The sequence below is a fragment of the Xiphias gladius genome, chromosome 6, assembly GCF_016859285.1.
Source record: "Xiphias gladius isolate SHS-SW01 ecotype Sanya breed wild chromosome 6, ASM1685928v1, whole genome shotgun sequence".
NCBI classification, from domain to species: domain Eukaryota; kingdom Metazoa; phylum Chordata; class Actinopteri; order Istiophoriformes; family Xiphiidae; genus Xiphias; species Xiphias gladius.
This window is the reverse complement of record NC_053405.1, coordinates 9,000,281-9,061,228: the sequence shown is the minus strand read 5'-3', so window position 1 is coordinate 9,061,228 and position 60,948 is coordinate 9,000,281. Positions and strand designations below refer to the sequence as shown.

Here is a 60,948-nt window from a genome sequence, read left to right as displayed (position 1 = left end):
GGAGGACGATGATGATGACGAGGCTGAAGGCGTTGATGGTAAATTACAATGCCAGTGACGCTGATTGCAGAGATGAAGATAATGATGGTCAACGTGGTGCTGGAGGTGAGGATGATGATGAAAAAAAGAGGATAAAGATGACAAACATGATGATGATGATGATGAATAATTGCATGCAACAGCGAAGCAAGAAAAAAAAAAGGAGATGATGATTATAGTACAGTGGTGATAATTATGCTGGCATGCGGGATTATGATGATGATAATGATGATTGTGATGATGACGATAGAGTTGCAATTGACAGTAATGATGATGACATTGAAAAGGATCACGGAGATGAAGATGATGATCATCATCGTGTTGGAGGTGGGGATATGATAAAAACGGGGTAGATAAAGACGATAATGGTTTTAAGGAAGGTGAGGGATGAATAATTGCATGAGCAGAATGAACGCGGTAATGACGATGATGGTGCCGGAGGTGAGTTTGTCTGTGAGAAGAACAATGATAAAGATTATAATGATGGAGATGGAAAGGAGGATTGTCACCATATTGGAGGTGAGGATGATGAAAAGACGATGATAAAGATTGTGAAGGTGATTACGTTGATAGAGTTGAAAAACGGACCCTTCCCACTACAGAAGTGTTGACTGGCCATAGTAGGAAAAGCACAGGTGTCACTAATAACATTAACAGTGGCTCTGTTCTATCCAAGTGTCCCAGTAAGTCGTGGCAGGGTGACAGTGAGCCAGCATGCACCACGCCAGGACCCTGGAACTGAAGCAGCTCAATTAAATTCAGTTGGCATTAACTTTATTATTTATCCCTTTGCGTTTCCTGCTATGATATGATAACAAAAAAAAACAACAAAAAAACAAGGCCCATGTCTCCTAGCTCCAGGGCGCTAAGCTGTAGCTGACCAGTGAATATGGACCAAATCAAACAGCTATCACAACATTTTTGACTAAATAACACGATCTCAGTAATGTGATAATATTTTTTAGAAATAATCAGAATCGCAACATAAACGTTCACGTTGAAAAATGGACTATTAAATAAGCACCTGATGACGAGGGTGATAGTGGCATGAAGTATAATTATGAGGATGATGTTGTATTACTTGTGCACCTGTACTAATGGTTTGAGTGATGATGATGACCATGATGAAGATGCTGATGGGGGCCAATAGCATGCAGGGGTGTAGTAGTGCGGGGAATAGTGTAACAGAGTAACCAGGGCACTAACAAGGGGAGGGCCTTTGAAAGCCTGGAATTTAAAGGCTGTCTTTATACGCAGTTTTTGACGTTTTACTTTATTGATATTATAAGTAAATTATTACCGTTGGCTGAATACACAGTTTGACTCTTAGATGCTGGCCTATCTGAAACAGCAGTTTCTCAGGGGCCCCTCCCCCTGGCTGAGAGGTGCAGATGCTTCATTCCGCTGCTGGAGTAGGGTGGACAAGAATTGGTCTCCAGGCGGCTATTGGGCCGATGATGATGATGATTTCAGATGAACTCTGATGCAATCCTGTCATTAAAAAAGACAAAAAAACAAAAAAACCCCCAAAAAGTGGCGTAAAACGAAGCCATGTCAGACAAGTCAAGATGTGGCCACTAGTTTTTTGACTCACTTTGAGTTAAAAAATGACTTTCATTGGGGAAAGGAGAATAGATTTGCAACACTACCAGCAAGTTTAGTGTGTACCTGTTGATTCACTTATGGTGTGACAGTGGATGTACCTGCATTTGTAAAGGGACCTCCTGCATCGCATGAGTACAAACGGGGCTAGAGAAAATAAACATGAAAATGATGATGATGATGAAGGTCAAGGGCGTATTGCTGATTTATGATGAAGACCACGATCGTGTTATGAAATACAGCAAAAATAATGATGATGATGATGATGCCGGTTGGCAGGATGATGGTGAGAGTTGCACGTGCACAGGTATTGGGAGCGGCGCGGGCGATAACACGGGTGATAATGGGAAGAGTGATCGGTGGAAAGCGCGATGCAATTTGCAGGGGTCACGAGGATGAGGATTAGGACGATAAGGATGAAGAACACTATAACTCCGCGTGGCCGCACTTGCACCGGTGGTGGGAGTGTCCGCGAGGAGGGTAGAGCTGCTCCACTCCCCTCTCGCGCTCGGGCAGAAGTGGAGACTTTCATTCTAAACTTACAGGGTCGCGAGAGCGCGACGTCGACGAGCCGCACACGAGGAAGACGGGTCTGCCGTTTCATTCCGCGTCCGTTTTCGTTTCGCGTCGGTGCCCCGCCATGTCAGTCCGTCGCGCCGGTTGGGTGCTACTGTGCGCGGCGTTGGCGTTGACTCGCGCCCGCAGGAGTTCGCCGGAGCACGAGGATGTCCAGGAGAGAATCAGCAGCGCCAGATGCAAGTCCAGGTGCCTCACTCTGCACATGACTCAGCTAACCGCCGCCTTCAGACACCTCCAGGTACCTTCAGCCACTATTTAGGAGCGCTCACCGACCCTGGGGTCAAATGTGGCCCCCCAGTCAGCGGTCAACATGGCCACCAGTGTAAACAAAATAAATTAGTCCTAGAGTCATAAAAGGTCATGAACTAGAAAGACAGGCAGCAGAGAGCGAGGACTTCGATGCTATTTGCGCATTAGTGTGGTACTTGATATGACGTGTATTTAAACATTTATGTGGCCCTCCAAGGTGAGTAATCTTCAATCCTCAAATAAAGTTAGGCTGTGCACAATTTTAGACGCTTTTACCTTGAAATCCCTCTCTTAAAGGTGCATCCGCTTTACTTTGCAGGGCAGTTGCGGTGACTGCCTTTGTCGTTGACATCTACACATCCATACAGTTCAGTGGGATCGATAGAGATTTTGTTTGTGGTTCCTAATAATACGTAATAAAAGGCTATCTCATTATTCTAATTAATGTATTTGCTTTTACATTCATAGCAGCCCACCCCCCCATACACACACACACACACACACACACACACCCTGGGAAAGGGAGCATCTTGAATCAATCTTGATGCAGTCAAGAGTCATATAGGTAAATAAAACAGAAACGCTACCGCTAAAATGACTTTCTCACAATACACTGACACGATGATCTCACATCTGTGTTTGTAGATTTAGCAGTAAGCGCAAATGCCGGAATCTGCACTCAATTATGCATGTAAACACAGGAATTATCACCAACATTAAAGTTAAATGGCATCATTAAACTTTATTAAAACATTAAAAAAAAAATAGTTATTGTGCTTTATTTTGATTGGCTAAAAAGCCACGCCAGATGCACTCGCACTTCCTCCCTTCCACCCTCCCCACCATAGTATGTAGTCATGATAAATGTATTTTCTTCCAAAACACTTAATAAACCTTGCCATGCTTCCCTTTTTTCATGCAAAAGGTGGCTTTACATAAACAATTCCTCAAACAATGGCCACTCAATGTCACGTTTAGCGGTGATTTTTAGATCAGCACGATCAGCTAAGAGATGTTGTCATGCCTGGTGGGAAAGCACAGTTGAGCACTTACTGCCTATAATATTAATCAGAAGAAACTTTGTGATCTAGACATAAACAGTGTGTGTTGTTGTTTCCAACGTAGTTTTTCGCGAGGAAGTTCTGAACAACTGTTTTGATGTTGCCCAGATTGAAGTCGCCCTGGGTCAGTACTCAGAGGGGCAAAGGTAGGCTGAAAAATTTTAGGTTGCTGGTTTTCTAATAGTTGACAAAATTGCTCATCATCGCTGAAATCGCTGGCCCACGTACTGTGGCCTTTGTAGTGAGGAATGTGAGATTAACGGGGACGTTAGGACGTTACCAAGTTCGAAAAGCCACTTACTCTAACGGCTTCAACATGTGCATTCTGTGTAGTGGGTGGGAAAGTCATTAACCACAGAGTTCAGCCCCAATGGCTCTGAGGTGTGTAGAAGAAAGCGTGTGTATGTATGTATGTGTGTGTGTGTGTGTGTGTGTGTGTGTGTGTGTGTGTGTGTGTGTGTGTGTGTGTGTGTGTTTGTGTGTGTGTGTGTGTGTTTGTGTGGTTTTGCATATGTTCATGTATAAAACAAAGATTTGGTCTGGTCTTCGTCCATCCAGAATAGACTCCCATCACCTGCGCATTGGGTAATGAGGGTGGCCCCTGGATGACTCTCTAGAAGTAAGATTGTGTGTGTGTGTGCGTGTGTGTGTGTGTGTGTGTGTGTGTGTGTGCGTGTGTGTGTGCGCTGGGGTTTCTGGAATGGAGGTGTGAGAAAGGGAACATTTGGTTTAAACTTTACGAAGTGGAGGGCAGTAGTCAGATGTTGAGAATCAAACAGCAGCAATGGAAATTAAACCAACTGACTGGGAGGTAGCAAACGGACCAGACATTAATGTTCTGCTTGGGTTACATTTTGGGAAGTTAAAATGTTTCGTTCCATTCTGATATTGCTCTTTAATTTCTTGTGTGAGTTTTCTGTCATATTATTGGCATTAATTGACATCCATGGTATGTTTACACTTCCCCTCTATACACTGATATCCTCAAACAGATAAACTTACTGTACCTTATGAGAAAATATCTCAGAATCCAGAAAGGGAAAAAGTTCATCCCACTGTGGTCTAATTATGCAACTAATGATCCATCTCATGTTTATTGTTATATTGTCTTCTGAGACCAAATATTCAATTACTCTTTCCTTTTTGTTTCGATAATTCCACTTACTCTCCAACATATAAATCTGACTTGTTTCCGAAGGTTTTCGGGACTGTCCACATTTTGAAACAAAGCACAATAAAACAGATTTTCAGCAGTCAGGACAGAGCGGTTGACTGGTGGAACGTTTTGAAAAAAAGTAGTTTTATATATGAATATTTTGCGGTTTTCAAACTATTGGTTGCACAAAACAAGATATTTCAACATGTCATGTTGGGCTCTGGAAAACTGCAATGGCCATTTTGAATGATAATTTATAGGCAAAACAACTAATCAGTCAGGAATAAAACCAGCAGAATGATCAATAATTAAAATAATTGTGAGTTGCAAACATTTGCTAGTTCTAGCTTCTCAAATGTGAGAATGTTCTTGGTAAAATGTCATTGGGTTTTATGATAAGTGGTTGGATAACACCAACAATTTTAATTTTGATGGACATTTTGTACTATTTTGTGATATTTCATTGAGTGAATTATTAATATTTGACCAAAAAATTATTGAGCAATGAATCAATAATGAAAATAATAATTAGACACACACCTAGCTGTAACTCATATGAGAAAAAGAAGTCAACACTGACTTCAATACTGATTAGCAGGACAGTGACAAACGGAAAAAGATGGTGTGGATGTGCCACTCAGACACTCATTTTAGGATATAAAATAGGTACTGAAAACTTTGTGTGTTGTACCAAAGTAAAAAAAAAAATGCCTCTAAACTTTGCGCAAGCAAGGAAACATGTTTCCTCTCAGCCACATCCTGGGGAACAGCATCGCTCCCTGAACCTATTATAGGACAGTGTAGAGAGCACACAGGGTGATTGATGGGTGGGAGAGACTGTGTGTTAGAGCATTCATTCATTTAAAGAACATAACATTTAAAAGAAAAAAGAAAAAACCTTCTGATAACAACTCCAGAAACTATAACATCAGCAAGGACAAGAAGATTTTTACTCATCTTGCTCTGTCACCACACTCAGACACAAACACACACATTACTTCCTCTGGCTTCTTGTGGGTGAACCCTGTGTTTTTGGCTCTTTCTCTCTCCGTTTGTGTGTGTGGCTAGTATGCAGCCACTAGAATGTGAGTCACCAGTTTTCTATTTACACCTCTCTTTCTGCAACGTCTCTGGGTTTTCCACTACTTTCCCTTGTATGGTGTAATAGTGTAATTATAGCTCTTTGTGTGTGCATGCACACGAGCATATATATGTTGGTATGTTGTCATATTCCCAAATTCCTCGTTGATGTAAACTCCTAAAAATAAGGAAAAAAGTCCAGCCTTGCCTGCGGAGCTGGATCTTTTCGCACATACATAGTGGATCAGATTGGCCCGCGTGTCTTTAACACTCACAGGTCTGTGGTGCCGATGAGCGGAGGGTTAGCGGTTCGAGCCAGGGCCGAGGGGGCCAGTGCGAGGCTGAATGAGCTGCCTGTGCATTTACGCGTGTGTTCATGCATATGTGTCCCAGCTGCTCTGCGGTAGGTGACTCTAATCAGCCCAGAGGTCGGTCAGCCAACTAGTCACGCTCTGAAAAAGACCGGAGACAATGGTCAGGTCAGGTTGCGCAGAGACTGACGGGGAGATAAAGGCAGGTAGCCAGACGTGGTCAGGCACAAAGACTGGCAAAGAGATGGAAAGAGGGGTCGGCAGGCAGGTAGACGCACAGACAGGCGTGACAGACAAACATGAAGACAGACAACCTGACAAGCTTATACACTGGCTAAAAAGTGGACTGATATGCGTGGCAGGCAGGTAAGCAGAGAGACAGGCAGAGGGGTGGGTGACAGCAGGAGACAAAGGCTTTTTTGATTCGCTTGAGAGATAAAGCCTCTGATAAAGCACCTGTTTCTTTGTGACTGCCCTGTTATTTGATCGGTAGAACCCGAGATAGATGGCGATACAGTTGTGGCGGCGTAGGAGGTGATTCTCACCTGAAACCGGGGCAAGAAATTCCAAGTTAGTAAATCACAGCTGGAATGGCAAAAGCACTGAGCGGCATGTCTTTATTCTTTCAGCAACAGAGAGAGAGATAGACAGAGAGACTGTTGCCACATCAAAACCGTGACGGCATATCACATCTGATACTTCAGCAATTAAATCCATTCTTCTTCTCACTGCTGACAGCCTTCCTCAGATCAATCTTAAATGAATTTAAAGGAAAAGACATTTTGGGAAACATGCTTGCAGCGTTTGCTTTCTTGCCGAGAGTTAGTTGAGAAGATTGATCCCACTATCCTGTCTGTACCTACGTATGAAGATACAACCGGGGGCCCGTTACTTTAGCTTGGCATAACGACTGGACACGGGGGGGAAACCGTTGACCTGCCTCCGTCCACAGGTCACAAAATCTGCCTGCCAGCAGTGAATTGTTGTTTTTACACTTTTTTTTTTTTTTTGTATGAGATAAATAAGATACAATATTTTGATTAGTGAACTTTAGAGGTGTTGGTAGGCGGACGATTTTTTTCGATGGACTTTGAGCCATGCTAGCTGTTTGTCCCTGTTTCCAGTCTTTGTGCTGGGCTAAGTTAGCTTGCAGCTAGCAGTAGCTTCATATTTGGTATAGAGAACCTAGGGTGGTATCAGTCCCCTCATCTACCTTGGCAAAGAGGGAAAGGGAATTACCAAAATGCTGAATATTTCCTTTAATTTGTTGATCATTTAGAGTCTTCTCTTTACTGGTGGAGTTTCATCATCATTGCTGTTGGAAGTAAACTGAAACAGAAAGACAGATGCCGACATAATCGTCGGATGAGGGAAAGTTCAGGGCCATGTAACAAGCAGTTTGTTGTGACGCTTGTTGTTTACAGGATGTGGAGCGCCACAAACACTAACGTTGACACACGCGCACGGAAACACACGCACGCACACACACACACACACACACACACACACACACACACACACACACGCGTAGACCAATTAGGGGCTTCTGTCGGGAAGGTTCTGACCTCAACATGGGCTTTTTGGGAAGAACTTTTTACTCTGTCGAGAGGAGGTGAGTCATGATACAGTCACCACGCACGCTCACACAAACGACATAAACACACAACGTACTCACCGTGGCTGTGTTTGCTTCTGGTCATCTGGGTGTGATTAGCAGAGTTAATGCGTCGTGTTAAATAGACTTTCTACTGCACCTCACCGCAAACACTGACCACAACACACACACACATTACATGTATACACACTCTCTCCTCCTCTTTCTCTCTCACACGCATTCACTTTTTATCGCTGCATCTGGCAGAAGTGTGATTTATATCTCTCTCTCTTTCAAACACTTAAGGGTGTGTGCAGCTGTGCGCGTGTGTGCTGACCGTGCGCGTGTTTCTGGGTGCGTACATGTGCGCGTAAAATGTGTGCGCGTTTTTGCGCCACTGTCTTTTTCCTGCTGCTGCTTCCACCGGTATCAGAATGTTATTCTTTGACAGGGACCACCTTGACTCAGCAGCCGTCGGAGCCATGGGGAAGTCCTTTGGTGCAAGTGTTTCGTACTCCGCGGGTCAGTTCTATTTCTGACGGGCCTCTGGTGTCTCAGGCTCCGACAAATTTCTGTCTTGGATCCCAGGATAGAAAAAAGTTTAAACCCCTGTGTTTTGAGTGTTGGTAGGAAATCCATCCATGCGGAAATCCATCGTTAAAGATGAAAGTCTTACATCATGAGATGAGTTTGAAGTGAAATTCTCTCGATATTTTTCATGCACGGTATCTTCTGAGCATTACTTTGAGGATTTTTTTTTTTTGCCCATAAAATACGCAAAAGCCTTTGGACGCAAAACTTTTGTATGTCTGTACGTGGATTTTAGATAGAGTTTAGTAAATAAATGCCTCACATACAACTTTCTCCACAGTCGGGTGTAAAGCCACAATAAATGCATTAGTGAATTTTAAAATGAAAATACAGTTTAAAGTTCCCATTAATAAAATAACCCTGAAGACTGAACTCCAGCCAGACGACAGACAGCACTCAGCAGAATTTATTTCATCCTGTTTCACGTCTAGTATCCACCGCTCCTTGCCAGACTTCTCCCTGCTCGCATTAAACAATATTTATTTCCATCTTTCACCTTCCTTCGTCCGTCTCCCTCTGCTCCTTTCAACTTCCTCTCTCCCTCCCACTTTCTTCTCAGTCTCCCACATCCAACTTCTTTTCTCCTTCTCCAGTCACTTTCTTCCAACCCTCTCTTTCTTTCTCTGACTTTTCTCAACATGTGCAGCTGTTTTGCCGTAGACAGACTCACACACATAATCTGAGACCCTACGAAACCCCACTTTGACCACCGTTTAATGGCCATACGGTACACAGACCCCTCTAAACTGCCTTGATTGGCTCTGACAGCAAATATGTCCCATGAAATTGCCTTGGGGTGAGTGTGTGTAAGTGTACATCCATGTAAAGTGTGTGTTGCTGAAGAGGAGTGACAGAAAGCGGGGGATGTTTTGGTGAGGACAACAGAAAAAGAAAGAGAGCGTGAAAAAGATTAAGCGAGAGGATGAAGATGTGAGGCCAGCAGGGGGGAAAGAAGCTTTATATCTCCTCTGTGAAAATCTGGAGATGTTTAACTGGGCTCCACACTCTTCTCGGTTCTTTGACTGGAGCATCTACAGTTTGTCATCATCATCATCGTTTTCAAGTCTTGTCCTGTCATTATTACGGGAGCCGGGAGCAATGCGGAGAGGCGAGAGCTAGAGTTGGAGTGTGCAAATGATAGACAGAGAGAGCGACAGAGTGACCAAAGGACGCTAATCTGGATGAGCGGAGGCAGCAGGAGGAGGAGGAAAGAATGTAAAATGTGTGTGTATTCAGATCCTCTTCCTGCTTGTCATCTTTTTTTTTTTTTTTTTTTTCTACTCCAGAAGAGAGGCAGGGGGTGGTTGGCTGAATAAACCATCCTTCTGCTGGAGGAAAAACATGTAACCCAGCCCGATCCAGCATCCAGGAGCAGGACAGAGTGGAGCGATGCTGGCAGTGTAGTCGAAAATCAGATCATTTTTGACTGGATGCCTCGGCTACATTACACATTACTTACTGGATACAATTAGGGCTGCGGTTTACATCTGATTATGATCAATGTGGATATGATTAAGAACCAGAGTAATTTTGGTGTCATATCACTCATAGACCAAATTACAATGCATCTGTAAGACTCTCACCCATACGCTTGTCATTATTAGCTACTCTTACAGAATTTCTTACAGAAGCCAAAGTATTTTAAGCAATAAATTAAAAAACCCAGTAACAAAACAACTTCAGGAATTCAATGAACATCACACACAGATGCTGAAATGGTATCAGAGGGTGGAATTTGCGTCACTGTGTCGTAGCGCATAGTGACGCAAATTCAGCAGCGCTGACGCAAATGAAAGTTTTTTGACAACAAGCAGCGCTATGTGGCAATGTTTTTATGAGTGGGTCCCTATTCTGTTCGTCTTGTGCGCACGCACGCTCCTGACGATGGTGTCCCATTATTGCAGTGAATGTCAGGTGGCGGTTCTACGGCAAGAAAAGTAGCCTGTTGTGCCAGCAAAGTCGTTGAAGAAGAAGACTGCTAACACGTAAACATGGACATAAACAATACAGGTTTCAAAATGTTTAAAAACGAAAACAAAGATTTTTCAAACGCTTTATTAGGAAGGAAATACATTCAATATGTATGTCAGACCTTAACGATACACAGTGCTTTTAGGTGAGAAAAACTGAATGTAAACAGAAACGTAAGCCTTATTTTCTTTTTAAACCTGATTTTTGTCCCGGACACGTGGCCATTTTCAGCACGACCAGGTCGCAAGAAATGCAAGTTTCATGCTTTGGAGAACCTGCAAAAACTTGCCAATGGAAGGGAGAGAGTGTCTGCTGCTCAGCTATATTCAGCGGCTTAAAAAAGTTTTAATGTTTGAGAGAGAGTTAAGAACCTCCTCCATTTGTGTGCCTACTGTAAGACCTGTATCCATGGCAAATGGGTTATGTATGATACAATCAGTAGCACCTGGGTGGCGTCAGTTTTGTCTAGTCAGAAAGTGCCTTTTAGAGACAGGAGGGAAGAGAGAAAAGGTGAGCAGAGGAGGAAGGTGTTTCTGTTTCTCTGCTTCTCCTCGCATCTATTCCTCTTTTCATCCATCCTTCCCCACAGACTTGTTGCTAATCTATTCATCAGGGGTTTAACCATTACTTTAATCCTTTAAACGCTGCTTTCTTCCTCCTCTCTCCCTCATCTTTCTTTACAGGAGGCTGGTTTAGCTGTCGCCTCAGCATTATCCTTTTTAACAACTAGCACAGATTACTGTTAAGCCAAGGGTGTCCACCCCATCGATACTCATTTAGTCTTAAAGGGATACTCACATGGGCCAGAAGTACCCTTTTATTTCTCCCAAGATTACGTCCAACAATCATTTCAATGGCCACTCTGGGCAAATTTTTGTCGTGGCCTTTGTTCGGAACTTGATCCCGAGTCTGGTTGCACTCCTTCTGTTGCATCTCTTAAAACTAACCACTTATTTGTTGCTGCCAACAGCTGGACAACCAAAGCAATAGTAAGTAGCTGTAGCAGTGGACAAGGACAGGGGTGAGAGCACGAGAGGGAATGAGGCAAACAAGATTTGTGGGGAACTTGGAGCGCCAACCGTTTTCACACATACTATATGTGTGGCCAGTCTCTGCAGAAAGCAGGCGCGACTGATGGTTTCTTGGTTTTGGAAATTTACAAAAAGGACGGAGAGGCAGCCCTACCCGTCCGACAGTCAGAATGGAGCTTTTCACTTTACTGTCTGACCAGCACTTATTTAAAAGTATGTCATGGCTTTGACTTCTCCCCCTCACTTTTTCAACTTCAGTAAAAAAAACACGGCTGTGTGACAGTAAATGCTCAACTTGAAGTCATCATCCTACAGCAAAGTAAAATTCAGCTGAAGGTATTTCACCAAAAAAAAAATTCCATTTGCATTTTGAATGTTACGACTTAAAGAGTGAATTCAGCGTCTTCTATACCGTGAAAGCCCTTAACCCCTAATCTCTAACCTTTAACCACTGCACTGCAGCAACTCTAACCCCTTAACCTCCTTCATACCATAAGCACAAAGGCTACTTAAAAGAGGAGAAGCCCTGAAAAGTGTGTGTGTCTGTGGAAAGAGATGAGGCTAAATACAGCTCACTCTGGAGAGGCTTTAGGAGTCGTTAAGAGGGCTTAGCCCACACACACACACACACACACACACACGCACTCAAGACTCATATACTCCCTTAAGGGCACACACACACACACACACACACGACAACAGACAGATACACAAATGAACACCCACCAGAATTCTAATAGTTGTTTTGATGTTGGATGATGGGATCACGAAATGTGCTGATGATAACAAAGCATTTCAGAGGGAAAAGCAGCTCTGTTGCCACGCTACCAGTGCAAGTTTAAAGTACTCGCACAGTGTTCGGCTTGCATTTTAAACCAATGAAATGAGTCAAAAACTGTAGAACTTCCTTTTTGCCTGTAGTAAGTAGCTATAGTACAAGTGTGAGAGTCAGAGAGAGAGTGACAGAATAAAAACTCAATGGGTGTCTCAAAGGTAGGGACTCAAAAGGGGGGCTGCGGGGTGATGCCGGTGAAATGTCGTAAACAGGTTGCCACATTGGGAAACCAGCAGCTTTACACAGATGATGGATGTCATCCTGATTTGTGTTTTGTTAAATAAATCCATCATCAACTGGAAAAAAAAAGTCAAAAGTTTAAAAAAACAAAAAACATTACCTACCTTACCTTGCCTGATGTGATTTTTTTTTTTTTTTTTTTTTTTTTACCATTTTAACAAATTGATTCATTAAAAAAAAAAAAAAGCAAGAAATGTGATCTCAATACAGAGGTTGTCAGTTATCTTGGCCAGGGAGATATTTGCATATGGTAATTATGACAAGTTATCCAAATTTACAGTGATGTAGTAATGCGTAAAATGCTTCTTTTAGCACAGGTGTCAACAGCGCATTTTTGTTTCAGGTAAAATTTCAAAATATGTTGCAGGTCTGTGTCACCTCGTCTTTTCAATATCAAGTATCGATTAGTATAAATTTGTGTTTAGGAATCCTAAGATCTGCTGAGACGTAAGGGGTTGGTGTTGGGTCAGTTCATCTGCATTTCTGTCCTTGTGATCATGTGATGACATCTCCCCCTGTCACACCAGTTACGATATGTTATGTTTACCGCTGGTCTTTAGCCGTGGCTTTACACACGCACTCACGTACACGGATACACACGTAAAAATACATCTCTCCGACTGACGTGGTCTCTGTCTGGTCCAGCAACCACAAACACGGTGTGTTAAGTCATTTTTCGCCCAGAGGATAATTATGTAAACAAGAAAGTTGAGTGTGTGTCTGTCTGCATGACAGGTTTCCGCTGGCTATGTAATTTGGTCAGTGACCTTTTTATTAACAATATTTTGCTTTCCGTCTCCTTGTTTAAGTTACAAAAACATGGGATTTGTCTGTGAAAGTTTTAGTTCTCTGTGTGTGTTTGTTTGTTTTAATCCTCATCCCCTCTGTCTCTTCCAGAGTGACCAAGTTCTGGTTTGGTGTGAAAACCACAGACGTTGCGCTCAGGTAAACACACACACACGCACACGCGTGCGTACACACACGCAAACTTGTACAAGTAAACTTGTGAGGACATTGTGCTGACTTGCATTAATTCAATGAAGGCCTATCCAAACCTTAACCACTTTGTGCCTAACTTCTAATCTAAACCGTAACCCAGTCATAACTCCAAAACCAAGTCTTCGGTACTGGAGTAAAGACCAGGGGGTGCACTACCACTAACAGTACCTTCGAGTTGCAGGTTAGTTGGGATGGAATCACGAGTGAAACTTATGCATGTTAGACCTTCCTGGTAAAGAAGAACAAGTGTCTGCAGGACGCCCCAGAACAACAGTAGCGTTAGCAGCGACAGGCATTGCAGTACCGAGGGAATTGGGCAATTTCAAAGCCTCGCACACAAAATCTGGAAAGTCTTAACTCTAAAATAAATTGTTGACTTTGTGGGGGACTGAATTTGGATCGCACTTCCATCATCTACTTCTGCCTGAGCAAGTGATTTAGCAAAAGTTTCCCAAAACTACCACACACTAACACAAAACAAGAGGGCGCATGATGCAAAAACCAGCAATAAAACAGATCAAAACATGATACAAATGAGATAAGTGTGCAGTTGTTTTCATCTTATTCTCAGTGATATAAATTTTGCATCCTACTGAAGGTATGTTTTTTTTGGGGGGGCCGGGGGGGGGGCATCATATAAATGCATGTCTCATCGTGTCTCAGCTCAGCATTATACCAAGACAATAGAAAATATGTGTTTCCGACTGGCTGGTACATTGTATAACAAGGTATATTAAAATGCAACCAACCATGGAAACAACAGTTTTTCTGCTTTGTTCTATGCTACCAGCTCTCTGTCACTGGTGCAATGGACCAAATCTGACTCAGAACAAACATCTGAGAACTTCCTTTTTGCCTGTAGTAAGTAGCTATAGTACAAGTGTGAGAGTCAGAGACGGAGTGGGAGTCTTTCTCTCCTCTACCCTTCTCTATGGAATCTTTGAACCCATCGCACGGCTCCCTTAATAGCAAAGGTTGTGTTTTCAGTTAAAATAACGTCTTCCCCTATATCCCCATTATCCATCCTCCATGGAGCAAAAATTAGCCCCTGTTTATTCACTTAACACTGCCTGCCAGGAGGCGACTGCGTGTGTGTGTGTGCATGTGTGTGTGTGAGAGAGAGAGAGAGAGAAAGTGTGTGTGCTAATTCATTGTTTGATTCAAGAGGAGTTTCCATGCTGAGTATTTTTAGCTGCCAGTCTGTCCACTCTGCAGCGGTTCCAGCTTGTAGCAGCTTTCTGGATATTACTGTGGGTGTTTTGGACAGCTGGTCCCAGCGCAGAGACACAGACAGTGGGTGGATAAGACAGAGGCAGAAGCTGGGTCTCCCTATTTTAATGCAAATTTATCATATTTATCAGGCAGACCTAAGTCAGATGGACTAAAAGGTAAAATTTCAGGAACATTTCTTCAGTATTGGAAAAAAAAAAGATTTTACCATTCATTCAAAAACAAATTTTGATAACTAAACTTAGAAATGCTTATATGGACCAAATAACAAAAAATATGTCTCAACCATGACCTTTTACTCACTGACTTTAAGTCACTCAATATTAATGACTTCTTGAAAGATTCTGTCTAGTTTTTTTATTGATGTGTTTTCTGAACTCTCTGTTCAGGTTCAGACCTATTTAAAAGCGTCGACCCAGCTGGAAGCACACCTGAGTCATATTTTACTTTTCGCAACATTTCCAAGCTTCGCTACAAATTCCCTTGTCAGTCGGATAAAGGAAAAGGTAGAAACAGGCAGGATGACAGCCTTTTTCTGTATAGCACGTATTTCAGTGTGTGTGTGTGCGTGCGTGCGTGTGTGTGTGTGTGTGTGTGTGTGTGTAATGGGGTTAGCAGGGGTTAATGTCAACAACAGTCAAGAGCATGCTCCCCCCAAAACTCCCACCAACAGACCGTTGCAGGGAATACCACACTGAGCGAAACATCAGACATCAACTTTCAGCTATACCTAAACCCCCCAGCACCTCAAAAAAATACAAACACACACAGCTCCTTTGACCTTATCCAAACGTATCTCTACCCTTTCCTTGCTTTCCCTCCTTCTCTCCCTTCCTTTGTTTCTATTCTCAACAAAGACACAGTGAGCATGTATAACAAGAAAATATTTTCTTGTTTAATACCATGTCTAAACTTTATTACCTTGGCTCTGCGTCGTGCTGCTGTACATGTGTGAATACCAGTGTGGCACTACATTGTAACCCTGGTCCAACAACAGTCTCAGGAACTGGCCAGTGGGCGCTGGCGCTGCGTAAACCACAATTTTTCCTCTCAGACAGCCCGACACTGCACAGACATGCGCAGTGTCTCTGCTTGCTTGTTTGAATGGCAAAGTTATTAATTTTTACATTTTTACGGCCTGCTGAAAGTGGATATGGCCCAATTTGTAAAACTCACCACGGCAAGCCAACGACAATAAATTAGAGCAGAAAAGCACATATCCCCGTCCTCGGCCATATTTGCCAAGATTAATCAAAATAATGAATTACACAGCAGAGGGAGTCCTGCGTTGTTTAAAGCTCCCAAGGTGTGTATATATGTTAACAGGATATGTGGGGGATGTTTAAGGTTCACTGTTTTGTTTTGTTTTTTTACTGATCATGCACCTCGGTGGCAATGTACGGTCCGCAACGTCCTCTTTGTCGTTATGTCATAGGTTAACAAACTGTCCAGGTTTCTATGCTGCTCTGCTCTACTCTGCAGCTGTTCCAGGAGCATATAAGGTACACCACAGAACCCAACAACAGGTTATAGAGAAAAACCTAAAGACAGACCGGGATACTTTTAGAAATGCAAACAGAAGCCAAGGCTCTCAAATATTAATGGTGTCTAATTGCAAGCAGCCAGACAAGAACTTTGCCTGTATATAAAACAGACTAAAACTGCAAAATTTTTGTTCACAAGTTCACAAACCTGCAGACCAGACATGGTCATCAACGCCAGCTTTTGTTAGTTGACAGTTTTTTGACAGTTGGTGCTACGGACGCTTTGTAGCTGCTACCACACCAGTATTGAGGTTTGATGCCCAGCCCTGGTCTAGACCATTTTCTCCACAGAGAGAAAAAACAGAACGAACGAGTCAGGGGAGAGGACGTAGCAGGGAGCCCGCTGGTCATTAGCTGCTGACCTGCTGGAGGAAGTACATTTCTTTGAACAGCGTGAATTTCAAACTTTTTCTCCGGGGAGCTACATTTTTCTTATGTTTATAAACCCAATTTTAGGGCTATTAGTCAGGCAAATCTAACAAAATGTGACTTGGTCTCAGCCTACATTCCACTGCCGGATCTCATAAAGCATTTGGAAGTTTAACATACTCAATAACTTTTGACAGAGATTTTTAAAGTATAATTTAAGGACTCATATTAGTTTTCCCTCAACTCCTTTTGAGGTCCTTATCCAAACTTGGAGCAGTACAGATGTAGGTTGTTCTCACTGAGTTTTAATATGTGTAACACACTCAATGTATCCGCTCACAGTCACACACCCTCACACACAAAGTGGTCAAATGTGAAGCTAAATTTAATTTTCCCACGTCATCTATTTCACTTAGGAGAGAGATGATTCATTAATTCACTAAGAAAAGGAAACGGGAAACTCAAAAATGTGCAAAAAATAGCACAAAAAAAAAAGAGATAAGAGAAAGAGGGACGAAAGAAATGAAACAGCAGATAAAGGCAGGCGGTGTCTCATCGACTGCTGTGCTTTATCTGTTCCTTTGTTACATCAGGACCCAGGGTCCCTATTGAAGAAACAAGCACACACACACACACACACCAGGCAGATGTTTCCCCATCGCATATGGTTTGTGTCACATCATCAGTGGACTCCTGTCATGGAAACACTCATGGGAATTCACTAAAACTACATTACAGTCCTCACTCAATTCCTCCATCTGTCCATCTCCTCCTGCTTTTATCTCTTTCCTCCTCTCTCGCACACTCACAGATCACACAAACACTCAGAGTAGAGGGAGTAATATGTCCCAGGTGTGTGAGGCAGTGGGGTGTCCACAAACAAACAGGTCTGATGCGGAACAAAGGAGCAGATCCATGACATCGCCGTCCGCCGCTCATTTCTTATAACTTGCTCTTAAGAGGTTCACATTACTTGTAATACCAGTCGGAATAGTTCTGTTTCATAGCTTTTGCTTGGTTTATTTCGCACCGCACGAGTAAGAACTCTGTGAGGTTATGGAGCGTGCACTGCCCTTCCTTTGAGTCAGTGTTCACTAAACGGATAAGATCCACTTCACCATTCAACATAAGAATCTGCAATGCATGAAGCAGTGCTACTGTCTTTTGCTTTCAACGTTACTAGAGTTTGTTTGGTTCCTGCGTAGAGAGCTCAGGAGTAATTCTTGTTCTACCCTGCCCCCTGTCCCAATCCTCTCTAGAAATATCTGTATAAAAATAGTCGAACATTTTTTAGAGAAAATGATTCACCCATCAGGTTTCCATCACCTATATGGGTTGGGGTGGCACAAGGCTAAGCAAATGTCCTTATGTCCTAGCCACATACTCCAGCTCCTACTGGGGGTTCCTAAAGTATTCCCAAACCAGGTGGGATATGTAGTCGTCTTCTTGGTTGGTTCTTCGGTATGTATTCATAGGGAGATGTTCAGGTGGTGTCTGTAAGCGTAAGACCAGACAGGCTGTTTAAAAAAACAAAAAAAACAACTCATTTGCGTCCACAATCTCATTTATTTGATCTTTACCAAGAGTTTGTGAACGTTAGGGTCGGAACATACAGTGCTATGATAAAGTTTTAGGCACTTCAGATGTTTCGATCCTCATCCATCACGCAACACCGTCATGGTCCCAAATTAATTTACTGCATTTTTTCTTTACTTTCAGTGCCAAAACCTTTCCACTGAACTGTAATAGCAACGGTTAAATTGAGAGCTTTGTCTCTGGGCTCAGTTCCACCTTCACCACAACAGTCTGGTGCTACACCTGCACTACTGCAGCGTGCACCAGTCCAGCTTTGAAAACACGCACCATCATACCCTCACTTATGAACACTATCCAAAGATATTTGAACTCCTTTAGTTGGAGCAGGACTTTGTTCTTGTCCCAGTGGGGGCTGTCCACTGTTATTTACAGCGTAACATGGCCTCAGACTGGAAGGCGCTGACTCTCCTCTCTACTCGTTTTCACTCAGTTCCAAATGAAGTGTCGGATTCCAGTAAAATTAACAGTCACAGTGTTGTGATCAAAATACAGAAGGAAATGTTGAAACATAGGAATCTGTTGGAAAAAGTTTCAGTTATCAGGCAGTCCATCCCCATGTGCCAGTCTGAATCCCTGTTCTCATTCCCTGGATTTTAAAGCATCTCAGTTGCTATTGCTTAATTTGCACAACCCATTACAACAGCTGCAAAAAAACAGCTTGCTAGCCTGCATAAGCTTGCATATCTTCTACTGGCACCATTTTTAATTCTGCTTACTTTTCCCACAGTCATTTCCAATCATTCTTCTGTCCAAACTTGTCCAGTGCTTTATGCTTTATGATTCCTGCTTCTGAGTCCCAGACCATTCATTATATTGTCGGAAATGCAGGCTCGTGCCCCTCAGGGCATTTAAAGGAATGCACTAGGTTTGTGAATCTGGTGTTTTTTAATATTGATCCTCATGGAGGTGAAGTATTTTGACTGCCACCTGCCACCAGCACATCCATTTTGTCTTGGTCCATCTTTCCTTCCTTTTTCTCTTTCCCATCGTAGCGTAGTCTGCCCAGCATCCTTCAGTAGTTGTTTTGTTTTAGACAAAGAGAAAGCACAGAGAGAAATGATTAAGACACACACACACACACACACACACACACACACACACACACACACACACACACATAGAAAGAAAGAAAGCTCTGTCAGGATTCAGTCTGAGGACTTTGTGGGCACATGTGGTTCGAGAGGTGAAGAAGTTAACCACTGAACTATCTTGAAGCGTTTGTCTTTTTGACTCTCCTGCCCATCTCTCTTTCTTTTCCTCCATTCTCTTTCCTCCAGCTTTTCTTCTCCTCCCACAAGCTGCCGACTTAAGTTAGCTCTGGTTGTTGTACATGTTTTTCCAAAGGTCTGGCAAAAGGCTAAAATGCTTTTCAAAGGGATTTTAGGAATTTGTTCCACTCAAGTACCACAAAGCCAGAAGAGTGTGTGTGTGTGTGTATTTGTGTGTGTTTGCATATATGTGCGTGTGTGCTTATTCAAAACATAAAACAAGAGCGCTCTTGCTCTCTGAAATGCTCTGCAAAATCTAATTTGGCACATACAGTATAGTCTCACTATATAATTGATAAGACTAATACTACTACATAAGTTCTTACTTATTATAATATATTGTAGTTTTAATATTGTTGAGGAAAGTCAAGTCATTTCAGTCCCTTATATGTAGATATTTTAAAATGAGACTTTTTTTGCTAATTTCTTTCTCCCATTGTACATACAGTTAGTGCCAGTATTACATCAAATGCGGTGATTAAAATTGCCGGATGTAGCACTGTAACATCAATAAATCATTAGTCATGAATTAATTTTGAGGCAACTAACTAATTCAGTTTTGCCGGAAGTGCTTAAATGATCTTTTCATATGAAAGTATACATGAAAGAAGAATGTAAATAAATATTCTGGCCTCCTGGACGTAAAATGGCTGCAGAGAAAACAAACATCTTTTCCAAATGTGATTTGGGAATATAACATTTTGCGCAGTGTTTAGGGTATATGTAAATATGTGAGATATTATCTTTCATGTTTTCTCAATCACATTTCAGTACTAAACAAGCTGTGATTTCAATTACAATCACAACGTTGGTCAGAAAAATTGGAATTAGGTACATGATTTTCTCCCAGACCTATTGCTGTTGCCTATAGCTATTACTATTACAACTATTACTGTTTCATTTACAGTTACACCACGGTCAGTTTGTTGGTTGGGTGACTTTCTACTTTTCTCACTACACCTTTAACCGCAAGTAGGTATGTCACATCACTGGGTCTGTATGGACTTCTAAACTGCATGTCACAATGTGGGCCACCGGGTCAGATTTCGCAGGAAATCTGCCGGATTGCTTTGCAGGGGAAAAAAAAAACATGAAGAGGATGCTACTCTTTACTTCAAACAGAGCTTTCAGGCTCTTAAAGTGGCTGGCGGTGGAAGATGAGAAGAGCCGATGGAAAATCACTTTCAAGCTGTTGTTGTTGCTGTGACAGTGAAGAAGAAGAAAAAACATCCTTTGTTGCGACGGGAAGCAGGAAGGTTTATTTGAAAACTTGTTCACAACTTTAAGAGACTCTAGCTGTTACTACTGATACTAACTGAGGCATGCAGTTTCATTTTTACACTTTAATTATACCAAGGCATTAAAATTAATTCGCATTAATGTTTAAAAATGCTGCTAGCGCTGGTTATTGAACCTTAACGCGTTCTTGCTATCATCCGAAAAATGTCCTTAGCACTTAGTATCTAAAACTTTCAGATACTGACATCAAACGTTTGGTCAAATTCATAATCTTGTTGACTGGTGAGAAAGTTACTGATTACTTGCTTTATTTAGTTACTGATTAGTTACTGATTTTTAAAAATATATTAAATTTTTAATTATTGTCAGTTGAAGACAATGTTATTGAAGCAGTTCTTGTACAGCAGCTTACGTATAGGAAGTATTTAATATTTGAACTTTTTCTTCTGTTGTTAAGTAAAAGAGGAGTTTTGTAGAAAAGTATTGCTGAATAAAAAAGAATTAGAAAAGGAATATTTTGGTTTTAGCACTGGTACTAGCACCAAACCTCAGATACGTTACATTAATGCCCAGCCCTAAATGTTACACATACAGTATGTACAATATGTAGAAAATATCAAATAAACTCTGAACAACTGATGACAAGCTGAACACATAAATCACATAATTAGTTTTTCACATTGCACCCATTGAACTGGTGACTGTGTATGGAGAGTGAGCACATCTGGTGTGTGGCTGTCTTTCTTTGTCTCTCTCTCCCTTTTCTCTGGACCCTGTTTCACTGTTTGTCTTTCATCTCCTCTCTCCTTTTCAACTGACACTCACTTCTTTCTCCCCGCCGTCCACTCCGAAACCACATCTCTCCTCCCCTCCCTCTCCCATTTCCTTTTCCCCCTCCCTCGTGCTGAGTGTGGCTGTCATCCCTCCATCGTGGCAGGTGAGGCCATAAAACAGCAGGAGTGGCCGGAGGAGGGCTGAGAGACGAGGTGTGTGTGTATGTGTGTGTGATAAATTACTATACCTGAGGAGCTCCTATGCAAACTGTGCACACATACAGAAACATAGACAGTCATTAATCTCATCTCTGTTGTTACAGTGTGTTGGTATGTTAAACAGTAACATCTCTGACCTGTGCTGTGTCTACTGCTCTCGCTCTCACACACATAACTCATCATGTCACCTTCAAGGCCAAACGTGTCCGTTCGTCTCTCAGCTCCTCTTACCAAAATACACTGCATGTATTTTTAAGTGATTTACAATGTCCAAGTGATATTTGAGAGTGTAAGGTGTGTAGCACGTACATACCAAGAGTGTTTTCAGCTCAAATCCACTAACCTATGCACTCCCCCTTCTCTAGCATTTCTCTTCCTACTGTACTATTGACTATGTACTACATTAAGTACTCTGATTCATTACTTAAGAAACATTAGTAAAAATACTCGGTTATAAGTAAAAGCTTAGCACTAAAAATTTAGAAAGTTTTAGACTGAGTATTACTATCATAATAAATGTAAAGTGTCAAATGTCACTATCAAAGTACTCCTTATGCAGAATGGCTGCTGCCAGTGTTACATTATTATATTATTAAACTATAGTGACGTATTAACATGTGAGCAGTATTTAAATGTTGCACCTGTTCATGTGGAGCTAATATTAACTACTTTATATACCGTTAATCAATTGATAATGCATCATACCGTGTCAACTGATCTTGTGTTTTTTAAAATGATGTATAAAGTAGCATGAAATGGAATATACACTCACCGAGCACTTTATTAGGAACACCATGCTAATACTGGGAAGGGCCTCCCTTCGCTCTCAAAACAGCCTCAGTTATTCGGGGCGTTGATTCCACGAGATGTTGAAAACTTTCCTTTGAGTTTCTGATCCATGTTGACATGATTGCATCACATAATTTCTGCAGATTTGTCAGCTGCACATTCATGCTGCCAATCTCCTGTTCTACCACATCCCAAGGGTGTTCTGCTGGATTCAGATCTGGTGACTGGGGAGGCCACTGACGTTCACTGAACCCACTGTTCATGAAACCAGTTTGAGACCACTTTTGCTCTGTGACGTAGTGCATTATCATGCTGGAAATAAGCATTAGAAGATGATAAATTGTGACCATAAAGGGATGCACATGGTCAGCAATAGCACTCAGATAAGCTGTGGCATTCAGATGATTGATTGGTATTAAGGGGCCCAAAGTGTGCCAAAAGAACATTCCCAAACACCATTGCACCATCACTACCGGCATGGAGTGTTGATACAAGGAAGGGCCAAAGGCCAAATTCTGACTCTGCCATCTGCTGCCTCAGCAGAAATCCAGATTCATCAGACCAGGCCGACGGTTTTTCCAGTCTTCATCCGTCCAGTTTTGGTGAGCCTGTGCCCACTGCAGCCTCAGATTTACTGATATACTGAGTGCAAGGTGTAAACTACACCTCCAGACTACGTAAACACCCAGCAATGAACTTCAGCGGAGGTTTTAACTGTGGAGAAGGGGAGGATAAGCTTGGGAGAGTAGAGGGGGGATGAGATGAGGTGGGGAGATCATGAGAGAGAATTGAAGGGAGCTGTGGTATAAGGAGAGATGAGGCAAGGCAGGAGGTAGAGAAAGGCAGCATAAAGAGTGATAATGTGAAAACAGGATTACCAAAAGGGATGGAAGGGGGGAGAAGGAGAGGGAAGGGTAAAGGATGAGAGGATAGGAATGACAAATTAAACATGTCTGTAACAGATCAATGTGAGAGCACAGGAGGAGAGGAGGGAGCAGGGAGTGGGCTGGTTTTGGATGCAAAATGGACTGGGTCTGGGGAGTGTAGAAAAAGGCAATGGGGTGGTTGGTGTGTGTGCGTGCCTCTGTGTGTGTGTGTGTGTGTGTGTGTGTGTGTGTGTGTGTGTGTGTGTGTGTGTGTGTGTGTGAGCGTGAGAGAGAGAATGAGAGCGAGAGAGAAGGAAAAAGGTGTTTTTAGGGAGATTTTGATAACCTTAAGCTCAGCCCAGCGCGTGGCTGAGTGAAGAGACCCATGAGAGCTCCTTGAAGAAACATATCACACTTCAGGATCTGGTTACAGTAGTGTGTTTGTGTGTGTGTGTGTGTGTGTGTGTGTGTGTGTGTGTGTGTGTGTGTGTGTGTGTGCCCGCGTGTGTGCGCGTGCACTTGGACTATCTGTGCGTTTCCTCACACAGATATGTTGCATGATATATGTTGCTTAACTACAAAAATGCGCTCAGTAGAGCACAGACCTCTGCCAAGGCCAATGTCAAACAACATACACCAGACTTCAGAGGAAAAAATGGAAATTCATAGTAAGTGATCTGGATCTGCTCCAAAATTTAATGGGTTCTTCCCTGGCCCATGCCCAACCCCTCCACCAAGTTCAATGAAAATCGGTTCAGTACTTTTTACGTAATTCTACTGACAAATAAACAAAGAAACAAATCAACAAACAAACAGACACAGGTGATTATTTAACCTCCTTGCCAGAGGCACCAAACAGTGGAGAAAGGGAAAACAACTTTAAGTGATGCTTCTGTCAAAACTTTGTCTATTTGGACTAAACATAGGCTCCAAAGGTGGCTGTGTAAGGTTTCTAGTTTGCTATTTCATGGAGAATGAAGGCTGTGGTCATCTTGGCTTCATGGCAACACTAATGGATTCAAATGTGACAAGTTTTCACGGCAAAAATAAATATCAAAATGTACGTAGAATCTTCTAAAGTGTAACACACCTTGCTGCCAGTGATTCCTAAACCGGCGTTGTATAGGTGGTTGTCAAAACACCCACACAGGTTGTTTCATATATAACACTCTAGTGGAGTCTTGACAAATTGACGTACATCAGGAAAAGGAGCAAATTTATCACTTTCCCTACCCGGACTTCTGTACCCTGACTACTTCTGCTGTGTGTGTTTGATCATAACCCGCTAATAATAATTTACAAATCATATATACGTGAAACCGTTGTATGAATTTATACAGTGTTAATTTGTGCATCTGCTGACGAAATCCCCTGAGATGAGCCTTCGTTCTCTGTGAAGAGGAGAGCTACGAGTGTGTAATTCTCAGAAGATAGGTTCTGTATTCTGTATACTATCACTTTAAGCTAACCCAAACTTTTTCTTCCATGACCTAAATGCAATGAACCGACTGTACAGCATTAAACAGCTTTCACGCTTCATGCTGAGACTCCATCATGTGTCCCACAGGTGAAGAAACCGTCACAAGTTGCACATGCTTGTTCCTCTATGAACCCCAGTTTCAAGTTACTATGTAGTGTTTGCCCTGTATTTTATACATGAAATGAAAGTTTACATAGTCTTCAATGCAGGGCTAGAGTGTGACGATAACCCTAAAAGCCCACACAGTTGTCATTTTAAAAATACGTAGTCATCAGTCTGCAGATGAACCTATTTAAAAAAAATCATGAGGTTTTGGAGAAGATGCTTTCATCCAACAGTAGTCATTCATTTGTGCAAAGTGCAAGTTTTTTTTTTTTCTTGCCTTTTTGTTGATTCTGTTTGTTCCCCTGGAATCAGTGAGATGGAATAAATTGGAGGAATGATTGAAGCCAGGCACGCCGGGGAGCTGAGGGAGACAGACAGACAGACAGAGGGAGAGAGGAGGAGGGAGGAGGTTGGGGGTGAAACCGCACTTTTTATATGTTGTCTGGTTTTAATTTGGTAAGAGCCATCACTCACCAGTTCACTGAGGTGGCAAACCAGATGTGTATGTGCATGTGAGCTTTAGCAGTGTGCTTTTTTTTTTTTTTTTGTGTGTGTGTTCTCTACCTGCTTAAACACTGAGAGCTGTCTCATCAAATGCTAAGACCCCTTGACACATTGTCATTTATTCTAGTTCTTACATGTTTTCAGTCTTGCATTTCCTCAGACCTCGGCCGTTTAAGGGAGTAGTTCTACATTTTTGGAAATAAACTCATATCTTTCGCTTTCTGGCATACAGTTAGATAAGAAGATCAATATCACTCTCGTAAGTGTGCGTCAAAATACAAGGCTATAGTCAGAAACAGGTTAGTTTAGCACAAGGACTGGAAACAGGGGGAAACAGGGGGAAACAGCTAGCCTGACGCTGTCAACAGGTAACAAAATTGGCCTACCAGCACATCTATGTTCACTAATTTACATTTTATATCTTGTTTGTTTAATCTGTTAAAAAAAAATCTAAAAACGACAATTTACTGTTTTTCAGATGATTTCTTGGCACTGAGCGGGTGCCAGGCAGCAGTCGAGTACAGCCGCAACGATTAGTTGATTAATCGATTTGTCGATTGACTGAAAAGTAATCGGCAACTACTTTAATAATAAAATATTTGTTCCCTCCAGTTTTTCTGTATCATACACACTAGTTAACTTTACGTCTTTGGATTTTATATTGATGATAGGACAAAACGAGACATTTGAAGATGTAACACACTTTTTTCACTATTTTCTGAAATTTTATGGACAAAAAAATTAATCACGAAAATAATCAGCATATTAATTGATAATGGAAATAATCCTGGAAGTAATGATCTGAAGAAGCCTTTCGGATGAGAGGCGGAGCGTCTTCTATAACTTCAATCAAGTCCAGTTGCCTTTGCATTGCACTTACAGACTACCATGACCTGGATGACGGAGAATCTTCACAGACAATGGAAATAATCGTTAGTTGTAACCCTATTGTTCAAGCCTGTAAGGCTGCAAGTTACTGCTCCCAGCCAAGAAATAGTCCAGCACAAATTTGCCTGTAAAATGGAAAATTACTTCAGTTTTTTGAACGAATTAAACAAACGAGATATCAAGTGTTAATTGGTGAGATTTAGAGGCGCTTGTAAATGGATTTTGTTACCTTTGGACAGAGCCAGGGTAGCTGTTTTGACCGTTTCCAGTATTTTCTCTGGGGTATGATAACCAGCTGCTGGCTGTAGTTTTTCACTCGTTTAATCATGTGCAATGAAACAGGTAAGTGTAAATTGTAAAACCCTTTCTTCATTGTGCCTCAAGCCTCATATTTTGTTTCTTTTATGTCTGTTTGCGTGTTGATGTGCAGTGCCTTCAGCCATGCAGAGAACTGTGGGAAACCAGGAAGGTGCTGTCTCCAAAGTCCTGTGAGGTAAGACACACAGTGCATAGTGTGTCTATGTTTGTGTGTGTGTGTGTGTGTGTGTGTGTGTGTGTGTGTATGCGTGTAAAAATCACAACACCCTTGGTGGCGGTGTCACTTCTGCACTAGAAACATGCTTTCGTTGGCACTGCAAGGCTCAATTTTTAGACTGCGTGTGTGCCCTGAAAGAGCATTCCTGTGTGCGATATGTATGGGTGCTATGAATAACATATTTGTGGGCTTTGTACACATGTACACACGTGAGACCAGTTTTATGTATATTTTGTGTGTGTGTGTGTGTGTGTGTGTGACCCTAGATGATATTTGCAGAGCCAGTTGATGTGGTTTTCTGAGAGATTAGTTTTTCATCACAATAGCCGAAGCATGCTACTGGCTGGATGGCTGACCGCCTGGCTGGTCAGGAACACAGGGCAATTCAGATCTATTAGCTAAAACGTGTGTTTAGATTTTGCTAATCAGCAGCCACGTGCACGGAAACTGAACGACACAAAAGCACCCGCTTTCAGACCAGATCTCAAGGGCTGCCTTCAAAGAGTCAGTAGGAGTTCACCAAAGGAAACACTTTCATCTCCCCTCTGTGTTTTTCTGCCCCACGTTTGCTCATGCGTGTTACGTATTATTTCCGTTGTGTGTCAGCTGTAGTAATAATAATTCCCCCGTGCTCTTTCTCTCTCAGAAGCAGACAGAGTGTGTGACGAGCAGGGAATTTCTGGCCTCTCTGAGGTCATCTCGTCAGGGTGACTGTCCTCCGCCTCAGCGAGCCACCGGGTTCGCTGCAGCCTGCGTGGAGAGCTGCTCGTCAGACCAGCATTGTCCCTCCCCCAGAAAGTGCTGTTCCAATGGCTGTGGACACACTTGCCAAGCCCCAGCCAATCTATACAAAGGTAAATGCGTGGAGAGCTGGTCGGGGGCTTGTTTGTAACCCTGCGAGGGTTTTAACTGAAATTATCTTCAAAGAATGAATTGTTTTTGATTGACTCAGCAGGGATGGCACCTGGTTAATTCATGAGGATGGCGATGAAGTAATGCTGTTGGTTAAGCAGCCTAATGCTCGAGTTGCTTTGGTCAAAAGCTTCTGCCAAATGAATGACATGTAATTTAATGTAATAAATATCCTTAAATACTGCCTGTTTGACTGCATCTGATGTCTGACATGGTCCAGCCACGGTTACCAGCATACTTCCAAAGCAACTCAGGCTGAGTAGAGGCCTAATCAGCCAGCCAACTATGTAACATATGTTCTACATATTGTTCTACATATGACGAATATGATGGTTTTTGAGACATCCTGTTATCTCTAACACTCGTTCATGTGCCCTCTGTGCCACGGGTTTCCAGCGTCATTACGATCATCACATAATCGTATCCAGCTGTCTTTTAAGTGACGTCTCCTTTATGTTTTGCCCTTGCAGGTGTTCCTCTGAAGCCCCGCAGGGAGATGAGCTTTGTGGAGGACTCAGAGGGTCACGTGAAGGTGGCGTGGGTGTCAAAGTTCAATGTCAGCATGGAGCCGGTCATTTACATGCTTCAGTCCCGCTGGAACGTAGGCATCCACCCCAGTGAAGACCATGCCACGCCATGGACTACTGTTGCCATGGTAACTTAACCGGCACCCTCTCATTTTTCATCCCTGGTCTGTATTTTAGGACTAGAAAGTTTGAGAAATTGTAATCATAATGATTTATAAAGACACTACTCATTAACTAAAGAGCTGAAGTGAGGCGCACACTGACTGATATAGTGTATCTCATCCTGTCACTGTCACCTTCTCCACATTATTGAGGGATATTAGCTGGAGAGACTGTGATGTGGGCAGGCTGATAGCTAGGAAAAAAGCACATGTCACGACACAGCACATAGTTGATTCTGTCTAACTAGGCAACTTAGAAGTCCTAGAGTCATTGAAGCTACAAAAATGGCTCCCGGTGCCTTTAACAGTGGAGCAACACCACAGAGTTTGTAACATATCTTTACCTCATAACTCTCAATTTGCCTCGAATGATGAAACTTCTCAGCTATGGAGATGGATGTTAGACTCTGTTTCCACCTCATCTGTCTGCTGCCTTGCTGTCTAAACCTCTCCTCCCCAGCCAGTCTCCCATTCTGCCAGGGTAAACCGTATGTGTGTCAGTGCGTGTGTGTGTGTGTGTGTGTGTGTGTGTGTGTGTGTGTGTGTGTGTGTGTGTGTGTGTACATAAGTGAGTGTGTGTGTGTGTGTGTGTGTACTGTACGCCCATGTGTGTGTGCCTGTGTGAGGTTAGGTAAATAAGCAGAGCTTAAAAAGGAACCACAGGCAGCCACAGTCGTTCCACCGACTGACTCTGAATGACTGAACGCTCATTATGGACTTAAATAGATGGCAGCTCGTGTCTGTGAGTGTGTGTGTGTGTGTGTGTGTGTGTGTGTGTGTGTGTGTGTGTGCGTGTGTGTGTGTGTGTGCGCGTGTGTGTGTGCGTGTGTGTGTGCGTGCGCGTGTTTGTGTGTGTGTGTGTGCGTGTGTGTGTGTGTGTGCGTGTGATTGTAGATGAGTAGATTTTAAGCAGTGATTACATTTGCTCTGTCAGGCAGACAAAACATGTGAATCTTTAGCAATTTCAACCATAATTTGGGCAAATCGTTTAATTTCACTCTTTTCAGATGGAATTCCAGTCCAACTGCGTTCAACTGACTTTCCAGCTCATTAACTTGTGAAACTTATATGTTTAAAAGTACACAGGGCTCTGTCATGTTTTTGAAACAAGATATATTATGGATTTGCGAGAGATGACAGAATATGTCTAATATGTGCACTCAGTTGGCAGTTTATTAGGAACACCTAGCTAAAACGAATGCAGTCTAATACAGCGGTCCTAGTCAAACAGGGTGTAAGGCACGCACACCAAAATGGTTTTTGATGACTGATGCGGGATCAAAAAAACAATCTAAACGTCAGACAAAGACCTGCACTCGGCCCTGACAGCTCCCAGTAAATTTAATTTAACATCCTTGTCAAGCATTGCAGGTGCTGGCAGGCCGTTAGACAGAGCCAGGCTAGCTGTTTTCCCCTTTTTCTAGTCTTAATGCTAATCTACGCTAACTACGGAACGACATGAGAGTATTGTAACTCATAACTCTCAGCAATGAAGTGAGGAAGAGTATTTCCTAAAATGCATTTAAAAAAACAAACAAAAAAAACGTGCTGTTTGGGGAAAATACCTGTTTATCAAGATTCAAAGGTTTGGTCCGTAAAAGTTAGATCTTTTTGTCTCCTAAGGATTGTTATTTCTTTCTTATCCTTAAAGATGTTGTATATTCACCTTTCTGGGTCACTACTTTTGTGGTACTTAAAAAGCATCATAGTGAGACTTATTTTTAAATCTGTTATGAATCATACATTGATTTATCTGTCAGATGAAGGAAAGTAATGGGACTGTAAAGTCTCGAACAGGGAGTCTTTTTCTGCCATGCACCCAGCCATTGTTTGATGTGATGTGTTTGGTTTTTTTTTTAGACCCTTTCAGAAGATGCGGTTCTGTCTGATCTGAGGCCGCAGCGCTGGTACCAGTTCAGAGTAGCAGCCATCAACAGCCATGGCAGCAGAGGCTTCACAACACCGAGCAAACACTACATCTCCAGTAAAGGTAACACGAACACGCTCAGAACACGCACTCTGCTTCTATTCAGAGAGCTGTTAGTGTCCCACAGGGGGCGATGATTCCTCCTGCATGTTTCTTTAACCTGTCTGTGAATTTTGAAATTCTGTCATGAGACAGTGAGCAAAACACAGATTCTCTGGTTCCATTTGTGTCATTTAACAAGAGATATTACAACTCTCTGAGGAAAAGTCCAAAACTCAGGAACTTTTCCCTTCCTCTCCTTCCCTGTTCTTTCTCTCTGTTTCACTCCGAGTTGATGGATAAGGTACACACAGCAGGGAAATTGTCCAGCAGTCCATAAAACACAGACAGGAAACAGAATATACACAAAACTGCACATTGCACATATTCACACATACTGTACAGACACACACACACACACACACACACACACACACACACACACACACACACACACACACACACACACACATATGTACTCATTGAGTTGGTTTAGTGCCAGAGTGAAATCCCTGGTGTCGGTCAGTGAGACAGCGTGAAAGTGAGAATAAGACAGTCAGAAATACACACACACATACACAGACACACAAATACACACACTGTAGGAGGTCCTAGCTCTAATGCTTAGCAGACTTAGGCCATATTGGTGTTTGACTAACCAGGATTGGCTAGTGATATAAATCCCCTGCCAGGATTGGCTAGAACATGTTTGTGTGTGAATAATGACTTCAGGTTGGACCCAGCTTTGGAAAAAGGTTCTTTATCAGTTGAACATTTATAGAAGACTATGAAGAGGTGTCTGAAATAGCATTTTCCACTGCCATCAACTAAACACCAAATGCTGGAATTTTTTAGGCCTCCAGCAGAGATTTACAAACATTACAACCTGCTCATTGGCACACTGAAACCTTTCTGGCAACTCCTGGTGACCCGTCATCATTTGAAAGGAATGGTCGGACATTTGGAAAATATACTTATTCAATTTCTTGCTGAAAGTTAGATGAAAAGATCAATGCCACTCTCGTTTATGTCTGTTATATATAAAGCTGGAATTATGCTCCTCTGGGTTGTGCGTAGGCGAATGTAGGAGGGTGTTGTTTGGAAACATTTGCATGTGTTTCTTTTGTTCTTGTAAGGATCAAGGGTTTACTATACATGGCTACTAGGGAGCAGTGTGAAATTTAGCGAACCAGCAGGTAAAGAAAAAGTAGAAGAAATCAGGAAATGTGAAAGAATTGGGATTTATCGCCTTAATGCATGAGAAAAAAAACAAGACGGGCAATGATATCAAACTACTTGAAGAGGAATTAATTTTCCTGTGCTCTACTAGAGGATCGTTTGTGGCTCTATGCTAAAATGTAAAACCAAACTCTGAAAGAATAAAATTGAGAAAACTTCCCAAAAGGGTGTCGAAGGAACATATCGCCTTGCTTGACACTCAGGTCTATAATACAGGTTGTTGAGATTTTGGCTGCAAGTTTAAGGCTGCTAGATTAAAGCTGCAGCCAGCAGCCAATTAGCTTAGCTTGGCATAAAAAACAAAGTGTGGAAACTACTTTGCGGTTTTATGGGGGGTTATATGTGGGACTGTTTCTTGGCTGAAAGGAGTGATTTTCTGAATTCTCAGCTAGATGCTTGCTTTTGTATGGATTGACCTCTAGAGGTGCTGGTAGGTGGAGTTTTTTTTTTTTTTTAACCTTCAGACGGAGCCTGGCTAGCTGCTTTCCCCCTGTTTCCAGTCTTTATGCTGAGCTAAGCTAACCGGCTCAACCTGTTACTGCAAAGCAATCTATGAGTGAAGACTTCAAAGAAGTTACTGCTTCTAGCCAGGAAACTGTCCTGCATATATCCCGCTCCCTAAAAATCAAAAACTGTAGTTTTCACAGTTCTGTGTTTTTTGTGCTAAGACAAGCTAAACTGGCTGCTTTCTATAGCAATATATACAACTGACATGTGAGTGGTATCAGTCTTCTCATCTAACTCTCTGCAAAAAAGTAAACTAGCTGCTCCCAAAATGTTGAACTCTTACTTTAGGAAGTGATTTGTGTGTGTGTGTGTATGTGCACCCTTGTAGTTGTATGTATTTCAAACGCCTGGGTTAAAGGTTAAAGACACACACTTAAACATTCCAAATACCATCTAATCGTGGTCATGGTCTTGTGTTTCCAGTTCATCAGTCCGATTAGTCAAGGGCTGGAGGTCAGGGGTCACAAATCAGGAAGCTGGCAGATGTCAGGATGGTTGAGGTTCCACCACTGCGACCTGACACTAACCAGAGAGAGAATTTGAATTTGTGAACCCCTCCCCTGTTCATTGAGATATTAGGGTTGCACAGGACCTGGCAGCGGTTATTACGTGGGAATGCATGGATCCAGAAAACCCATCTTGATGTCTTCATCTCATGAAACAGTGGACTGAAATCTAGCTGATTGAGGGAGAAACACAGAGGGAAAAGGGTCTCAGAGAAGAATGTGTGTTTTGGTTCTGATCGGGTTTACTGCTGGCACTGAGAGACACCCTGCCTATTCCAAAGAGACGCCACACACTCATTTCCACACAAACAGGCCAGATCTTGCAGCCCTAATATGTTGTCCTAACTTTGATCTCCCCGCATCTGGGTCAGCCAAGCACAGCCCGGGGGCCTGTGGGAGGCCTGCCATGGGGGATGTAGTTCTAATCAGATACATTTTGTAGTTTTAACCAAATACAGGATTGGGATTTAGGGCTCTAATGAGATACAGAGCCAGTGTTGAAAGAGCAGCGACCTCAAGATTTCATTTTGGAGGTAAACAGGGACTAGTGGTGGTCGCCTTTGGTCTGTGTTGTGGTAGCTACTGAAAAGGGAGGCTTCAGGCTTCTCCAGTATCACTCACCTTTGATGCTGTAAATCTCATTGCTTTTGTAGACTTGAATGAGACCAAGAGGAAATTAGCCTTTTCCCCCAAATATTGGCCTCTTTATTATGCTCTGCTGCAGCACATTAAACACTGAGATATTAGACAATTCAGTCAAGCTGGTGAACGGCCTCTGTGTGGTAGGCAACATGAACTCAACACCAATTATTCGTCTGTAGACAGGGCCGAATGATTCATTGTCTTTTCATCAAAATCACGATTTAACAGAAAGTTTAAGCCTGTGACTGTTGAATTAGTATTTGGAAAAAACATATTCCAAGCGTTAAAGCGTTAAAACATGTCCGGAGGGGATCTTTAAGTATACCACTAATTTAATATCTTAATAAATGTAAGCTAAACTGTTAATTTCTCTTATAGAAAAGAAGACAAATTTGCTTAGAAGTTGACCATGAGTGACTGCAGCTGCCGTAATTTATGTGATTCTATTCATGTAGAAACGAGATAAATTTGATGCCAACGGATCTTGTTTGATACTGTGAAAATGTGCTGTGATTTAATTTATAGAGAATAATCAGATTTTAAGTAAAAACCGCAGTGTTGTTCAGAAAACTGCACATAAAATATTTTCCTCGATGCTTCCTTACCAGTGGGGCACTAGAGGACCAACAACAAATCTGATATTCTTGGTCATCTGAAACGAGAATGTGTCCTTATCATGATGATGGCAGTGGTAATTATTTTAATTTTGATGATAATTTCCGCCAGCTCTCTCTGACTGCATGTTTCTCCATCCACCTCTTTCCGCAGATCCCTCACCCCCAGAACCTCCAATAAACATCAGAGTGAGCAACCAGACTTTAGAGAGGATAAGTTCACAACCAGAGTCCCAGTTCACAGAAAGGTATCTAGATATATGTGAGATGATTAAATAGATTTCTCTTGCTGGGTTACTTTCTATGCATCCTCTCAGCACTGCACAATCTGTCATAAATTGTGGACAATCTGTCATAAATTGTGGCCAGATGGGTAGACAGGTTTTGTCTGATTGTTTAGCTGCATCCAAATTATATTTCATCCTTGTTGAATAATATATTGCAGCGTCATGTAAAGTTCAGACCATGTCTTGGATCAGCGACGAGATATTCCAATAAAACATTTAACAGCAACGGTGAGGACCTGAATTCTAGCTTACGTTCAGCGTGAGGATATAAAATCTCTGTGGCTTTACTGTGCGTATATAGATTAAATGGAAGATGTTAAACAACACTGAACAGGACAAACAAGTATTACATCTGTTTTACAGTCACTCAGTGGAGGTACCTTTCTTTCCGCTCTATTACCGTGAATTTATTTACATCCATGCTGTGAAGCCGTTTGACTTCCTGTTTTCTGTCTTTAGGACAAAGGGAAGTGGGGTCACAGTTGCAGTCTTATTACGCTGGGAGCCCCCCAGAGAGGGAGACCTGCCAGTCCACAACTACAGAGTCACCTGGATGTCTCGACATACGCACGCAGTGCATAAACACACGCGCACGCTGCATGGGCACACTCACGCAGCTCACAACAACATGCACAGGCGGCCTTCGCACCCACGCACACCAGAACAGGGTAAAAAGGAGAGCAACAGCAGAGTGACCCAGGGGGTAAGTGAACTCTCTGTATACTTAATTACACGAAATAAAAGAACATAGTCATTGAATACATTGACTGTGGAGGCACAGACTCATCATACAGTGGCTTCAGAAAGTATTCAGACCCCTTCACTTTTCGCACACTTTATTGTGTTGTAGTTTTAATTTTAAATGGGCATTTCTGCCCATTAATCAACACTCAGTAACCCGTCACGACAAAGTGAACAAATGTTTTCAGAAATTCTGGCTGATGTATTTAAAATCAAAAACTAAAATCTCTCACTCACAAAAGTATTCAGACCCTTTGTTGTGGCACTCAAAATTATGGTCAGGTGCATCCTGTTTGCCTTGATTATCTTTAAGATGTGTCTAGAACTCAAGTGGAGTCCACCTGTTCATTGTTTTCCCCATTCTGTGCAATTTTTGCACATCCGTAATCCACACATATGAACACACTGACTATATGACATACGTAATATCCCATTCATATTTAAATTGTAATGTGCGCATTGTGTAAAGGCTTACACACATACGCACTCATATACTTGTACTTCTATACTTTCTGAGGACCCACAAACCTGCTTACCCAACCCGTAAACCTAATTTTAACCTTAAAGGAACAGTTCAACATTTTGGGGAAACCGGCTTATTCCCTGTCTTGCTGAGAGTTAGATGACGTACCACACGCACGTCTGTTTGATAAGGTGGTTAACTTAGCTGAAAGACTAGAAGCTGGTGGAAACAAAACCTGAAGTGTAAATGTTAAACCAAGTTTTAAACCTAAAACAGCCCTTTGAAGTGAATATCGATCAAAATGTCTCCACTTTTGAGAGAAACGCCTCAGTTTGTAGGTTTAAATTCAAGATACACACAGACAGACCTTATATACAAGATAGCTGCACCTGAGAAATTTTACTAGGCCTGTAAACACATGCACGTCAGACAAGCACATGCGTACATACCTTGCTGTATTCTGCTTGTGATTACTGCAGTGATTTTACAGGCCTCGGCAGTGCTCAAAGGGAACAGGCTCTGTAAACAGCCAAGCTACTGTGTGCAAGTGGTGGTGGAAACTGGAATATTCCTTTAATATGATCATAGCATCGTTTGTATTTTTGAGCTACAGCATTGCACAAGTAAACGAGAACCAGCACACACCATAGGAACAGCTGGCGCTCCCATTTTACGCTCCTTTACATTCATTCTTAGTAGACATTAAGTGATTGATTCAAACTCAAGAGTGTCCTGCTGAAAAACCTGTGTCCAATAAAAATTCCTCCTAATATAAGTAAAATGGAGACATAGAAGAACTACCCAGATGTTTCAATTAAGGAAGTGGATTTATATAATGAGCAAAAATGAGGTGATTTTTAAAAAAAAACATGGTCCTGCTGGTCTGTACAATTGTTGAATTTGCATACTTCTATAAAAAGTGCATGCCACTAAAACTGATTCAACTTTTTAAAGATAATTTAGGTTTTAGTGGATGTGGTTTTATAATGTTACATGCTGATATATTTACCTAAATCCTTTTTTCAAGGTGCAGTATTTTATAATCTGGTTTTGACATATTCACCCTTAAATTGCTGTTTGGCATGCTATCCCATTACTGAGGTCTTTTGCAGACTTGTTGTGCATATGTTCCTTGTGGATCTGAAAATGCAATATTGTCCTCAGGCAGACACACAGGGGACATAACTTTGTTAGAGTGCTATGACAACGTGTAGGTCTGGCTTTACAGCACTGGAATAACATGACAACTTAGCCATTTAGATTGACTGACAACAGAGAGAAGTGGCTTTCCTGCATTTGGATTATGTGTTTAACTCAAGTCAAAGCATCTGGCAATGTCCTGACAATATGCTAGTCAGTACAGCACAGGGGCATCGGTGAGTGAGTGTATCGGATGTCATGGTTGTAAATATTTGTGCAAAGGAAGAGTAATATGACTGATCTAGGACTATTTGTTCACAACATTTACATGTGGAAAGAAGCACGAGACCAAGAGAAGCATGAGATCTGAGGCTATATTACAGCGTAATAGAGTGAATCATTGCTGTCTCCTTGTAGCTAAGCTCAAAAAGTAGCTTCTACATTCTTTAGAAATGCAACAGATTTCTTCATGTACTTTTGAAATGACATTTAATGCACCAATAACAGTCAAGAGGGAGGATTTTGCTATCCTGATTATAGGTGTGATGATGATGTTCACAATGCAGCTAAGTCCAGTCAGCAGCACGAAAATGCTCATGATCACAGTAAACAAAACAAACAGATATTACGGCTTTGACACAACAGTTATGACTGCCTGTGTATTAGTACCTGAACATTTTTTCTTCAATTGCAGTAAATAGTAAACAGGCCAAATAATGAATGATGAAAGAACTCTTTGCGCCGGATCCTTCAGCTTGAGATGCACTTAACTTTGAGGTGAGACTTCATTTCAAGAAGAAATAGGAAACATATATATATATAAAACACCAGAGTTTAAGATTTTAATGCATGCACACTCATATGGACCTAGCTATCCTACGTATTAATGGCAATCCAAGACTGAGCCTGGTGGAGCCATTTATCTGTAGTCTGGTCCTCTGTTCTGCTTGGCTGGGAGGCCTGGAATTTAAATGAGGCCCCCTAACTAGTGTTTCCTGCTCGCAGCTGCATCTAGACACACACGGAGACAGCAGCATCACAACAGGTTGGTAGGAACCAGAGTGACGTTGTTGCGTTGCGCAAAATGGCTTTCATGTCAAGCAGAGCCCTGATATTTTATTGCTCGCCATTAGCACAAGATGATGTATTCCCTAAATGTGTATAAAACAGTAATTTATGCAGGACTGGAGGGATTTAGAATTAAACCTGAAGTAACAGAGGAAATTGGAGGAAGTATTCAAACATGGAAAAACCTCTGCTGAATCAGTGCTTTTAAATATACATCACCGTCTTACATATAAAGTCCACTGACATTACGCACCAAAATAGAAATCCAAGCTTCTCTCACACACACACACACACACACACACACACACACACACACATACGTACAGCTGTACAGGCCATATGTTTTGTCTATATTTGGGGTATAGGAACTACTTCAACCCCGTTTTGTCTGCAGATCCCCAAGAAACTGCTTTTAACTTGCTTTTGTCTCGTTCTGTCTTAAGTATATGCACATACAGAACCACACACAGACACACACACACACACACACACACACACACACACACACACACACACACACACACACACAGACTTGTTATCATCCAAGCATCTCTTTGTTGTGACTAGCTCGAGTCCGCACAGACAGACAGGCCTGACTGACTAAGAGTCTGTTAATGAGCTGTCCGTCAAACAACGGGCTAATGCAGAACAGGTCTGGGCTGTCAGTCACAAAGTGGGCACATTTAGGATGAGGATGATGATGATGAAGATTATGATGATCGTGAGGATGATGAAGATGGTGATGAAGGTGGTGACTTGGGGGGCTAAACTGGCGATCCTGATGGTGTAACAAGGATAGCGGTTTTTCTAGCGCAGTGTCTGCCTTAGACTAACACTTGGTGATTGAGTTTAAGAACTTTTATGCACAAGTCTGTCAGTGTTATTTGGTTTTTCATTTGATAGAATTTCTACAAGAACCTTAACAAATTCTGGCAAGTAACAAACTGCATTAGTAGAGACTGGGAAGTAGCCAAGGACTACAGGTCCAAAAGACCCAGAAAACTCATGTTTCTATGATCCATGTTCTCATTTTTTAATGTGTTACAGGCGCAGTGTGAGTTGTGGCTGCAGGGTCTGCTGCCCGCCACTTCCTACTTCTTGTCTGTCCAAACAGTAGCCTTCTGGGGTCAGAAGCGGCTGAAGAGTCCAAGAGCCCAAACTGTTTTCACTACAGTAACTCATACAGGTAAACCAAGAAAGGGTCTTCCTCATCAGGTTCTGTGGTATATGTGGTATATCATGTTATATTTTGCGGTATTTCTCAATACCCGTGTATGTGAATGTATATGATCTCCCCCCTCATAATTTCTGTAGACTTGCAGGACTGTATGTTAGTAATTGTTGTCAATTAACTATTAATTCTTCACAGTGGTTTTGGAGACAGAGTTTCATATAAGGTGCAAGTTACTGTAAGAGTCTGTGGGGCTTTGGCTGCAGTTTGCATCGCTTTCTCTCAGCAGCTGCCGTTCATTTTAAGGAGTAATTATTTTGGGTGTAAAAATTTTTAGTTTAACATGTAATGAATCCAGTGTTTTCACTATTGCCGGAGAGTCATCCCTCTCAACAGTGTCGATGAGCATCGTGTCTTTTGATGAACAACTTGCAGTAACCGAAGGTCCAGTAGGTTTTGTACAGTTTTGTCTTTTAGGAATAAAAATGAAGGACAATGAAGGTAAAAACTTGCTCAGTAAACCCAGGCCTCTTGGCCAGGTAGTGCAGACTGTAGCTGTAGAGTTTGTGTTGCTGTGGTTCAGCAATGCAGCCACGGAAGGACTCCCCTAGCAACCCTACCCCAAATAGAGACTCACTCAAGTGTGTGTCTTTGAACATTTCATTAACTTGTCATGCCGTTAGTAAATGCTTTGTGTATAGTGTGCAGCCACCATCTGTTAACAGAGCTATACATTATTGAATTCATGACTTTCCTGTTGGATCAGAGCTGCTGCATTTGCTGACTCTCAGCATATTCTGTCTCCCTACAGCTGCACTGTTTAAACACACACATACACACACAGTGTACAGTGGAAAGTGGTGATGTTAATTGTCGTCCAGGCAACAGAGTTTTTTATAGGTGACCTGTCGGTCAGCCCGGCAGAGGATTATAGCCAGCTGCAGCTCAATTGTCAAACCACATATTAACAATTTTATATGGAAGATATTGCCATTCATAATTTAGCAGTATTAATATTCGACACAGTCCCTGTATTGGCCTGGTTTCTCTTAGCGCTAATGAGGGTCAGTTGGGCCAGATAAAGCCAATTAGTGTTTCTGAGTGAATGAATTAACGGGAAAGCTGCCAGCTGCACTTTGGTCGCCACTTTATGATATTCCTGGCACAATATATTTATAAATTCCATGTGATATAACAGGTTTCATGCATCCACTCAGTCATGTGTTCTGTTTTTGTGATGCCGCCAGTTATAGGTACGCAGAGCAGCTATTGCATGAATGCTGCTTGAGGGAGTAGTAAAAGTTGCAGAGTGGTTAAGAAACACACACTCACACACACACACACACGTACATAAAACGGTGAGCATTTCTCCTGCATCAGAACTTTTAAATTTATATGGGGGTTTGTAAACTGAAAATTTTCTGACCACATAAAAGGTGATTTTATTGAGCATGAAACTAGGTTTGTTATTTATTAAACTGCTCTGTTTATTTTCATTCCAATGAGAGGACTAATAATCAGCCAAATTTTGAAATTGTAGCACTTATTATATTTTTCTCCTCTCTCCCCTCTCCTTTCCTCTACTCTCCACCACCAAAGGTGAAGACTTTTCCAACGAGCTCCCGTCTTCCTCCTCCTCATCCTCCTCATCCCTACCCTCATCTCCTTCCCTCTCGTCCTCCTCCCCTTCTTCCTCCGACCTCCCCCTTTCCTCCTCTCGTCCTCACCCTGTATCCCCCCAGAATCCTCTCCCCCCTGACAACCTGCGCCTGGAGGTCGCTGCCCCTCATTACCATGACAACCAGCTGCAGGTCAAGGTGTTCTGGAAGTGGCCTTACCACGGTGAGTTGATTTGGAAACACGAAACCACCCAACGATATGTCAGCCGCACGTAAATAACTATAGCAGTGAAACAAGAAGAAAAGCTGGAGATAGAAAGAAAGAAAGTTTGTGTTAGTACATTAGTTCAGTGAGAGCGTATAATAGCAGTATTCTGTATTTGCTGATGCAGATTTTGCTTAAAATATTTATCTTCAGAGGCAAAACTAGACCAAAAAATCTATTTTACAAATACCATCATATTCAATCGGAACGATAAACTACTGCATTGCAGTTTTGATTTATTGAAGGCCACCCAATAGTTACAGAAATGCTGCGGTGTTGTCACCTTGCACGGTCATATAAGATTAGCCAATATTAGATTATGATTTCAGTAGTGCACTTTGTAGAAGACGTCAGCTTTTAAACACGTTTGGTCTGGTTTTTTAGTGTCTAAAACAAATATTTTATGTTCAGAATGCATCAAATGACTATGTGAAAGCAGGGTTGCAATGTAAAAAGGGTCGCTCAAAGGGATGAACGCCCTGTGAATTATTACTCCCTCGGCTTTATGGAGCTTAATAACAAGTTTCAGCTCATTGTTTACATGTCTGGCCCCCAAATGTACTGTTCTGGTTCACTCTCACGGCTCTCATTGTGTCAGGGTTCCGGCACAGCACGCAGCTGTTTTCGGCAAACAAGCTCCACTGTGCACTCCTTGCTACAGAGCCAGATTTCTGTAACTACCAGATGTATGCATTCACAACTGTTTGCTAACAAGTCCGCCATTAACATGTTAATGTGGTGTTCACAACTTGTTTCTGCTGCCCCGCAAGTGGCCAAAAAAAAAAAAAAAAATCAGCTTTTCTGATTCTTTCTCACCACAACTCTGGTGGGTGTTTGGACCTCAGGTTTGAAAATCAGTAAGGGCAACGGACTGTCTGTTTCTGTCACTGAGAGAAGACACTGTAAGAGGTTCACCAGCAGCAGAAAACTCATATTATCTACTTAAAGGATAAAACGTGCAAATGGAAAAAAGGAGAAAATGCAAAACAGAGAAACGGAGAGAATACTAGAAAGATTATCAGTGTGCATCATGACATATTTTTCTCAGGTTTAAGACTGTCTGCCTATTTTATTTTACTTTTTTGCTTTGCAGGCAGACAGAGACAACCTGGTCCGTACGTTTTGCGGTGGCGTCCACATACCTGCAGTACTAACGTTACGAGCACAGAGAGAACAACAACTGTGCAGGTACAACCACTCTGGCTGGGTTTTTATGTGTCCCCGTGTTCGTGAAATTGTGTGTAGGTGTCCTGTTTCTATGTGAGCATTGTCGTTGTGTCTCTTCGTGTGTGTGTGTGTGTGTGTGTGTGTTAGAGATCAGATTTCATCACCATAACTCAGATCAGTTTGGAATGCTCTCATGTTCTGCCTGTGTGTAACTTTGTCTCCCTGCCATCATCTCTGTGTAACATCACATTTACAGTATCATAACCCTGTCAGATCCCTGGCGGAGGTATCCTGCATTCCTGTGCCTGCGTGTGTGTCGGTTGCAATTTGTTTCTTAAAGTAATGTACTGTAAATGTTTTTGTTTATTTATTTTGCTGAGATGTTTGTGGTTTTTCTTCCTTGACAGAGGTATTGTTCTAAACAGGAGGTAATGTGATCTAAACAGAACAAAATCAAACCGAAAAATACTAAAAAACAAAGCCTTCTCAATGACAACATTTTTTGCAGGGTTATAGTGTAATATTGTAATATTATCTAGTACAGGTCTTCCTGAAAATGCAGATATTTTAGGCCCCCGTCATGAAGTCAATTTGCAGTAGAGGAGCCTTTTAAAAGACAAACCGGTACTAATTGTGTGCTGTGTGCGAAGAGAAAACTGGTCTAAAGTGATCACAGACCCGGTGGGTTGATAAATATCAAAGTGCTGTGAGCAATTTGCTGAGGTCAAAGAACATGATTTCTCTTCATTAAGGTTCAGCCTTTTTTAAACAGTTACGCCATTTCTCACCATTTGAAGCTGCCAACCTACAAAGCTGCCAAGTACTGCTTCAAACTGTGGTGTTTATTTAAACATGGAGCTAACAAGCTGCTTATATGAGTCAGGTTTCCAAACAAAAATAGAGGTAATATGTATATTTTATGGAACCTTGTAATAGGTCAGTTTTAACAACCAGCTGGGTATAGTTTACACTACAATGTCTCTTTTTAACCCTAATTTGACTTGATTTTCTCTCACCAGGGCACCCATCACACCATCACAGGTCTGTTGTTTGCCTGTAAGTATCAGGTCACCGTGACAACGAAGGCTGACTCCGGGTCAGAGGCTGTTGCCTGGGTTACGACCCCGACTTGCTCCTCCATCAGGGTCAGTGGAGGCAAAGCTTTGCCCTGCAACACTGAGGGTAGGAGTAACTAAACACAGATGTAAAGGCAGTGTTTCATTGACCTTCATTAATCCTGTAACCCCTTAATGCCTTTTTAAAAAAAAGAGCTCTGGGAAGAGGTTCTTGCTACTTTTGTGTCCTCTTTTTGGAAATATTAAGACCCCCAAAAATAGTATAACACTGAATACACACTTGCACATAATTGCACACTACAACACCAGATATTACCACAAAATACCTTGTTTTATATGCACAGTTAAGTAATTTAATGTAATATAAATAATTACGTCATTATGATCAATCTGATTAATTGTTGAGGACGTTTTAGCATAAAAAAGTTGTCATGTCAAACCTACTGAGAAACTATTAAGAAGAGCGTACTGTGATGGTTAACGGAAAGGTTTTCATGTCTTCTGTCTGTGTCAGAGCGCCTCCTGGCAGGCCGAAAGGTGGTCCTGCGCCCAGAACGTCTGACTGCAGATTTTCGAGAAGTCAATGGCACCTTGCTCACTACGTTTCGCTGGAGAATGTCCCAGCATGCACTGGACCCAGCGGCTGTTGAGGGGTTCCAATTCACCTGGACGCTGCAGTCAGGGGTGACCACGGCGACGGAGGGGCAGGAAGACGCACTTGTCTCCCAGACGCACACAATTGCACCGGTGAGACAGAAAGAGAGGTTTACAGTGACAGCATTGTATTGTGTCGGTAGCATGAGAAAAGTAGAAAAATAAAGGATTAATAAGAAATTAAATCATGAGTGTGGTGATATTCTTCATCTTTCTTATATCCACAAATCCAATTAAAGACAAAAAAACCAACAATGAACTGATCCCAACTAGCATTACCTGTGTAGCCAAAGCCTGATATAGGTTTTCCTCGGTGCCACAGAGCTCTATTGTTGTCCAAAAACCTTTAAACAAAAACATCAGTGAACCACATGGTTGAACAGGGTGACTTCATCATTTCTTCATTGCACTGTACATCTGCTCTGTAGTTTATGTTGAATCGGTGTCAATCCCACTTACACCATCCTGCTTCTGGAAAATACTCGCTAGAGCACCAAATCTGTGGATGAAAGTAGTCCCCAACAAATACACAGTTTACTCCAGCTTAAGATAATTTCGTTTATGACTTCATTATCTAGCAGTCTTAGAAGATTATGACGCTTCTATTGCAAATAAAAGTGTATAATTGTGACTTTTTTAATGATTTACATTGCCATATAAAGGGTTGGGAAGTCTGAAAATACTGAGAGATGGATTAACACATAGTCGTTTTGGTCTTTTTATGGGATTTGTTGACAATAAGAAAAATATAGAATCGCAGAAGCCTTATACATCAACATTTCAACAGGTTATTTCTTAGTCAGTTAATAGTGTGTTTTTGTCTTTGTGTTTGTGTGTGAGAACTAACCCTGTTTCCTCATCCACAGTCTCAGAGGATGTTGACAGTTCAGGGTCTTCAGGCGGACAGTGTCTATCAGCTGCAGCTCCAGGTGCTAACAGCAGGGGGCAGCAACGGCGCTGCCGTCTCCAAGACCATACATACTCCAGCTGTCAATGCCACACTTTGACAGGTAGTAGTGCTCTCTCACTAACGCGCAGCGTTTTTTGTGTAATTTGAGTAAAAGCTTTTATACCTTCAAATGATAAAATAGCGTCAATTTCCACATGTATCATGTGGGAGAATTGTTTTTATCTTCTGTCCACTGAATCCCACTGATGCTCTCTTCCAGGCGCCAGACCCCAGAGCTGCCACCGACTGCTGCACCATGGCCACCTTTACCAACATCCACTTCTCTAGGGTTTTTTCACAGTTTGACCATGGTTTCATTGCAGTTCAAGAGCAGACAACTTGACCGAAGCTATAAAAATAAAGGAAGTTCCTCTGCCTAAAGTAGATTTTCATATGAAAGGTATTTCCTACTCTGATAGTTTTTCTTTTACTTTAATCACTCTTCAAAAAGCAGGAAGGCTTTAGTCTTGCTCTAATGGAAGAAACGATTTGCGGTCCAGTCATTATTCTGTCAGGTGATCCGAAAGTTGTGGACTTAGACGATATTGTTTTGTAAGATATTCTAAATTTACTGCACCCGTAAATGGTGCCAGTTTAAAAAGCACTAAGTACTTACAGTTAGTCTTGGCAGTGAAACGCGTATCCTTAAACCATATTTGCTCCCTTTTTTTATTAAAACAGCAGCATTTTCCAAACGATTCCTCTTGGCATTAGTATATATGTGACATGTGAAAACTGAGACTCCGCGCACGGCTGCATCTGTACGTGTTTGGTGGGACTAATGAAGTCTGATCACCCGACATCACTGGAGCCAAAGGACACTTGTGAAGAGACTTCTTATGCCTATTGTTTTTGATCTTGCCAGTAGAGAATAACATAGCACTGACCTTATTTACAAATAGTAATGTATAGCAACAGACTGTGCTTATTTCAATGCATTATCCACTGCATTATCTTTTAAGCTAGTGGGTCTGACTTGGTGTGGAGGAGTCTTGAAGTGAACTCAAGTATTTTGATATTTTGTTCATATGTTTTAAAAAAAACTGTCGGAATGAGCTTGTTTTCATACATTGTGGACCTTGTGCAGCATTAATCTACATTATGGTACACCCATTTCACTAAACAATGATATGTGACATTTTCACAGCCTTTGATATCGCTATACCTGTGGTAGATTTCTTTGTTTTACAAAAGTCATGTCATTGCTTTGAAAAGGTTGGGAACTACTGGTGGCAAGCAACCAGTAATTATGTTAATATTCCCTCTATGTAACCTTTTATTGTTGATAATTTTGTACTTAATTCCTTTACTTTTTGACTGTTAGTTTTATTTATTGTTTTCCAGTCTTAGATTTTTATAATTAAAGATTATCAGAACACAGTGTGTGTTTGTGTCTGTGATTTTGGGGTTAGAAATGATGAAAATAAGAGGGATAATGTCATAATACCGTGACCCCTGTTGACCCCCACTATAGATGATAGTGTCATTAAACCGAGAAACCAACCAGTAATCTAGAGCTGAAATGATTCGTTGATTTATCGTATAGTCGAGACAGAAAATTAACTGGGAAAAGTTTTGAAAATTGACTGTCATTTTTTAAACAAAAATGACAAACAAATCACTGGTACCAACTTCTCAAATTTGAATATTGGCTAATTTCAATTTTTCAATTTTCTGTGACAGGCAGCTCAATATCTTTGTTTTTTTTTTTTTTTTTTTACATTTTATAGACTAAACAATCCCTCATTTATTAAAGAAAATAAGGATCAGACGTATTGATAATGAAAATAATTTTTGGTTGCAGTTCTCCGCTGATGGAATAATATCAACTTTCCCAAGTCACAGAAAAAATGGAAGCAATTTGAAATATTACGACTTTACAACACGGTTTTGACACAGAGTCCCTCTTCAAGACCTGGGCCACAAGATGAGGGATGGAGGACCCATCATAGCTGATATTGTACCTATGTGATGCGATTTTTTACATCATAATTAATCATATTATGCAGACCCAAATAATATGGCGTAAACCTGGGGCTTTGGGGTCCCCTGGGCAGTTTTCCTCCCAGATTTAGTTACACGTGATGCCAATTAAAAGCAATTTGAAACTGAATCGAGGATATCGCCGTAGATTTTCTTGTTGTCCTGTAAAAAAATCCAAATTTTAGAAACGTCGTTGCGATATTTGAAGGACAGACGCGAGTCGAGCTGGGAGGATACAACGGAAAGGTAAGAGGAGGAACCTGAGGGGGAACCTGAGGGGGACTCCGGGAGACTGACGGGTACGGCCGAAGTTGAGCTCGGCGCAGTGACGTAATCACTGAGCGACTACAGCTCTGATTGTTGTTTCCTAAAATCGTGGCCAGTCGAAACTCAGTTTGTTATTTCAAAGACAAGGTACGGTATAATGATCTTTTCTTTCAACTTTGCGTCATGGTTCTAGCTTTCTCTCCAAATCACTTCAGACCCTGACTCGCAGCTCCTTCTTTGTCTTTAGACGCCTCTAACTTCCTACTGAAAATGGAGGAAATGTGTGTAATCGATGCTTTGTGTTGTCGGCTGTGTTTGGCAGCAGCTAGCTAACTCAGCTAGTTTCAGGGGGATGACTAACTCATGCAAAACTTTCTGAAATGTCATAATAGGCTTATTTTAATTACCTGATGGTACGTTATGTTCTCAAATGATCTGTGGACATGCTCCAATTCCCTGACGCCGAGTGTTAGATAATCTTAGCTAACGCAGTGTTTATTTAACTTAATAACTTAGTTGCTTGTGGGAATTGTAGCAGTTCTTTGGCAAAGATGCTAATGACTAATTTATCAACATAAATGAATGAATACATGCAGCACGGGTATTGTTAAGTCTCGCTGCTATGCTGCTAAGGCAAGCTAACTGTGAGCCTCGTATCTAGACGAAATAACGCTCCTCGAAAAAGTCGCCTCAGAAAGAAAAAGCAGCACAAAATGTCAACTAAGTAGCTACTTGTGTAGTCGTGATATCTTTGTGCTAAACGAGTGGTAGTTGCAAGCTAAAACAAATGAACCACATTTGAACAGTGACCCACCTGTTAATTGTAGATAACATCACTGTAGTTGCTGCTTCAGTTCTGCAAGTCTCACACAGTCAGTGATTTTGAACCCCAGCAGAATCAGGACTAGATTAAGGGGACACTTCATTTTAACTGATACACCTAGATACAAGTTATTTGTACTGTTTTGTACAAGTCAGATTTTTTGAACTTGATATTTTAGTCTTTCTTTACAGTAAACAGCAGAGAAATGGACTAGTGAGGGTGGCATCTAAAGAGAATCCTCACCCTATTGTTTATTTCGGTGTACATGCACATGTAGATATTCACATTTATTTAAAGCTTATTTTAACATATTGTTAAGCTTTCCTCAAAAACAAATAGTAAAATATAACTATAAAATCTACCTTAACACAGAATTTACATCATTCCAGTGGTTTTGCAAGTATAGTCAGGACTTGAATTCTTGATGTCACCTGGTCAGGTTTTGTGGAGGCTGTGTCCATCTAGACAGACATCAGGATAATGTCTTTCAAGGCTGATGTTGGGTGTTGGTTTTATTTTCTCAACAACATTTGAAATCTCACCTTAAGATGCTGTTGTTATGCATTTCTGACCTTATCATCTAAACATGATGCAATTGTTTTTAACAACTTCCTGACAGGACTTCCTTTTTCTGCTGTGTTTTTCTTTGCACTATTGACTTGGAAATGTTCCTGAACTCCCGGATGAAGCCCAAGTCATGCCTTGCACAATTAAAATGAAAAGATTTAATTATCGATCAAAATGGGGGGAACTTACTAATATTTCTTTCTTTGGTTCTTTTTTTCTCTACCTGTTTCTTCCTCTCTACTGTTTCCACTTTTTTCAGTCGATCTAATGACGAAACCATGGTGGTGGTGTTATTCCACACAGAGTCTAGATACCACTGAGGGACACTTGTGATCCACAATGATATAGTGTGCTGTCGTCGATAACGTTTATGCTGGGAAAGGCTTGATAACGAGTTCTTGTCTACACAGGGAAGTGTCGGGATAAAAATTACGAAAAGAACAAACCACAACACCTAACAATCTAGAGGACCAAAGGAACAGGAGACGACAAGAGTGTGAAGAGGTGGTGTTGGGGATGGGGTTGGAGAGCCAAAGGAGGACGTCATGGTTCACAGCGGCTCTGCTTCCCCAATGAAAACAACACCATCAGCATCACCTCATTTAACTGTTCCTGCCACAGCACCTCCTCTGCAAGTAGCACCTCCTCTGGTGCCTCCCCCTGGTGATACTACTGGTCAGGACCTAACCCAGACCCCTGCCGAACTCCTCAGTGCAGACCTTACCTCCAACTCAGACTTGACGCAGCCATCAACTCCGTTTCCTGCTGATGCAGAACCCCCTGTTTTAACCCCAGTAAAAGCACTTACAACTAACTCAAGCCCAGCATCATCCTGGTCCTCTACACAGACACCAACCCCTGCTCAGGGCCCAGTCAATGGCCGCACATCAGGCAGGAAGAGGACTCCTAAGGCCTGTGATTGCTGTGGACCCAACAGTACTGGACACAATGTCAAAACCTCGGCCAGAGGGAGGGGGAAGGGAAGAGGGAGAGGGAGGGGGGCGGTGGCTGTTAGGGATCTTGGGGACACCCCAAAAAGAAAAGTGGGGGACCAGCTGACACGTATCAAGGGCTTTGATTTGACTAAAGAAAAGGTAGAGGAAGCTGAAACTGAAGAGGAAGATGACAGATATGAGAAGGTGCAAACAACAGTTGTAGTGGCTGATACTCAGTCACAAACCCTTGTTCCCCTACCTGTCACATCCCTGCAGGATGGACCAATTATGAACTCTGTTGGTCCAGAGAAAGGGGATGCACAGAAAAATGAGGACATGTTGACAGAGGGGACAGGGGTCACTGGCGAAGGAGGGCAAGGACGTGGATGCAGGGATGTGGAGATGAGATTGTCAGGAATGGCAGGCAGTGCAGCATCAGTAGTTAGAGGGAGAGGAGGGAGGGGAATGATGGGAGCTACATTTGCATCAAAAACGAAAGTAGAAGTTGTAATAAAGAGTGGGGGTGGGGGTTGTGTTGTCACCAGCTCTAAAGTGGATGCCCCGGCTTGCTCGGTGGTAGTGCAGAGTCAGGAGGAGAACAAGGATGCAGAGATGGAACATGGGGAGCAAACTGACTCCAGCATGGTTAAATCTCCATTTGGAAATGGAGACACAGTAAACCTGTCTGACTCAGAACCTGAAGGGGAGGCTGAGGAGGACATCATGAGTGAACTGGGAAATGGACTTTTATCCATGTCACAGCAGTCAGGCCCTGCCTCAAGGTCAGGAACTCCCCAGGACCTAGACTCTGAGATGCAGGTGGACCAGACTCCTGACAGAACAGACCAGGTTTGTTTACCAGTAACTCTGTCCAATGGAAACGTCACCACAACAACAGACCATGACCACAGGTCCACAGCTATGGAGGTGGAAATTTCTCATCAGGACCAGGGCCCTATTACAGTGTACAGCACGCAGCACTGCTGGGCATTAAGAGACCACAGGCTGTACTGTCAGCCAGGAACCTGGGAGAAGGAAATGGAAGAAACGTCGGGTAAGGGCCAGTCAGAAGAAGCAGAGGTGGATGGAAAGATGCAGAATGAAGAAAGCCTGGAGCAGCTTACCGATATGGTCCATGGTAAGATGTGTTTTGGAGCACGCAATGCCAATTTATACATCTTCATGAATGTATTCATCATCCTCTCAGTCTGTTAAAATGAAGCATGGTAAATCATTGATGTTTTTCCACAATGTCAAACTGAAAGAAGTAACTTCTGAGGATATCAGCACTTTTTCTGTCATATAACATCCATAAAACATTTGGCCTCCTCCATGAAACGTTGACACAGACTTGAACTAAACCCGTCTTTATGCTTTATAAAGAACATTTATGTCACATTGTCTTCTTTCCCAAAAAACCCTTTGTTTCCAAGATAAGAACTAAATTTATGTGTAGTAGAGAGTACTTTCTAAACTGATTATTTTCGTATTTATTATAACTTCATGGTCTTAGAATGGTGAACAAAGCATAGCTCATGTAGGAAAAATGCAAAATAGGATGGACTCCACTAGAATTAGTATCTTTCATATTTACAGAACAGGTTTTTCTTGCATAACCCATCACTTAGTTTTTATAAGCTTTATATTTGGAATTGGTCTGTCCTGGTCATGTGGCCCTTATACTGAGCCTGAATGCCAACAGATATTTTGGCTTTCAAGACAGAGATCTAATTTAAGATCAACCCTGATTCATTAAGATTTTCACATGGGTATGAACAAATCATCTGCGCTTTTTCATGAATCAGAAATAGTCTTTTTTTGTTTGTTTTGTTTGTAATATAAGTGAGGCCCAACCATGCAAACACATACAGTGGCTTCAGGTAGTATTCAGACCCCTTCACATTTTACACACTTTAGTGTTTTTAGATTACATTTTAAATGAATAAAATTCTCATTTTTGCCCATAAATCTACACCCATAATGACAAAGTGAAAACATGTTTTTAGAATTTTTTTGCAAATTTATTAAAAATCATGAACTGAAATCCGTCATTTATAAAAGTATTCAGACCCTTAATTCAGTACTTTGTAGAAGCCCCTTCGGTCGCAATTACATGTTGGAGTCTTCTTGGTTAAGTCTCTACAAACTTTGCGCACCTGAATCTGTGCAGTTTATCCGGTCTTCATAGAATAAAGTTTTGTTTTTTGTAGTGAGTAAGCATCTTTTTGGCACTGCTAATGCTTGCAGATAAAATGCATCAACAGGCCTGAATGTGACTAAAGCTTCGCAACAAGTTAAACCCATAGTCGTTAAACCCTCAAAAATGTATGTCATTCACGATGCTTGCATCTATCGGTACACAGGCCTGAATGTGATAAGATTACAGCTGGTTGCTTTAGAATCAGTGTTTTGAATTTGGGATTTAACATCAGAGATAGCAAAACTGCTCCTCTTTTGAACAACACTGTTAATGTTGCTCACGTAGTAGGTCATATAATCATGTTATAATGATTTCTTCTGTTTTAGAGTTTCTGGAGAGCTTCTATATGAGGTATGGCAGTTTCATTCCTCTCACTGAGACAGATGTCCTGGAATACCTGAAGAAGAACGGCAACTCTGACCTCAGCACAAGGTTAGTGCGCGCGCACACACACACACACACACACACACACACACACACACACACACACACACACGAAGAACAGTCAACATTTATCTTTTTAATTTTCATTTAATCTATGTTTAATAAGGTTGTCTCATTGAGACTGAGATCTGTTTTTTTTTTTCAAGAGAGACCTGAGAACAAGAAAACATTCATAATCAGACCGCAATCAAGCAGAACTAACACAACTAAGACACATCTAATAAAAACAATTACAAGAGCCATAAAAAGCATTTTAAAAAGTTTTACAATCTCCAAGGGATATAAAGGATTCTAATTTGAGGGCAGTTGGCAGTTCATTCAATTTAAAAGGTGCATAGTACCTAAAACCTAAGACCTAGCCATGGGCCGCAGGTACATCAGGAATATCTAAGGTTAAGTTGTTACTGGATTGTTTACTGTAGTTGCAAGATTTAAATGTTAAGAAATGTAATGTAGTTTGGAATCTTTAACAGTAGCGCTTTATAGATTAATGTCATGAGATGATTATTTCTTCTCATCTGTGGGGCAGGTCAATCCGACCTGGTGGTACAGAGAACAATGATAAGTACGACGTTTGTTGTTAGTGATAAGCCTAAAGTGCTATGATGAACAGGATTTAGCTGCCGAAGTAATGATTCTGCAGCTTGACAGTATGCAGTATCTCCACAATCGGGTAGTTATAGTTAACCGTGTAATCGTTTTACAGCGTGGAAAGGACAGACAGCCTTTAACTGAGTTTGATTTTTAATTTTTGAGTCTCAGGCCCCTATTCAGTTGGCCAGAATAAAGATCACGTAGGTGGTCAGTTAAAATAAACAATACTCAGAAATTTCCCCGATAGAGACTCGAAGCTACTGTCAGAACCATAAAATGCATCATTTACTGTGTGTGGAGGATTTTTGTTTTGACAACCGACTTGACATTGTGTGTTATTTATATGAAATATAAAAGTCATCTGGGTGTGGTTAAAATCGCTATTGCGCCTCTACTTTCTCAGAAAGTAGGGGCGTGGATTATTACTTGATGACATGTTATATAATGTCAAATCAACCCAGTTGTCAGATTATAATGTTGCCACAGTATTCAGAGAGATCTATTTAAAAGCAAAAGAGCCCAAGTTAGTTTAATTTCTGTTAAAAGACTTGTATCCTTCCATTTTTGGAATGTCATTTTTAATCTGAGTTTGTGGAATCTCCTTCCTTGTCTATGATAGAGGTTCGTGTTAAAGATGCCACTGAATTTGTTTGTTTTAGGGGACTGGACATCAAAGGGGAGATGACTCGGTACAGGTCGGGGCTGGCCTCTGCTCCAATTGCAGGCTTCATGGTGATGTATAACAAACACACCCTGGGCCTGGAGGACCTTGGCACGCTAGAAGAACAGAATTGGCTTAATGACCAGGTAAAGAAGGAAGAAAAGCCCTCTTACTCTGTACAGCTTGCTGACAAGATATCTACTTTTTAGGTGGCATAACATACTGTAGTTGCATTTGAAATATGGAAACCTGCAGGTTTAAAGGTTGGATCCAACACAAAGGAAAAGCAAATTACATTTGTTGATGAGCTTGATGCTGAACGGCCTTTTCAATTCTCTCTCTGTCGGTTCTTATGTCTGGTCAGATTATCAATATGTATGGAGAACTCATTATGGAAGCAACACAACACAAGGTGAGTGAGGGTATATTTGTAGGCTTAAAATCAAACATTTTCATGCAGCCAAAAAGGATACAGAGGGATAATTAAATATAAAAAGGGCTCATTGTAAGAGTCTGAAATTTTGACTCCTGAGATATTATTGAGATTCTTAGACGCATTTTTTAATTTAATGAATAAATAAATAAAATCCTGACTGTGTAATGTGTTAATGTGCTCTATCATTTCTCTCCCTCAGGTTCATTTTTTCAACAGCTTTTTCCACAAGCAGCTGGTAGCCAAGGGTTATGACGGTGTGAAGAGATGGACTAAAAAAGTAAGGAGGACGACGGAGAGTTTTGGAGTTTTGCAATTTTCACATCATCACATCAGAGTAGCATTTCTAGCTTTTAATTTGACAATTTGAGGGAGCGATTGACAACAGCAGTTTCCCAGTAGCTGCAGAAGACTTTCAGATCTAGATAGCCGTCAACCATCTTTTGTGGTCAGGTTTCCCCTGTTGGCAACCACAGTCTAAATTCAGTGTGCTTACCTAATAAAGTAAAAGCGTGACATGTAAAATGTGTTCAGTAGTTCTTGAAACCACCATTTCCAGCCACCTTAGTGTCAGACCTTTCAGGTGAATGAAATCAAAATGTAATGTAGTGCCAAACAGAAATGTTGATGCACCCGTTTGTCCTGTATTTTGCTGCATTTTTTTTTAATGTTATTTGTCACACATTAAACAGTTACTGCCTGACAATCTGTCTTATATATTGAGTATGAGTTATTCCAGATAACTTGTAGTAGCAACTGCATCATTTTGTATCTTGGATATCTAACTTGTGTGTATGTTTAATTGCGGGGTGTTTTCAGGTCGACCTCTTCTCCAAGTGGCTGTTGCTAATTCCCATCCATTTAGAAATCCACTGGTCCCTCGTCACGGTCACCATGGCAACCAAAACCATCAGTTACTATGACAGCCAAGGCATCGTCTTCAGGCACACCACAGATGTAAGTGCCTCCGTGCATGTCAGTGTCTTTGGGTTGTAGATCATTATTTCATTTCTGTGGAGCAAATGCACTGATCTGACAAGATAATGCCGCTTGTCTGCTCCCTGCCCTGACAAATTATTCGACCATAAATTCCTGACCTTAAAGTCAAATTTATAGCTGCTAGGCTACAAAGTCTTGAGTTCCACCATTATTATAATTGTCTGCATACTTGCGTTATGGGCATTTTGGACGGCGGCACAAAATTCTTATTTATGAATGGAGAAGTTTTTGTGGAAGGACAGCATGAAACTAACACTCAGACAATGTGTTAAACAATTAGATGATTGGATATCAACCCCTACAACTTGACCCCCTAACAAATAGAAACCATCCAGCAGTGTGTTAGTGCATTTGACCCGAACAGATTCGCAAAAAATGTTGCACAGTGGCTTTTAAGGGGCAATGATTAAGATTTGGCCAGCTGTTGAGTTCATGCTCCAAACAAATAGTGGGCGGCAAATTACCAGAAAGTTGGGATGTCCATTTTTGTTATCTTAAAATACTATTTGTGTTATGGCTTGGCTGAATACTTGATGGTTAATATTTACTGCATCCATTTTGCCCAGTATGCCCAGCTAACCCACATTTTAAATTCAATATTTTATCAATAGTCAGTGTCAGTCAACTGCTTTCCTTCTTGCATGGGTCCAGACTTGTAACTGAACCCTGGCTGAGAGACTAGATAATCATTGTCTTGTTTTAAAATTATGTGTGCCTTTGAGGAGTGCCATCATGCCCATATAGTGTCTGGACTGGTCCCCGCAGAGGTCACTGCCGGAAATCACGGGTTTCATTTCGTGCACGCGCATATGGGCGCGTGTTCAGGCGCAATGCGGTTGTCTTTTCCAAGCTGCAGCTTATAAACACGGCTGCCTGTTGTAGTGATTCAAATGTAATAAATCGTTGTATTTCTCACTCACTTTTGGCAGACACAAAGTCACAGAACACAGCCCTGGAAGTGGCTGCCAGGCAAGACACAGACAGACCAAGAAACACGCTGTCCAGCGAGGTTAGCGAGACAGACAGACTGGAGAGAGATGCACTGCAAGCTAGCACATCAACATAACGTTTCTGTCTCCTCGAAGTTGTAAACATCCGACACCCGCTTTGACACGAGGGCAGGCGGGGCCCTTGTGTAATTTGCGGGGCCCTACGCACGTTGCATAGTGAGCATATAGGACCAGGCGGCCCTGTCAGAAAAACATACCAGCATTAATAAAAGGCACTGATAAGAATAGACATATGACACCAATGGTTTGGACGAATTTTCAAACCTGCATGGATAACAGCACAGGTTTTTAGCCTACTTGCATTTCCTACTTCTTCATCCTCTCATGTTGGACTGAGGACCGGACGCTACAGTGGCTCACTATCGCCTCTCGAGGTACAAAGTGGTATTACGAGACGAGACGGTCTGTTAACTTCTGTAGATATCTCTGCATCACAATACATAGAGACGTCAAAACTGTTATTTCCTCACATTCTGTTGATAATCTTTGTTCATTTTTGAATGTTTTAAACTAAAATACGTACATATTGCCTTTTTAATATCCATCGTGTTACCTTTTCAAATCAAATGGGTTGATATTTCAGCTAGAGTCAGTGTAGGTGGTTTGGGTTCAGTTCAGGACCCGGTGGACTGCTTGACACCAAGTCATAAATTTTCCCATTTAAATTTTGCTCATACTCTCACTGTCTGCTTAATTAGACTGATAGGTGTCTATTACAGTCCTTCATACCCTCCACCTCTCGACCCCCTCGAGTATATTCCCAATCTTCCATAAAACCGTTACACTGCTTGCGTAACACACACAGTATTCTGGGATCGGAATTGAAATTTAAGTTTGTTGAAAATGTTTGATCAAAGTTTTGAACATGCATAACAAATTTACTGTCTCACAGTGGAAATGTGAAAAAAGTATTGAAATTTTTGCAGCTGGGACAATGCTAGCCCTGTGCACCATTTTCATTGTAGCTTAAAGTTGTCCTCTGTGTGCGTGTGTGTGTGTGTGTGTGGTCCCCTAACAGAACATTATGAAGTACCTTCAGTCTGAAGCCAGAGAGAAGGAACAGACAGCTTTCCAGAAAGGCTGGAAAATCACTATCATAAAGGTAAACCTAAACCCTGATTGTAATTGTCATGTTGTTTTGACTCTGTGTCCTGAAATCACCCTGGAGTCAACTGCAGAACGTGGAAGCCTCATTCCTATTGCCAGTGATGTTTTAATGCATTTTTTGTAATCCTTAGTGCTGTTGCTGAACTCGGGGGTCACTTTAGACCAGCGTATATGAACCTTGAACAATACGTCACAGTTACTGCTACATTCTTTTTATTTTAAGCTGCAATTTCTTAATCACTGTCTTACTACTGACACACACAAATAATATAGCTGCATACATGTATGGTAAATCCAGACATATATGTACACTGTTCAGTCCAGAAACTACCTGTGACATCTTTTGTTTGGCTCCCTGCTTGACTGACTTGTTTGCTCCCCAGGGTATTCCTCAGCAGAAAAACGACAGCGACTGTGGAGTCTTTGTCCTCGAGGTGAGACATTATTCTTTAGCCGTCCTCCCATCCTTCATTCATCACCCAATCCTATTATTTCTTTTACTCTTCTCCTGTCCCTATTTGCCCTCTCTCTGTGCCCTATCTATCTTGTTTCTTGGCAGAAAAATAAATAAAGTAGATCTGGGTCTCCACTGTCTCTCCTGCCTCAAGTTTCTACACAAATCTAATCCTTGCTCAGTTTTCTAGGGGGCTAAAGCCATTGGAGAGAAGCCTCTGTCATTGTCCACACTTAATATGGCAATCTAGCTGTGTTTGTGGATTGTTTTACCTCACTGTCTGTCTTTCTATCTGTCAGTACTGCCGCCGTCTCTCGGTGAAGCAGCCTCTGCTGTTCAGTCAGGAGGACATGCCTCTCATCCGCAAGAGAATCTACAAGGAACTGTGTGACTGTCGCCTCAATGATTGATGGACTGAATAACGGCCGCCTTCACTCACTCACTGCTTACCTGGTTACACGAGACGGTCAGTCCAAGACGACCTGTTTCACAGACAGCCTGTTACACAAGCTAACACAACCTGGCCATCTGTTTTCCAGGGAGCCCCAACTGCCAGGCTACCTGCGTGACTGACAGCAGAGGGGCTGTCACTTTGGACTTTTGGATACTTTTGGAGTTCAATAACATTCTGTAGCTAAGCAGATTTTTACTTGCAAACTTGCAAAGAACTACTGACGTGGCCCCCTACTGACCCCAAAAAATGCTGGACCCGCACACTTCAGGTTGCTTTTGCATTCTGCATTTCCCACCCCCAGAGGATTTCAACCAAATGGCCAAACGGCCGCCTTTTAAGAACACAGAGGAGCTCCGACTTTGACTGAGGATGCAGGCGTTGGACCAGCCTGGACCAATGGGATGGACTTTCCCTCCCAAATGGAGTGGCCTTATCTCCCAAAGGCCATTTTAAACTGAATGACATTTTTACATTTTCCGGTTTATTTTATGCTGGACTTTACAGCAGTATCAAACTTACAGTTATATGCGTGTTTTCTAACATGTTAATGAAGCTAGGATGTGCTATTCAGTGGACCAGCTGTTCACTTAAAACTTGAAGGTTTGAGTTGGTTTCGTTCTCTTGGACTACAGATATTTGCACGATCAGAGGCCTATCCATTGAAGAGTCTAGAATATCGACTGAATGTACTGATCACATTTCCTTCCTGGCCGTTTAGCAGGGTGGTGACATAGCACCACACAGGCTAATGGCGGATTCTGGCTGTGGCTTGAAACAGGGATATCATTTTTCAAGGTAGTTTTTGTTCATCAGGTTTTTGACGCCTGGTCTCCTAATCATTTCTTATTAAAATTCCAGTTTTTCCACCACGTCATTTCGTTAATTTTTATTTTATTTTATTTATTTTTTCCTGTGCTTACATCATGATGGTAGGTTTTGCACATGCATTTTTCCAGCCGTTTCAACTAAAATGCATTATTCAATGATACGTTAACATTAGAATACATCAGTTTCAGTTGAAAACAGTTTCTCATGCCGGCTATCCAGCTAGTTGCTGAAATGAAGACTACAGTTTTTTATTTTAGCCAAGAAGTTTCTCCAGCTTTATATTTTCACTGCTTCATGTGGATGCATTAACACAGGCTCAAAGTCATGGTTACAGAGTGGCCTCTTAACAGAGAAACAAGTGGACCTCAGCTATTTTGATTAAATCTTCTTTCCAACCTGGGTTTTGTTGTAATATTCACTTATATGTATTTACAGATTGTATTGTACTTTTACTGGCCTACTACTGTACATGCTTGCTTTGGCTAGAAACCACAGCAGTTTCTGGGCTGTTTTTATTGTTGTTATTAAAATGCCAATACTGCTGGGAGACTGAATAATGATTTGTTGCGGCTTTTCTCTCAATCAGCTTTGAATGAATAGTGCACTACCTTTGTGTAATCACAAAAATGCTGAATTGATGAGGTACGTCGAGGCAACAATATCAGTGACAGGATGGATGATGTCTTTTAAGCTGTTATAATTGAGACGTTTATTTTACCCAGAGGAAAAAAAAAATCCCCTTCTAACCAAATCCTATGATAATGAATCTCAAAGTAAGAAGAGGAATTAACTCAATTCAGATATCAATAAAAATAAGGGGAATATACAGTAAATTCTCACTTTATATCCCTGTTCAGTGCCTGGATGATGGCAGGGACTTTAAAATTAAATCTCTCCTTCCACCCCTGATAGTGTGAGTGTGACTTTAAAGATAAGATGGGACTGATAAAAAAAAAAAAAGCTTATCAGGATAATCTCATTCATCTCTGTAGTTGATCTTTTTTTTACTTGAGGAAAAAAATCTGTTATGTGATTAGATTTCTGCTTAAGTGGCTGACAAAAAACATAAAGCATCTTTTTGATAAACAGAATTTGTAAAATATCAATGTACTATATTTTGGGAAGCATTACTATATAATTGCCTGAAGAGGGGGCCCTGTATCAACAATTATCATATTGCCGTGCTCATACTTTTTTTTTTTTTTTTCTTTGACATCCATCCAGAGCACAAGGTCAAAAACATGTCAGTGGCCCTGGGGCTGGATGAAGGTTGAGTTTGTTGCTCCAGGGCACCTCAGCAGGGGACACCTACTCACATGAGTGCTTGACCCATACCTACAGGGTAAAAGATGGTCTTCTAATCATTATGCAAGTGCTACATACTTTAATGTCATAATTAGCATTACACAGGCCTATAAATTCGTTGACCTTTAACAGTGGGTGTTTCGTAATTATGTGGATTATATGAAGGCACGTTCCAGTTTGAGATAACTGCCGGGGCTTCATCATCTCAGCCTGTGAGGAGTGTTTTCTTCAGATTTGCACAGCTAAAATATAGAGGGCTTTGATGCCTGATTTGCACTGATTTATCAAGTATTGTACTGTTAAGGGAGTTACTGAAGGGCTCAGAAGAAGTTTACACAGTCAACCTTCTCCATTAGCAGTATAATAGCGTTGCTTTTTTGTCACCAGTGTAATGCAACCCTTGAGTTAGCCTGAAACCTACCATCTGCCGTAGTGGAGCTTCTTCCCCTCACTTTAGGACAAGAAAAGCAGAAATGTATGGAACAATGAGTTCAAAGTGCAAACTAGAGGATTACGCTATCTGAATTTTGCTGTGGTTTTTCAGCTGTGATCTGAAAACTGCATTTTCTTTTTTTCTTCTGACCTCACTGTGTGTGTGGGTGCACAGCTATACAGCAAGCTAAACTCACTTCCAATGAAGGCGAATACAGGATGTGGTCTTTGAAGTTAACTGGAAGCAACTGTGAAACTGTGAAAATAGTATTGGACAACAAATATGAGCGATTACAAATCAGAAAACATGAGATACCATAAACAAATGGTAATTTAACCGTAAAAAAATATCAAACTCCTCCCTGTCCCCTGAAATTTGATATATATCTCTACACTGTCAGCTATCAAAAAGCAAATATGACAAAAAATCTGAGGATTAAAAAATTAATAACTGGCGGTGAAACAATTATTCAATTAGTCGATCAACAGGAAATTAATTCGCAGCAATTTTGATAATAAAGCAATCATTTTCAAACCAAAATGGCAAAACTTCTTTTGGTTCAATTTGATGTCTCTACAGAAAGTAAAAAAACAATATGAAATCTAGTAAATATACAAATAGAGTCCACAAGTAAAAGCAAAAAAAGTAAAATACATACCAACAAACCCAAAAGTAATTTAGTGTTACTTAGAATGTTGTATTAGCAAAACATTAGCCTCGGAAGGCTAGTGTAATGGCTAGCTTGGTTAGCAGTAAACTGGTCACAGAAAAGCTAAATTCTACGAAATTACAATTGAACCACAACCATAAAACAGCTATAATTAAAATACTATCATTTAAAAAAAACAAACTGGTGCATTAAGGGAACTGAGTGAGCGGATTAAAGATGCTTGTCAGTATTTGTTCCGTCACAGATCTAACAAAATGGCGGCAGTAACAATGTCAGTTAAAGTGACTGCAATGGAACTGTGCCCGTAGTCGTTGCTGTAGCAACAGAATGTTCAACTCAACCAGCCCGCTGGTGAATATCTCAA

At 41.5% G+C, this 60,948-nt stretch overlaps 2 protein-coding genes across 4 annotated transcripts; both read left to right on the top strand.

Moving 5' to 3' along the window:
- The first annotated feature begins 2,170 nt into the window (after nucleotides 1-2,170).
- On the top strand, nucleotides 2,171-45,777 carry anos1b (anosmin 1b). The gene is made up of 15 exons (XM_040128867.1): nucleotides 2,171-2,458; nucleotides 13,237-13,284; nucleotides 26,639-26,701; nucleotides 27,390-27,597; nucleotides 28,126-28,310; nucleotides 30,204-30,333; nucleotides 33,972-34,065; nucleotides 34,564-34,807; nucleotides 38,564-38,702; nucleotides 40,287-40,529; nucleotides 41,665-41,759; nucleotides 42,758-42,920; nucleotides 43,329-43,561; nucleotides 44,335-44,478; nucleotides 44,638-45,777. Exons 1-14 carry the CDS (start codon nucleotides 2,282-2,284, stop codon nucleotides 44,473-44,475), a joined length of 2,163 nt encoding a protein of 720 aa, XP_039984801.1. The 5' UTR covers nucleotides 2,171-2,281; the 3' UTR covers nucleotides 44,476-44,478; nucleotides 44,638-45,777.
- An 894-nt stretch (nucleotides 45,778-46,671) lies between these two features.
- Nucleotides 46,672-58,717, top strand: LOC120791195 (sentrin-specific protease 5-like). 3 transcript variants are annotated; one of them, XM_040129445.1, is made up of 10 exons: nucleotides 46,672-46,814; nucleotides 48,468-50,130; nucleotides 51,519-51,624; nucleotides 52,890-53,037; nucleotides 53,256-53,303; nucleotides 53,527-53,604; nucleotides 54,144-54,281; nucleotides 56,352-56,435; nucleotides 56,824-56,874; nucleotides 57,194-58,717. In XM_040129445.1, exons 2-10 carry the CDS (start codon nucleotides 48,603-48,605, stop codon nucleotides 57,302-57,304), a joined length of 2,292 nt encoding a protein of 763 aa, XP_039985379.1. In that variant the 5' UTR covers nucleotides 46,672-46,814; nucleotides 48,468-48,602; the 3' UTR covers nucleotides 57,305-58,717. The 3 variants fall into 3 exon arrangements, with proteins under 3 accessions (XP_039985379.1, XP_039985377.1, XP_039985378.1); XM_040129443.1 differs by lacking the exon at nucleotides 57,194-58,717 and having other exon boundaries at nucleotides 56,824-57,121; XM_040129444.1 differs by lacking the exon at nucleotides 57,194-58,717 and having other exon boundaries at nucleotides 48,317-50,130; nucleotides 56,824-57,121.
- The last annotated feature ends 2,231 nt before the right edge of the window (nucleotides 58,718-60,948 follow it).

Bases quoted from the DNA above. Each gene is read 5' to 3' on its own strand.
- LOC120791195 (XM_040129443.1), top strand. From the start codon at position 48,603: ATGGTTCACAGCGGCTCTGCTTCCCCAATGAAAACAACACCATCAGCA. The intron at 53,304-53,526 runs GTGAGTGAGGGT...TCTCTCCCTCAG, and splicing joins TGGAAGCAACACAACACAAG to GTTCATTTTTTCAACAGCTT. The intron at 56,436-56,823 runs GTAAACCTAAAC...TTTGCTCCCCAG, and splicing joins GGAAAATCACTATCATAAAG to GGTATTCCTCAGCAGAAAAA.
- anos1b (XM_040128867.1), top strand. From the start codon at position 2,282: ATGTCAGTCCGTCGCGCCGGTTGGGTGCTACTGTGCGCGGCGTTGGCG. The intron at 13,285-26,638 runs GTAAACACACAC...GTTGATGTGCAG, and splicing joins ACCACAGACGTTGCGCTCAG to TGCCTTCAGCCATGCAGAGA. The intron at 38,703-40,286 runs GTAAACCAAGAA...CCACCACCAAAG, and splicing joins CACTACAGTAACTCATACAG to GTGAAGACTTTTCCAACGAG.